The 62,195-nt window shown below is 35.6% G+C and overlaps 3 protein-coding genes across 4 annotated transcripts; all 3 read right to left on the reverse strand.

The window, feature by feature from the left end:
* Positions 1-18,950: 18,950 nt before the first annotated feature.
* On the reverse strand, positions 18,951-21,420 carry LOC137939133 (heavy metal-associated isoprenylated plant protein 3-like). Of its 2 annotated transcripts, none has more exons than XM_068784334.1 (5): positions 21,315-21,420; positions 21,106-21,223; positions 20,521-20,738; positions 20,252-20,330; positions 18,951-19,535 (listed from the first exon to the last, which is right to left on the reverse strand). In XM_068784334.1, the coding sequence occupies exons 1-5, from the start codon at positions 21,321-21,323 to the stop codon at positions 19,156-19,158; spliced, it is 804 nt and encodes a 267-aa protein (XP_068640435.1). In that variant the 5' UTR covers positions 21,324-21,420; the 3' UTR covers positions 18,951-19,155. The 2 variants fall into 2 exon arrangements, with proteins under 2 accessions (XP_068640435.1, XP_068640434.1); XM_068784333.1 differs by having other exon boundaries at positions 21,097-21,223.
* Positions 21,421-43,078: 21,658 nt separating this feature from the next.
* LOC137939511 (acidic endochitinase-like) lies at positions 43,079-43,963 on the reverse strand. The gene has a single exon (XM_068784797.1). It carries the CDS (start codon positions 43,961-43,963, stop codon positions 43,079-43,081), a length of 885 nt encoding a protein of 294 aa, XP_068640898.1.
* A 9,004-nt stretch (positions 43,964-52,967) lies between these two features.
* Positions 52,968-55,113, reverse strand: LOC137938205 (uncharacterized). Its single transcript, XM_068783197.1, has 8 exons — positions 54,984-55,113; positions 54,860-54,897; positions 54,271-54,714; positions 53,902-53,991; positions 53,783-53,833; positions 53,625-53,691; positions 53,390-53,490; positions 52,968-53,264 (listed from the first exon to the last, which is right to left on the reverse strand). The coding sequence occupies exons 1-8, from the start codon at positions 55,111-55,113 to the stop codon at positions 52,968-52,970; spliced, it is 1,218 nt and encodes a 405-aa protein (XP_068639298.1).
* Positions 55,114-62,195: the final 7,082 nt, after the last annotated feature.

Raw genomic sequence — 62,195 nt, forward strand, 5'->3', positions numbered from 1 at the left:
CACTCTTAATCTTGACAATGCTATAACCTTGCTCCTTTTGAAAAAGTTCACATAATTTAGCATAGGCCAGAAATGCATCATCCTTGTGTGCTAGGAATTCTACCCATGTAAACCTAGAATAGTCATCTACCACCACTAAGGTGAGACTCTTTCTATTTAGGCTTAAAGGTTCGAGTAGGTCCAACTAAATCCATGAGTCTTAGTTGAAGAGGTCGATCTCTTACAATTTTTTATCCAGTAGTCATCTCACTAGATTTTTCTTTGCTAATTTGTTCAAGGAATCTATTCCTATGTTTCCTAGCCTCTTATGCCATAACCAAGATTCATCAATTTTTGGCACTCAAACATATGACACTAGTTGAGGGTAAATCTACTATGTTCACAACAAAGAGGTTTCTATTTCTTTGTCCCTCTATAACTAGTTCATCATTTTCGTTATTTACTATACACTTGTCCTTTTCAAATGAGACTTTGTTATATTTATCACAAAATTGAGTAATTCTAAGTAAATCATGCATCAACCCTTCTACATAATAGACATCAGATATGAAAGAGGTTGTGGTACCGATTGTACTAATTCCTTTGATGGTACGTTTGCTATTGTCATCAAATGTTACATGACCATTGTCTTTTCGGTTTGAGTTCTACGAACTTCTTCTTATCACCGGCCATGTGCCTAGAGTACCCGCTATCCAAAATCCAAACTTTTTTTGTGCCTTGGCTTGGAAATAAACCTACATCACAAGAGATTTAACCCTTAGAGATCCATTTTAAGTTGGGTCCCTTTGGGATAACGTTTGACACACTAGGTGATTTGGGTATCCAATGTTGTTTGATGCCATTCGAGTTTTTGATTTGGAAAAATGTGGGCAGGATGACCTACTTTATCACAATAGTAGCATCTAATATGAGGAATGAGAGTGAACTTCTTGAGTTGTCTTTTCTTGTTCTTCCAAAATTTACTCCTTGGTGAGTTTTTTTTGTGATAGAACTTTGACTTGTTCTAATTCAATACTTTTCTTTTCAAAAGCAAGTCTATCACATGATAGCTCATCTATCAACCGACTTTGCCTTGAAGCATTGACCTTATGGCGTTCATTTGCTTCCTTCATGGCCATAAGCTCTTCTTTGAGCTTTGCAATCTCATATCTTTGAGCATTGCATTTTTCCATATACTTATTTAGACTATGAATTGATTTCTCTACAAGAAATTCTAGTTCATTTTCATAGTTTGAGCCACTTACCTCTTCTGAAGTGGTGGACTCTTCATCATCTTCAATAGCCATGAGTCCTACATCACTCTCTTCTTCAATGGAATGACTAGACTCTTTTTCCATAGCATCCCAAATCGAGATCAAGAATGTATTCTTCTTATTCTTTGGATCTGTGCTTGAGGATGGAGTTCTTCCTTCTATGTTTGGGAATTTGTTCCTTCAATGCTCTGGTTTACCACACTCAAGATAAACATCAGTTTTCGTAAAATAATTTTCATTTTGAGTTCTAAATTTGCCTTTTCTGAAAATTTTCTTCTTTCTATACATTCTTCATAGATGTCTAGTGATGAAACTCACCTCACCAGAACTCTCTTCACTAGAGTCATTCTCTGCACTAGCTTTGGCTTTAAAAGCAAGGGTCCTTATCTTAGGTTGCTCTTCCTCTACTTCTTAAGGTTCCATCTCATAAGTAAGGAGAATTCCTAGATGCACTTTCAAGCTCACTTTTTTAAAGTTAACATTCTCATGAATGGCAGTCTACCTCTGTTGATTTCAGGATTCCATAATATTAAGGTCTTCAAATTAGAGTGTAGGAGAGAAAGGGGAAGAAAGAGAGGAGAAGGAGTGAAGTGAGGTGAATGAAGAGAGACGTAAGAACGGATATGAGAGAAATAGAGAGAGAGAGATGGACACATAGAGGGGAGTAGAAAGGGGACAATAAGGGTTGTGGAAGACATCCAAACCCTCCCCCTTAGCCTTTATTCATAGATGTCAAAAATATATAAATTACAAGTATACTCTTCACCCTAGAGAGAATGAAGAAGAGATAAAAAACTTAAGATATTTGCAATAATGACACCCAAGATTATCTATGTCTTTCAATACTCCCCCTCAAGTTGGTCGTGAAAAAACATTATATATCCTCAGTTAGGTACATGCAGTGGAGAGAATTTTGGAGTTGACTGACTTCGTGAGCATATCAGTAAGTTGTTTATGATTTGAGACATGTTTAAGACTTATGATTCCTGCTTGCAACTTTTTTCTCGCAAAGTGAATCCACCTTGATATGCTTAGTTCTCTTATGGAAAACTGGGTTGGAGGCAATGTGGATTGCTGCTTGATTATCACAATAGAGTTCCATAGGGTCTTCTTTGTAGAATCCTAATTCAGCTAGAAGAGATTTAATCCATAGAATCCCACTTACTGCATGTGTCATGGCTCTGTATTATGCTTCTACACTGGACCTTCCAACCACATATTGATTTTTACTCCTTCATGTAACAAGGTTGCCTTGCACTAGAGCACATTATCCTGAAGTAGGTAATCTATCATCTGGTGAACTAGCTTGTTGAATTTAGGATCCCTTGATTAGGACCTCGAGCAAAGAGGAGTGTGAGAGGAGCAGAGAAGAAGAAGAGAAGAGAAGAAGGGAAAGAGAGAACTTTGCCAGAGAAGAAAAGAGTGAAAAAGAAAGAAGAGAAAAGCCTTTAGGCTTGCAAAGGGAACTTGGACAAATTGAGAGAAGAGGAGAGAACTTGATACTCTACCCCAAGTCAAGGGCCTCTTTTTATAATTTTTGAGACGATGTTACAATGTCTATAATGCCCTTAGGGCTACAAGTTTTACAAAAAAATGAGATAAGAAAACATGTTTATTTTTTACTAATTACATCCTTGTGCCCATCTTTATGAGACATCTTCTTGTTTCCCATGATGCCACATCTCTTGGACGTGTGGGCCTTCTCTTTGGATGTGTGGGTTTGAGCCCATCTTCTAATACTCCCCCCATCAAACTGGGGGTGAGAAAACATCATAAATGCTCAACTTGCTACAAACGGTGGATAATATCTTGTGAGTGACTGTCTTTATGAGGATGTCTGTAACTTGTCCTTGTGATGAGATATGTGTGTGAGATAATATGCCGGCTTGGAACTTTCCCCATATAAAATGCAGTCCACGTCAATATGTTTTGTTCCTTCATGGAAGACCGGATTCGAAGTGATATGGATAGCCACTTAATTATCACAATGTAGATCCATAGAAGCTCCTTTATAGAATCCCAATTTAGTAACAAGGGATCTGATCCATAGAAGTTCACTGTCTGTGTGGACTATAGCTCTATATTCATCTTCTACATTGGACCTTGTAACCACATTTTGCTTCTTGCTTGTTTCCTCCAATCAATTTACAATACCCAGAAGTGGACTTTCTATCCTTTGGGGATCCAGCCCAGCTTACATTTGAGAACCTTCTATGTTGAAATGATCATTGTTTTATAGAGAAACCCTCTTCCTGAAGCTCCTTTCAAATTTCATAATATTCTTTTTCAGAGCTTGCTAATGAATAATTGTGGTATTGACTTACCACACTTATTGCATATGATATATCCGGTCTTGTTACATTGAGGTAAATAAGTTTTTCCACAAGTCTTCTATATTTTTTTATATCCACGTCTTTCATAGAGCCTGCAGATAGCTTGGTATTTGAATCCATAGGAGTATCTCTGTTGTTAGATAGTTGAGAATCATTGAGAAAAAAAATAAGAAAGAAAATCACGTTCACTATTAGTTAATAATTTTCTTTCTAAAAAAATGATGAAAGTTTGGGAGAAAAGAAAAGAAATAGAAACTTGAGAGAAAATTTTAATCATAAAAAAATTAAAATATTACTAGTTTTCTTTTCTTTTTCATTTTCTTCCTATATTCAAACAAGAGAAACTCTTTTTCTCTTCCATTTTCTCCCGCAGTTTCCATGGGCATCCAAACAAGAGGAAAAAAACCTCTTTATTTTTATTTTTCTTTTCTCTCTCTTTGTTTTCTCTTCATTTTCTTTACTCTCCACTTTTTTGTGTTCCAAACAGCCACAAAATATTCCTTTGGTGGGTCGATTAACATATACGACACGAAACAACACACTCCAAAAAATCAAAATCAAAATTTATTTCTATGAAAACCCTTGTTTTTTTTCCATTTCCATTATAGGTGTCAATAAATTTTAAAAGAATGTCGTGTCTTCTCCTATACTGAGCACCTATGAGCCATGTAGAGTTTTCAACATGTTCATGTCTTATTCTTGAATATTTCAACATAGAGATGACGACAAGTGTAAATTTCTTGATCATTCACTTCTTTACTCTTGAATATTTCACCAAGCTGGTTTCATGATTTCACATATGATGTAACACCCTTTCCTTCCTTTACAATATCTATAATGAAATGACACTCTACCAAATATATTTAGTCCTATCATGAAGAACTAGACTACTTGCTTTGAAAATTGTTGTTTGATTATCAAACTTCATAACTATAGGTCTTGTGATGTGAAAACCTAATTCACCCAAAAAATAAAATTTAGACACATGAGGTCACTCGTTGTATGAGTCATTGCTCAATATTCTCTTTCGGTGTTGGATCTGACCACAATATTTTGTTTCTTACTCTTCCAACTGACACAATTACTTCTAACAAAGCAACAAAAACCTGTTGTAGACCTCTTCTGCATCTTGCATCTTACATAATCGACACCAGAGTACTGAAACATATCAATTTTTCCATGAGAGATATATAACAAACTTTTATTGAACCACCTTTGAGATATCTCAAAACTCTATCTGCAGCCTCTAGGTGTATTTTGTGAGTATACTGTATAAATTGGCTTATAACCCCCATTACAAAAAGGTATATGTAGTCACGTAATAGTGACATCAATTAATTTACCCACTAAAATTCAATTCTGAAGTTTTTGGTTAAGCTCAAGACCTTGATCATTGTGGGGATTAACATTGGCTTCTAGAGGAGTATCCATTAGGCATACAACTATAAGCTCATACTCATGTAACATGTCTAAACCATACTTCCTCTGAGATAGAATAATGTTATTCTTGCTTCTTGCTACCTTAATACCAAGAAAATATTTTACCTATCCTAGGTCCTTAGTCTGAAGCTAGTTTGCCATATACTCTTTAGAATAATTAATTCCTTTAGAATCACTTCTAGTCAACACAATATCATCTACATGTACAACAAGAACTATGATTCATGACTCTCTTCTAGTATGTTGAATTTCTAGAGAAAGAAAAACTTCATTGACTTGTTGTAATTTAAGTACAATAAGCCTCTATTTATAATAGAGGAAACAAGTAGAATCCAATTAAAATTAAACTACTCTTATCCAAGTTACACTCAAATCTAAACACTAAAAGATAAGTCCTAGGGAAATTGAATAATTGAATATAAATAGAAGACTACATTAACTAAAACACCTTTAACTGAGACTCTTCTCTGAGACTTCCTTCCATCAGACTCTTCTATACTTGCTCTTCAACACACCTCTCAAGCTGGAGTTTATAACTTCAACTTGCAATGAAATTGATTCTTGGTCTTCAAATTTATTTTTTGAAAAAAAATCTTCATATATACAAAAACTTCATCTATATTCAAAAAACTTCATCTTTTGTACTCCCCCTTTCTTGAATATTTTGGTCACATAAAAATTATCACAAAATACACCTTTCTTACACTTCTTCTTCCACTTCTCTTCTTCAAGCTAGAGATAAAAAGAACATAGAAACTCAACTTGGACAAAACACAATATGGGAGAAGAACTCTCCTAACCGTGCGACAAAGCTCCAAATACCAATCAAAATGGTCATAGTCTGAAACACACTCTGATCAATTTTAAAGGTGAAAATAGTCCAACTTTAGGGGTTAACAAAGAGACTACTTAGTTTTTAAGAGTAGGCCAAACTCAAATCACCTCTTGGGTGAAGAATAAAAGACTTGACTCAATATGGAGGGCAGAGGTAGTGGGTATAAGCATTGCTTTGAAGTAAGGAAAACACAAGAAGATAAACTAAAGAAATGCTAAAGGAAAACAACTTTAACTGAAAGGATGCGACTATGCAACACTCATACTTCCAAAAGAATCTAGAATATGACTTTTTATATATATAAAACTACTGGAAACTATAATGGTAGGTCTTAATAAATTTTAAAATTTATAAGATTTTTGAAGGTGGCCACAATTTTTTAACATCAAGGAAAGATATTGTATACCATGAATGAGCACATCATGGAGTGATTAAGTCTGACCAAAACTCTCCAATTGAAGAGAAACTTGGCTAAAAACTCATATTTTAGGAAAAGGAAACTCAATTCACATCAATGTATGAAAAGCTAATAGGAGAGAAGATAGGAACAAAATAGAGATTTTCTGCAGAATTGACATTTGGTACTTCTTATATGGATATATCCAAAAATATAGCTTGAAATCACAAAAGGTTTGTTGATCATGAAACTAGACTCAAAGAGATTTAAACTTGAACCTAATTTAACATAAAAAAAATTCATTGTTGAATCTTTTATGACCTCGTGATTTGCTTCATTATGTAGTTCCCCCCTTCTAACTCCAATGAGAATATCTCCTTAAATATATATCAGATTGACATGAAATTTTCTCCTTATGAAACTAGAATTCAATACCTTTCATCCAAGTATAAATTTTATTCATAAAATATACCTCTTTTGAGAGAAAACAATATGATAGATTTCAGACTCTTTAATTTGGCTGAACTGAGTTCTCTTTCTTCTTTGGCCAACATGACCATTGAATCTTTAGAGACCGATATCTCCCTCTAGAAAACTCAAATTGAGAGTTGGTGGGATAGTTAAGAAAATATACTTACAAATTTTTAGTTTGATGTATATCTCTCCATATAAAGTCTCATACTTGATGGTATAAAATGCCCAAAAATGTAAAGCTTTCTGCTACTGCTTGAAGTTTTGTTAGAGTTTGACCTTTGTTGCTTCAAATATCTATTTCTCTTTGTGGAAAGCTCCAATTACCAAAATTATTTTTTAGTTGGAAAGTTGTCTAAAATATATATTTTTTAAATATATTTTTTTAATATAAAAAGTTCAGTATATAGGTGCAAGCATCAAGAAAAAAATGGGTACTGGGACAGGAAAAAAAAGAAAAGTTAGAATATGAACTTAAATTACTAGAGATGATAAATTAGAAAAGGATCACATTATCTTTGTGGGCTGAATGAGTTAACTCACAAAATCCGCTCTGATACCATGTTGAATTATAGAAAAGAGAAAAACTCACTGAGTTGTTGTAATTTGAGTACAATGTGCCTCTAGTAAAATCCAATTACAATTCAATTACCCTTATCCCATTTACACCCAAAGGTAAACACTAAAAGATGAGTCCGAGAAGAATTGAACAATATAACATAAATAGAAGACTAATATAACTAAAATACCTTTAAATGATACTCTTATGTGAGATCTCCTTCCATGAGACTCTTCTTAGACTCCACCATATTAATTCAGTCTTTGTGAGACTTCTTACTTGTAGAGTCATGTAAAAAGGGATATATATGCATCAACCAACTGGTTTTGTGATTGAGGGAGAGTCGGTATATAGATTGAGGAAGTCTTTAGATGGGCTTAAACAGCATCTTCAGGCTTGGTTTGATAAATTTAACCAAGAAATGTTGCGGTTTGGATTCAATCGGTACTCAGTAGATCATTCCATCTACTGGCAGTTTATGTGGATGATATCGTCTTAACTAGCAGCAATGCGAACAACATAAAAGAAGTAAAAAAGAAGATATGTAAAGAATTAAAACAGAGGATCTTGGACTTCTAAAATATTTTTTGGGTATTAAGGTCTTCCAATCCATGCATGGGATTGTATTATCGCAGAGGAAATATGTTTTGGATCTACTTGAGGATAGATGTATGATGGGGTGTTGACCAATGGAGACTCCTAAAGATGCTAATGCAAAGCTATGTTCAAGTTTGTGCAGGTATAGGCCTGGCCCAAATACAAGTAAAGGCAAGAATAAAACCTCAAGGGGCACAAACACACATTGAAACTACTCAAAAGGCAACACAAGCCATCAACCAAGTGGTTATGGTAGAAAGAAGAGGAAAAACTGGATCTTCAGTCACTTTAATATGCAAAATTAATTAAATCTACAAGCTAGGGGTTGTGGCCATATAGAGAGGAAGAACATGGGTGAATTGGACTCCTGAAGCTCATATTTCGCTACTATGATACCTTGAAATAAGGTAAAGAAGAGAAATAGAAGAAAGAAGAAGGAAAAAGAAAGAGGCAAGACAAAGATGTGGAGACTGCTTAGAAGAGCACACTTGTGAAGGCTGAAAAAAGCTAGCCATCATTGCAATATTATCTTATTTAAATGAAAAATTAAAATAAATTACAATAATACCCCTCATCATATAAACTTCAATAACTTTCTAAATATTTAACAGAACAACTTGAAACTTGAAAAATAGATTCCTATCATGTTGACTAACTTAAACAGTTAGAGGGACAACATAGAAATAAATAATAACTAAAATGCACTTACACATGTATTTCAACAGTTTGCAACAATCAACATAAAAATAGTTAAACTGGGTTTCACGAAAAAAATTAATAATTGCAACTATATGACTACCATTTGAGGGACAAGGGGTCAAAGCACCAAAAAGCTCAAGACGCTACTTGCAGATGCACTTTTGCACCAATTGAACTAAGTGACTTGGTTGGGGTGAAAATTATATAAAGTGGACAAGACAAGAGTTTTGAATTGGGTTGAACTCAGCATAGACTTACATCTATGCCCAATTTCATGATGCACCACTTAATTATGTGGAGCAAAGATTATGTGGATTTTTTTGAGGTTCATAGTGATAGTGGCTGAAGGAGAAAGATTCCCTTTTTTAAGTATTATCGAAAAGCTTTGGTATCTTCAAAATTTGATAGTGTATCTCATGTCTCTCCTTGCATGTGGAAGTAGGCTACATTGAACAAACCAAAGTAAATTTTGTGCCACTTTGTTGATTTACAGGACTCCATGGATTACCTCCTGGAGAAATAAGAATAACACACATTGGGGAGAAAATAGGAGAAAGAATGATGCACTTGTTTCCAAACCCTCCCCTTAAAGCTCTATTTATAAATGAATAAAAGTTAAACATTATAATTATGCCCTTCACCCTTGAAGAGTGAAGAAGAGACAAGAAACATAAACTAATTACATTAGTGTGGTCCTAATTATATCATATCTTCCAACACTTCCCCTCAACTTGGGAGGTAATACCAATGATCCCAACTTGAACCAAATAACATAGATGCATTAATAAGCTCCTCCATCACACTGTCCCAACACCAGTCACCGAGTCTCAAAGGGTAGAAATTGGTGATAATATATAAGTCAAAACTAACCTTAAAGAATTTTGACCAAATATAGTGAGAATAATCACTAAAGTGGTTAATGTCTGTCAATCACAGGACATCGATATAAAACCCAAGGGTACCAATAAAAAGTCTCAAAGGACTTAAAACAACCATATAAATAAAAGGACCAACCAAAGTAACGTTCCAAATGGTTTGGCCAAAGGGGTAAGTGAGAGTCAAATAAAGCATGGTAGGAGAAAAGACTGCCAAATAACCAATTGGTAATGGGTAATGAGAAAGATAAGTTGTTGGGGTTACCGTATGATTTATTTTTCTAAGAAATTCAAATCTCCATCATATGAGTCAATGTCGACAATAGTTGGCAACCGAGGCGTCCTTCAATAATAATGTCTGAGACAAAGAGACAGCATGGCAACAACGGATATGGGGCAATGCCCAAATAACACGTACAAAATAATGAAAGTTCTTAATAAAGACACATGAAAGAATTCTTTGCGAGTCCATCCCTGAATATGGAAGTTGTGCACCAAATAATAAGTTAGAACCGAGTAATAAGCTGCCAATTATCCAAGATAATAATCAAGCCGGAGCCAAGTCACCGAGTTAGACTGAGGCAAGCATTGAGTTGAGCCGAGTCACAGGAGGAATTGGTATAGAACCCGAGACCCAGAGCCGTACATCAGAGGCAGAGAGCAAGTGGGCCAACTCAGCTTGACCCTGACCGAGTTGACTTAGTCCAAACTGACTCGGATGGAGTTGACTTAGGCCAAACTAACTCAGACCGAGTTGAGCTGAGTCAAGACTGAGTTGACCTAACTCACTGGGTTAACCCGAGCAGAACATAATTAATCCGGTCTCCCTCTCACTGGGTTAACCTGACAGATTAAATACAACATGGTTATATGACTGATCAACAACAAAGTCGTCATCTCTGGCAACAACAAAGGAGTTGGTGCTCTAGAAATAACTAGCGAACAAATAATGTGCCAACCCAATAGTGATAAACTCTGGACCAGTTAACCAGAGTAATCAGCTTGCACCCGGTAGAGTGTACGACTCAAAAATAAGGAAAACCAAAGTTTCTGGATGAACAACAACAATGAAGATATGATCTAGAGTCAACTTGGACAACAAAAATACTGGAAAGATACGATTAGAAATACCCAAAAAACACCAATCAACTAGCAACTTGGTATCTTCTACCAAAGCTCAAACCAACAATCTAATCTGGCAGATTAAATTCACACTCGGCTGATAAAGTGAAAAGAGGAGAGGCATAAATCAACAACAGGTAACTCAGTGAATAATCAAGAATAGATAGCAGTCGACAATTGCTGGAAATTAGTAGCGATTGGACAACAACTTTGGATTGCCATTAGACAACAATGTAGTAACAAAACTCCAGGAAGATCACTCCGATCCAATGCCAGGGAAGAGACAAGCCAGTGAAGGAAACAAGCCGCCGAAGAGACGACCAGATGAGATTTTGAAAAAAACAACAGTAACTAGGGATTATTCTCAGCCAAATTCTTTGCAATACAATTGAAAATAGTAATTTCAAAATGGGCTGGATAGGCAACATCAACCAACAAAAACTCGTATACGAGATCTTTCCAAATAGAGCAATAACCAAATTCTGACTGAGCATAATGAAAATCCGAGAGCAAGATTGCTCATGCACCAACTCATATCTCTGTTTCGAATCAACGTGTATAATCAGCACGACATGCTCTGTTTTGAACTTGGTCTGAGTTGCCTTAAAGTAGGAAAAATCAAATCAAGATCTTCTCGAAATATATTATTGGTAAGCTGACTGGTTCACTACAAATTACGTAAGCTATTCAGGAAGATCATGAACCTTGGTTGTCTGGTTCACTATTTTCTCGACGGATGTCTGGAACTAGTAAGATCACACCAAGATTGATATCAATGATGAAATAGGATAGTAAATACTACCGGACAGCCCGATAGAACTTTCCAAACTAGTTTTAGAATTTAAATGGAAATAGAGGTTGGAGTCTGCCCCCAGTTGGATGATTTCTGACTTCTAAACCAGCTGGATGATAACGTCTCAATCTCGGTTGAGTTTCGTCCGTCAGTTGACAGCCTAGCGGCAACATAGAGATTACAATCGATATTGAAATCGCGAGATCGCCAAATGATAATAGCCGACAATGGGCAGTGAAGGAGGAGATGAGCTTACTGAGGGAAGCAATGTCAGGGAAGAAGAGCAATGTGATGATGCTGGGAGAGTAGTTTCTTCTCCAAGGATAATGATCAAGAGAATGAAAAAAAAAAAAAAAAACAATTGGCGATGTTGTTGGGTGAGCAACTTCTTCTCCAAAGATAATGATCAAGAGAATGAAAAAAAAAAAAAACAATTGGCGATGCTGTTGGGTGAGCAGCTTCTTCTCCAAAGATAATTCCTTCTGTTTTACTATCACGTTTGCTACTATGAAAGCAACTTCATCACCTGAGTCTTTTTTTAACAATGATTGCAATTAACCACTTCCAACATATAGTAGTTCTGCCACCATGCCCAACCAGAAATGGCAATGCTTATTCTCCCAAGCCAGCAAAAGTTACTCGAGATTAATCAACACCCAAAGATAAAATGCTAGAGAAAGGCAAGTGAGGGAGCAACCATCAAAGACAACAAAAACAGCATTGTAAATCGATGAAATACCGCCAACAAGTCGATCTTCCATCGAGCAAAAACAAGTTTGGAATTCTTATAAAACCATAACTAGGAGTGCTAAAAATCAATGCTCTGATACCATGTTAATTTTCAAGACTATGTGGATTACCTCATGGAGAAATAAGAATAACACACATTGGGGAGAAAACAAGAGGAAGAATGAGGTTATGGACTTGTGTTTAAACCCTCCACCTAAAACTCTATTTATAAATGAATAAAATATAATATTACAATTATGCCATTCATCCTAGAAGAGTGAGGAAGAGACAAGAAACCTAAAATAATTACATCAGTGCCACCCTAATTACATCATATCTTCCAACTCTCTTGTCATTTTGTGTGTGTATTTATTGTTCCATTATTTGCATGAATCTTTGCTTCCCTTTTAAAATATTGCATTTAGACCATTTCCAATTAGTCAAGAAGTTCAGATCAAGCTTTTAATTCAAATAGATAACCAACATTTTGGAATAGTAAAACATATCATTGTCTAAAATTTGTGGAAGAATAAAATTTAAGGAATAAAATTTATATTTTATATGTTTCTAATGGCAAAGTTGGGAATGGAAAACTTTGTGTTAGTGTAAAAGTTGGGTTTACTACAATTGATTAAATCAAGTAACTTTATACTCTCTCATTGTCTCTCTCATGCCCACATAAATTTGTTGGCAAGTACTCTAGGAACAAGGGCCAACATTTAGGCCCATTAGTGCCCCTAGTTGGAAATTTATATCGTAGGAAAAACTATAAATTCATTTCCTAGGATACACATTTCCAATAAACCTTCAATTAAAATCCTATTAGTGTCGTACTAGGAAATTCATGGAAAATTTTAAAAATTTCCAAGGAAAATAAAATGGACTTGTTAGTGCTTTTTACCAGGGAAATAAATTTAAATTAATAATCAATCTCATATATTACCATATTTATTCAATATTGTTTTAGTAAAATAAAATGTCAAATACAAAATTTCCATGAAAAATTGCCTTGTGTTGAAAGTATGACATCATGAATTGTCAAATACTTATTCAAAATTATTTCATATGTTTTTTTGGCTCATCTTGGCTTAAAAATCTTACCTGGAAAATTATATCTTTTTCTTGGTAAGGATTTATAGCTAGAAAAATATTTCCAGGAAATATTAGGCACGAATAGTCCTTGGAAACGTATTTCTAATAGATATGTCTTTCCAATATTTATTGAAAAAACCACTTATAGGGCCTTAGTTCTTACAATCTCGATTTCTTTCAAAACTGTCTAGAAATGGTTTTGTTTCAAGGCAATGTGATTAAAGAACCTTGATTATTCAACTGTAGCTTCTAAGGATTTGGCGATGAGAACTTATTTATATCAAACTTCAATGAATTATGCCCCTTTACATTATAAGCCACTTCTTTTCAAAAATACTTCTCCAATTGCAGTTGAGATCACTTTGGTAGCATTAATGTCAAGGGCATTTTTCTTGTACAAAAACTTGCTTATATCCAAAATCAGCAAGGACAAGAGCCTATCTATAATGCTCAAAATTTCGAAGAGGACTCAAGTCTTAATATACGGGGAAAAAACCACTTATAGGGCCTTAGTTCTTACAATCTCGATTTCTTTCAAAACTGTCTAGAAATGGTTTTGTTTCAAGGCAATGTGATTAAAGAACCTTGATTATTCAACTGTAGCTTCTAAGGATTTGGCGATGAGAACTCATTTATATCAAACTTCAATGAATTATGCCCCTTTACATTATAAGCCACTTCTTTTCAAAAATACTTCTCCAATTGCAGTCGAGATCACTTTGGTAGCATTAATGTCAAGGGCATTTTTCTTGTACAATAACTTGCTTATATCCAAAATCAGCAAGGACAAGAGCCTATCTATAATGCTCAAAATTGCGAAGAGGACTCAAGTCTTAATATATGCGGGGGGTGGGGGGGGAGGGGAGGGAATGCTCTTGACCTAAATTGGTATTCAAAAGTCCCAGGAATAGTTTAATTAAACATGGAACCAAGCACACTTGGTTTTTCCATATGAAGACAATTATAGTTATACTTAATGGAGAGAGAGTAGCTGGATGAAGGTAAATACATTCACTCTTATGCTTGGATATAAGTTTTAATGTTTTTGCCAAAACATTGTCCGAATAGTCTATGGACGAATCCTATTTGCCTACTGCTATGTCAACATTGGTATTTGAACATGACAATGAACCTAGGCCAACTAGTTTTGATCACCTACAAACTTGATATGATATCATTATCATGTTAAAATTGAAAAAATAATATAATATAATATACTATAACAAATGCCGAATGATTTTTCTTCTTGTTTTTTTAGGTCAACTTGGGATCTTAATAAGGATAATTTGGTATTCAAAAGTCCCAGGAATAGTTTACTTAAACATGGAACCAAGCACACTTGGTTTTTCCATATGAAGACAATTATAGTTATACTTAATGGAGAGAGAGTAGCTGGATGAAGGTAAATACATTCACTCTTATGCTTGGATAAAAGTTTTAATGCTTTTGCCAAAACATTGTTCGAATAGTCTATGGACGAATCCTATTTGCCTACTGCTATGTCAACATTGGTATTTGAACATGACAATGAACCTAGGCCAACTAGTTTTGATCACCTACAAACTTGATATGATATCATTATCACGTTAAAATTAAAAAATATAATATAATATAATATAATATAATATAACAAATGCCGAATGATTTTTCTTCCTGTTTTTTTTTTTTGGTCAACTTGGGATCTTAAAAAGGATAATTTGTTTCATGACTCATTGTAGTCATTTCTAGGCACAAAAATGTTAGAGGCAAAATTAATGTCAATATCAAAATCTCAATCTTAGAATGCCCTTGTCTTCAAACGAACAATATTGGATAATGTGTTACAGTGTAATGAATTATCAATTAATATCTTGAAACATACTCACCATTGTGGTCTTAGTATGAAACTAGTTGGTAGAAATTGCTAAACTTCTCCTTTGTCCACAATGTTTCAAATTGTCTCATTTTTTAAATATTCTTCCTTTTGCTAGAGCTTTTTGCCGGTATCCGGTGTTTGAACATCACCTTCTTGTTCAAACAACGTCTTCTGTTAGGAATCCTTCAAAAATCTCAAAATCTCCAAAAGCTTAGTTTTGATGGCAACAAATACTTGATTTCAAATTATGTGTTGTTCAAAACTTTGGATAAATTATGAAATTAGACACAAATTTCTAATGCCCGCACCATTCTAACTAACATAAGAACGCTTGAACAAAGAATGAAGAAACAAAGAAGCACAATGAATCACCATTTGAATTATCCAAGGGACTTCGAACAAAATGAAACAAGACGTTTAGTTCAATGGGAGTCTCATTGATTGAATGATACATTCAAATGGTTGGTTCAAAATGACAAAAACTTACAATCCAGATTCATTCAGCCAAACATTCAAACTTTCTAACGACTCAGGAACATTCAAACAATGTCCAACATTCACTCAGACGATTATTGAGCAAGAAGTGGAAGCTACAAGTCTTCTTATGCAAGACAGTTCGAAGGCCCAATCAAGGGTTCGAAGGAAGGCAAGGTCAAAGAAGGAAAGAACTGCATTGCTATAAATTGTTCACACATATTTTCAAATAATGGAAGACAAAGAAGAGGATGAAGAATAGAACAACACGACACATAAGTGCCACAAAAGGAGCTTTAGATCTTCAATTGGCCATGATAAGTATCCAAAATCTATTAGTGACTTAAATTATGTGTTTAGTACATCTCAACGAGAAGATTATTGAAGAACAAGTATGGAAGTGTCTTACATGACTTTCACAACAAGAAGTGTCACAAAGCTAAAATTAATATGGTGGAGTCTTATAATAATCTCATAGAAGGAAGTCTCACAAAAGAGTCTTAGTTAAAAGGTATTTTAGTTATGTTAGCCTTCTATTCTTATTTGTAAAATTTGACTTTGGGTGTAACTAAGATATGCATACTTTAATTGTATTCTGATTCTACTTATTTTCTCTATTATAAATAAAGGCTCATTGTACTCAGTTATAAAAAAGTCAATGAATTATTTTTCTTGTCTAAAAATTCAACATGGTAATAGAGAAACAATGGAGCTCTATTCTTGTGTGATCTTAACTTTAATATCCATTGCTTAGTCTTATTTTGTTCTATTAGTGTCTCTTCTAGTTTATTTTTCTTTATACTTTCGTCCCTATTTGTTTTAAATCTCCTTGGTATTCAAACACGAAAGGAAGTCTGCATTCATAAAAAGTGATTGGGGACAATGATTTTGGACATATTCTAGTTGACATTTTGAAGAAGAATGCTATGAATGTGGATGATGTGTGCTTTGGTAAAGATGCAAGAATAGCTTTGGCATTCTGTCCCTGGAGAAGGACAAAGAACTTGGATTCATATTTTATGACAACCCAAGAATCAGAGCTGAACTTGAAGTTGATTCAAGAGGAGAACATCTCTCACTACGGCTCCATCAAGATCTCCAAGCCCAATCAATCCTCTCACATGGCCGCCATGAAAGCAGCCATGGAGGTAGGTCTCCTCTTCTCCTACGATCCCAGGAGGCTGTTAAAGATTAGAGTTCTATTACATTTGGAGGTTTTGCTGCTATATTTTTGGAAGGGTAGTGCCAACTACTACAAAACATGAAAGGACATCCAGATACCAAAGTTTCAATCTTCATGAGGTTACTTGATGAACTTGGTCTTCAAGTCCTTTCATGTTACGAGAAGTTGCTGCAAATTAGATCCCCTACAACTTCATCATTGTCTTCCATACCTAATATGAGCAGCATGTGAAGGCCCTAAGCATGCCTCAACATCAAATATCATCACAACCTTTGCCCATATGTTCACCTTCTGTCCTGTTATGTTGTGCCAAGTATCAAGTATCACCTCAGGTGTCTGTTGTGTGAGCTTATCAAGCCCCTCTTCCACTTACAAACGGATCCATCTCTGAAAAACCTAATGAGAGTTATGCAATTTGTGCCTTTTTATTAGCATTAGGCTCCTCCACATAGTCACATTGAGTTGGTGGTGGGCCAATTTTGGTCTCACTTTCTAAGAATCCTTGGGGCATTGATCACTTCGTCAACCAATCACAATAATACTAAGTTGTCGAGGATAAAGATGTTGGTTATTATGGCTCACAAGGTGGGCCCTGGTATGTATGGCCTTGGTATAGGCTCTTTGTCTGTAATGTTATACTAATAAATTTATTATTTTTGTTCTAAGGGGATCTCTCACATGGAAATTTAGCTTGGGTTCTCCTCTCTAGAGTTAGCTTGCTTGTCCATATCAATTGTGTATCTTCCGCTTCATCAACTCCAAAAAGTTCTGGTCACTTGAGAAATGTCTTGAGGTTATACTTGGTCTAATTGGTTTGTTATGTTATTTTTTGAGATTTTTTACCTGGTTGAGTAATTATCCTTGGGATACCTTGATAGATGAAATAATTACTAAAATTATTTTTTAAGTTGAGAGCACATCCATATTACATCCCAATTTGAGGGGGGAGAATAGAAGGAGAAGTATGAAGGATAAGGTAAGTAACAAAATCTACCATGAAGGATTCTACAAGCTAAATGAAGGTTGTTCACTTTCATTACTCTCTTAATTTGATGAATGTCTTCTTCTTATTTTTTGTAAGTGTAAGAATTCTGTTTGGAAGTTGAGTCTTGTAGTGGTTGTGTCTTCTTTAGGAATTGAAGTATGGATGTTTCTATCATTTGAGAAGAAGAAGTACAATCTACTATGAAGAATTTTGTATTGTGGTAATCAAATTTTATGTGACGAAAATATCTTAGTTAGGAAGACTACAATATGAAGAATTTTTTCTTGAAGACCAAGAATATTTTTCACTACAAGCTAATCTTATAAAGGGGAGTGTTGGAGAATAGAAATGAAACAGTCTTACATGACTTTCACAGCAAGAGGTCTCATGGAGAGCTAGAAATAATATGGAGTCTTATAAGAGTCTTACTGAAGGAAGTCTCATATAAAAGTCTTAATTAGAAGGTATTTTAGTTCTATTTGCCTTCTAATATTGTTTAGTTATTTAACTTATCGTACTTAGTTTTAAAATAGTCAATGAATTATTTTTCTCCAAAAATTCAACATTGATAATTCAGCTACTAAGTTGATTTCCCCCGAAACTCAAAACTCTCGATTTATACGGCTGTTGTAAACTACTCCTAAGCACTCCTACACCTTGAAATAAGAATTGGAGTATGAAGGGTCTCTAAAAAGTAATTGTCTAAAGGAGCTAAGAATATTTGGTCCATTATTTTCAAATCTATTTCACTTAGCTTTATCCTTCCTAGAATAATCGCTCACTTACTTTAAAATTATTTTGTTCATTCTAGCAAAGTTATTTGTTAGATTCTAAGGTTTCATGATCTTAAGGTGTTGAGTAAATAAGAAGAGGACAAAAGAGAAGAGAAGAGATGAGAGAAGGGAGAAAAGTGGTTATTAGGGTGTGAGATTGAGAGAGAATACAAGTGGAGAAGAAGCTACAAGAGAGAACATTGAAGAGCTCCCCCTTAGGTCTAGAATGGGCTGAGACCTCCTCTCTAACATATTGATAGAAACCCTAAATTACCCACATAAAAATGAGAGAAGTAGAAGAGAAGAAGAGAAGAAGAGAAATACCGTCAATTTAAGCCAAAAATTGGATTTGAAGAAGCTACAAGAGAGAACATTGAAGAGCTCCCCCTTAGGTCTAGAATGGGCTGAGACCTCCTCTCTAACATATTGATAGAAACCCTAAATTACCCACATAAAAATGAGAGAAGTAGAAGAGAAGAAGAGAAGAAGAGAAATACCGTCAATTTAAGCCAAAAATTGGATTTGAATCCAACCCAACACATGCTTCTAACTCTATAGATTATAGAAGCTACATCGTATTCGTCTTTAAATTTTTCTCCTAACATTTATTTACATTTATTTTATTTAATAGAATCGCAAAAAAGAAAGTAAAAATATTGCTTTTTTTCATTTGCTTTTCCCGTTTTAACTTCACATAACGGAGCAGGCGTTCGGATTCTCGTCGCTGAACATCTGCGGCGCATGCACGTACTCGACTGCGTAACCAGGTCCTGGATAGTATTCCATCTTGTGGGCTTCCGCCTTCCCCACTCCTTCCTTCTTCTCCCCCTTCTCGCCACCACCTTCACCGCTTTCTTTTTCTCCCCCGCCCTTGGCTTTCTCTGTTTTTTTATCTCCGCCTCCCCCACCACCCTCCTTTTTCCCTTCTTTCTTCTCCTCTTTCTTCGGTGGAACTATCTCTACGCTCCGTTTGAGTTTCTCTTTGAGGTACGAGGGCATTTCCTTCGCGTCCATCGTGCCTTTCACTGTAACCAGATCCTTCTGCGCGTCAATCGTCACTTGCTCCACGCCTGCAAACATTTAGGGAGACATGCCCAATTAGCTTAATCGTTTTTCTTTGTTTTTTATAATCCCGATTAGCTCTTTAATTATTAAGCTAATTAGCAGAATAGTTATGCCACAAAAAGAACCGCAGAGTCGAGAAATTCAGTTCGACAGATTGACAAGGATAAAGGAAGAAACAGGAAACATGATGACCGTTGTAAAAGAAATCAATGACAGTAAATGGAAGTTAAAGAAGTTTATAGGCAATCAATACCCAAAGTGATGACAATAAATGAGACAGACAACAAGCTAATATCAGCGGATCGGAAGAATCAGTCTGACATTGTTGGTTAGGAAGAGAGACCCACCCAGGATTTCAGGATTCCGTTTGCAGGAAATGAAACAGAGGGTTTTGCGTATTGAATGGTGTTCTTATTTCATGTTAAGTCTCGCTGAGGAGGAAATTTCTTCCGCCGGTCGCAGTACAGTAACGTCTCAGTAAGAATGGTAAACGAATTTTTATAGAAGAGAGCTTTGATGGCATCTGGGGAGTTTTCAATTGAACAAACAGAAAATGAATAGGTAAAGATTTAGACGATCGAGATTCCGGTAAAAAAGTCACATCAATTTCCTTTCATAAACAGCAAATATAGAGAAGTCATCTCAGAATTAAAAATATGCTTCCATTAATTCAGAAAAAAACTCAGTGCTCTCACGGCTCATCGATCACTAAATAACTCACCATCAATTCTGCGAATAATTTTGCTGACCTTCCGGATGCAGCCCACACAGTGCAAGCGGATCTTCAGAATGACCGTAGTCTTAAAAATTATTTTTCACAAAAAAGAAAAAAGAAAAAATAGTATGAATTAATACTGATGCTGAGAAATCTTGAATCTCATTCAATAAAATGTAAAGGAAAATTAATTAAACAAGAGTACCACATTAGAAATTTAAAAAAGTCTCACAGTGACATTGGCTGCTATAATGCGTAGTGAGTGGTTTATGTACCTCTTTGGGCTTCTTCTCTTCGCCCTTCTTTTTGTCGCCGCCATCGCCGCCATCGCCGGCGCCGGACCCGGCGACTTTGTCCTTTTTGGGCTGAGGAGAAACAAGCTCAACCTTCTTCTTCGTTTTGCTCTCCACTCTCGCCTTCAGCTTCTCCGGGTCAACTTTCCCCACCGCTGTTAGCTTGTTGTTGCTGCTGTCGCTCTTCACACTCTCCACGCCTGTCACAACACCCTAGCGCACGTTAGCTAGCTCATTGACTACAGAACACGCCTCCATGAAGTCGCAGAAATTAATCCTACGCACCCCGCCCCTGTCAAGGAGGCTCATGGAGACTCTACAAGTACCAAATCGCCGTGAGACTCCCCTCAAAACTAGAATCGAAGATCAGGAAGAAAAAATCGGGAAAATTACTTTAGAACTTTTCAATGTTCTTCCTAATCTCTGCTTATTCTTTCTTCAAAATAAGAAGCGAAAGCGAGGGGAGAAATGAAGAAAACCGAAGAGAAATCCCAAGGAAAAAAAATTTAATCTATCGGCCTAAATAGTCGACTTCAAAACCAGAAATGATGATCACACCATCAAAACCTTCAACAGATTTTCGAACTTTCTTTGCGCAGCCTTCGCAATGCATGTCGACCTTGAGGACGACAGTAATGGGTCCCCCTTCCTTCTCATCGCCTTTCTTCTGGCCTCCATCTTTCTTCTGAGACAACCAAACACACCCATTCCATCACAGGTGAAGAAAATGAAGGATAACGCTTAGACAAAAAGAGAGAGAGAGAGAGAGAGATGACCTCGCCCATTTTCGTTTTCGATTACAGAGACATGAAGTTTGGCAATCGGAGAATGGGAAGTGAGTGGAGGACAGGGGAATAAATAGACGTAGCGAAGGAACAGGGAATCGGTTACCGCCCCCGCCTGCACTGCTTGTTTCATGTTTGTGGCATTATTAGTCATGGCTGATGATGATGATGATGGATGTATTATGAGTTTTGGCAATGCCCATGGCATATGAATGGATGGACGACTTACCGACGAAGAAAATAAGATATGCGGGTGGATCCAGAACAGAGAAAATGACCATTTAACACCTGGGTGGTTGTTCATCCATCAGCAACATTTTTGTCAGGTCGCACTTGCGATGGGGCCCATGATGGCCCACTCTGAAAGGAAAAAGGAAGATAGATCCATTCTCGAGCGGTGGCCCCTTAGCCACATCCTTCGCCTCATTTCCAATCCCAAGTAACCGTAAAACAAACTGAGCAAAAACCGGTTTCAATTCGAACCTGAAAGAATGGAAAATTATTTGCTCACATGTGGCATACTCTCGCTATCATTGCAGACAACGATAGGATTTATTAGACTACCACCCTCTAATCTGGGTACTAAGCCTTTACATGCACGAAGGTACGTTCATTAAAGTAGAGACAAAAACTCTTAAAGCATTATGGCTTTTTAAAGAAGAAAAGAGCCAACAAGTTTTGCATCTTATATTTCCTTTTGTAGAAAACTCAGATTACCAAAATTATTTTACAACGATGAAAGATGAAGGATCCATTAGAAGAGACACATTAAGAAAGAAATTTTGTATTTTTTTCTTTTTGGTATCATTTGAAAGTCATTATCTTCTGTACAATCCACTGGAAGCATCCTCCGATCGAATAACCAGAGCAGTAAAACCATTAAAGGATTGTGTAGAATATTTACTTGGGAAGATCTGCCAAAGTACGAGTGCCATTCTCACATTTTGACATGTTGTTGCTGCTAGAGAGTAAAACAATTGGCTTTGAACCCCCATATGAGAATTTGGAAAAGCGATCAACTCAAGCTTGTAAATCAGGGAAGTGTATTTTTCATGTTATTTTTTATTGAATGAAGAGGTAATTTGTACAAGAGTTTTACGATCTATAATCATGAATCTGGTGATTTTATACAATCCATTTACGATGGTTGATAACTTCAACCTTAGCTTATCGTTGATTTTGATTTCAACCGTGATTTTCTCAACACTCTCCCCCTCAAATTGGATAATGAATGTCAAGAACTCCCAACTTGCCTATCATAGTTGAGAAGGTTTTTCCCCAATGGTTTTGTGAACACATCTGCAAGCTGATTTGTTGAAACAATGTATTTAGTTACAACCGAACCATCTTATATTTTGTCACGAATAAAAGGACAATACATCTCTATATATCTGGTGCTTTCATAAAAAAAGGGGACTGGCTGCTATATGTAAGGCAACTATGTTATCACCATATAAAAATGCTAGCTTAGGATGTAATATTCTTAACTCTATCAATAATGATCGTAGCCAAAATAATTCAAAACATGCACCTGTCATAGCTCTATATTTGGCTTATGTTGAGGAGAGAGATACAATTTTCTGCCTCTTTGTCCACTAAGGAAATAAGAGAATCCCAAAAGAACACAATAACCGTAGTGAATCTATGAGATATTGGACAACAAACCCAATCCGAACAAAAAAAAACTCACAAGGGTAAATCATTATGAGAAGGGAAAAATAAACCTTATCTTGGACTACTTTTTAAATAATGCAACATCGGCAATGTAGCTTCCATGTGTGGTTTACATGATACATGCATGAATTTTCTTAACACATGGACCGAATAAGTAATATTCAGATGGGTGATAGTCAAATAATTTAGGCGTCCAACAAGTCGCCTATACTGAGATGGATCGTTAAGAAATTCTCATGAATCTGAAAACTTTACGTTTTGATCCATTAGAAAGTTCAAGGGTTTAACACCCAAAATTCCATCATCTTTTAAAATTTCCAAAGTATGTTTCCGTTGGGAGATAAAAATACCCTTCTTTGACCGAGAAACTTCAATGCCTAGAAAATACTTCAAATCACCCAAATCTTTAATCCGAAAATGACTATGCAGAAATTTCTTGAGAGTTAATATGACATTGACATCATTACCCATAATAAGAATGTCATCAACATATATCAATAGAGCTATAAAAGATTGTCCTTTCCGATACGTGAATAACGAGTAGTCTGCTTTGGATTGTACAAATCCATCGGCTTGGATAGCTGTAGAGAACTTAGGCAAACCATTGTCAAGAAGTTTATTTTAAGTTATATAACGACTTGTGAAGGCGGCACATAAGATTCTCCCCCTGTAGCCGAAGACCAAGAGGTAGAGATATATAAATTTGTTCAAGGAGATCACCATGAAGAAAAACATTGTTGACATTCAAGTTAGTGAAGAGAACAATTCTAGGTGGCTGCTAAAGCAAATAAACAACGAACAATAACCATTTTAGTAGTCAGAAAAAAAGTGTCTTTGTAATCTATACCTTCCAGTTGTGTTTAACTTTTTTCAACCAAATGAGCTTTGAAACACTCAATAGTACCATCCGAGTGTTGTTTGATTTTATAAACCCAACGACAACCGATAGGTTTCTTACTAAGAGGAAGAGAAGTGAGGGACTATGTGTGGTTGGCTTCTAAAGCGGCCAATGGCCGATGGGAATGAGATACTACTTCCGTATAAGATGTAGGCTCAATATCTTGACTGACAACAGTAGTATAAGAGTAATATTGTGGTGAGTAATGATGATAAGAGACAAAATTGCTAAGGGGATAAAGGCGACAAATAGTCTTTTTGTGGACCTGATGACAAATGTGACAAATAGTCGAGAGACGTCACTGGGTTGCAAACATAGTCATGTAAAGTCAGGGGAGAGTTATGAGGACGTTGGGAACGACATAAAATTGGTTCGGGAGCTGGACTAGCAGATGATAGTGGAGGAGAAACTGGAGTTGGCGGTAACGGTTGTTGGTAAGGATCGGTTACAAAAAGAGGAATCACTGGGGCTGAATTTGAGGGAGTGGATGGTATGGACTCATAAAGAAAAATAGTGTCATGAAAAACAACATCATAACTAGTGAACATTTGATGAGTGGTAAGATCATATAGCTTGTAAGTTTTCTAACCAACTTGATAACCAAGAAAAATACAGTGTTAGGCTCGAGGAGAGAATTTATGGGGGACGTGCACATCGATAGCATATGAAAGACTCCCAAAAAACTCGAAGAGGAGAATAAGAAGCGAGCTTGCCATAATGTCGTTCAAAATATTTTTGGCAAGAAATGAGTGGTGTGGGCAAATGATTAATTATATGAACAACAATAGAAACACATTCAAACCATTAATTATATGAACAACAATAGAAATAGATTCTAACAAAAAAATGTAAAGGAAGATGGGCTTGAAAACGAAAAGCTCGAGATGACTCAAGAATATGGCGTTGCTTGCACTCTACAACCCTATTTTGTTGGGGACTATAGACACAAGAATGCTAATAAGTGGTTCCTTTTTTGTTAAAAAAATTCTCACATGGAGAAGAATTCTCCTCCTTTATCAACTCGAATGTTGGCTATAGAAACATGAAATTGTGTTTGGACAAATGAGAAAAAAAATGACAAGTAAATGTTGTATTTCACTTTTGTGATACATAAAAAATACCTATGTGAATCTAGAATAATCAACCACAATAGTCAAAAAATATTTTGCATTAGAAAGAGGTTGTTTTATAGGGGCATGTCACAATGAATTAATTAAAAAGGTCTAAAAGAGAAATTGAATTAACAGAAAATGAAAGTCTACTATATTTTGAAAAAGCACAAACATCACAAGCATTATTAAACTGGAAAGAGAAATTTAACAAATATTAAAATCTAATCTAAAGAAAGATAAATGCCCCAATAGGTGATGCCACAAGGCGGTGGAGGAAGTGACATGATAACTAGGTGAACGACGGGGAGTGGTTGCTGAAGATGGAGGTGGAGGTTTTGGCTTCTTTTATGCTAATGCAACCAAGTGATAAAGTTTGTCTCATTGTTCACCCAAACTAATCATCCTCCTCGTCATCAAATCCTGCAAAATACACCAACGAGGGAAAAAGGTTACTACACAATTGAGATCTCTGGTAACTCAACTCACCGATATTAAATCCACCTTAAAGGATGGCACACCAAGCACATTTTTTAAAGTAATAGTGGAAGTCAAAGGTAAATTCCCAATAGAAGTAATCGGAGTTTGTTCTCCACTTGGCATAACAACAGGTGGCAAAAAAGTGTTCTTACTGCTTTTGACGAGCAAAGTTGGAGATGAAGAAATGTGGTATGTTGCACCACTGTCGATAATTAATTGATGGAGTTGCAATAATATTTTTAGCAAACCTGAGGAAGCGACAACAACATTAGCTTCAGGATTGGAAGATTGTATTGTTCCTTTTCCTTGAATGATAGATAAAATTTGCTGGATTTGCAAATCAGAGAGGCCATTTGTCACTTATGGCACTTCTTGTAGTATTGGACCCTCTTTGACATTGTTGACGGAAGACTGATGACTATTTTTGCGTTTGAAATGAGTACTTCCTTGAATAGGCCTTTTTGAAGCATGTTTAGGGTGGTCTTGTGGGTACCCATTTAGCTTCCAACATGTTTCTTGGACATGATGGTCACGATCACAATAAGAGTAGTGCAAAGGTTTTCTATTTGGAGTGTGAGAAGAAGAAACTTGTCCACATCAAACAACCAAAGCTACCGGTTTGGTCCTTCGAACAATCATGGCTGAGGTCTCCGTCGTCTCACGTGAAGTCCTTGGCAACATCAAGAAGTGGACTCATCAATATAATTTGCCCTCAGATTGCACTGTAGGACTCATTGAGACCTATGAAAAATTGCATCAGTCTGCGTCTCTTATGGTCTATCCCACAAGAGCAAATGGTGTCATTATAGGATCCTAGTTCATCCCATAATATTTTAAGCTTTGTGTAATAATCCGTAACTATCATCTAATCTTGAGCTAGACAAACAATGTCCCTCTCAAACTGAAAAATACGAGGAACATTGCTTTGAGAAAAACGACCCCGAAGGTCTTCCCATACCTCTTGGGCAGTGGTTGAAAAAATGACACTGTCTGCAAGATCTGGTGTGAGTGAATTGAAAATCCAAGAGAGGATCATATCATTGCATTTTCTCCATGAAGCATAGTTGTCTGGTTGGCTGTGGCAGACGACATTATGGTGGCTTCGTCTATGAACCCTAACTTGGATTTTGCATCCAAAGAAATCATCATGGCTTTACACCATGGCGAATAATTATCTCCATTGAGAGGCTTGGAAACAAGCACCATTCTTGGATGATCAAAATGGTGAATAAAATATGGTTTGGTAGCATCAAACTTGTCTCCTTTCGAAGCTTGATCATTTACCATGACGATGGTAAACAGTGATAAAGGTAGGGCAAGGAATAATTTGCCTCGAGCATCGCTAGAAAGTAGAAAACTAGGGTCCGAGTTGACTAGATAGAAAAATTGGTGTGGCACGGCTCAGTTAGTCTTGGCTCAGCACATTTCACCTCAGCTTGACTGAGTCTGGAAAATGCTTTGATTTAATTCACTGCAACACCTAGCTTGGTGTTGTAAATTGTGTTTCCTCCCTTCTAGCCTCTTGTTTCCAAGCAGAGCGAGAGAAGAAAAAAACATTGGGTGATTGCGGCTCGACGGACAACAGCGAATGGTGGTGAACGATGGCGAATTGTGTTAAAAAATGATGAGCAAGAAACAAGAGCGACAACGAGGAAAGGCTCAGTGAACAAAGATGAATAAATGGTAGAGAGAAGAAAAAAATAAAATCCCTCAGCCTCCTGGTTGGATGATGGAGCGAGATTGGCAGAGACAGGGCAGAGGATAGGGGCATGGCTGCTTCATCTATGGAGCTATTGATCGAGTCTCAAGAAATCAATTTTGGCTCGGTCCCTTCAACAATGATTCTCTCAACTTCTTGACCTTACCAAAGAAGTAAAACTCAATTGTGCCATTGGAGGAGACCATAAGCACCATGAATACTTGGATCATCTAGGAGTAGTGGGAGATGTCGTGTTTCATGAGCCATCGAGTGTTGGACTAAGCATTCTTTTATTTCGAAGATAGCAGGACAGTTCCACTCCATCAATTTGAGCCCATGAGTACAATACTTTCTCCATCGCCTTGGATCTGTGCATGGCATATAGTCTTTATAATCCTTGTCACATTCAGGGAAGACAACTAGTTTAATTTGAGTAGGAACAATTGAGCTACTCATGGGAGTGGAAACTGAATGTGAACTCACTTTTATGATGACTCTGTTCCTCTTGGAGAAGAAAACATTGCTAAGATAGAATGAAAATCCACATAGTAAGATAATCATCAAACACATGGGAGCCACCCTAAAGCTATTCTCAGCTAAGTTATACTAGACTTCAAATTGGATTCTCCAAATTTCAAAAAGGTGAGTATTATAACAAAGAAGTGCCAGTGTAGGAGGACGGTCCATATTGGTTTGGGTCCAAAACCAGGTCTTACTCTAGGTCTAGGTCAAAATCATATGGTTCAAACCTACATAATTGGTTCGGTCCAATTGATGTCATGCAAAGTCCACCTTAATAAACTTACTTTTATGGTTTTGAGGTGAGATCACATGACGTGATTTAGTCCAAGGTCTCCTCTTAAATGTTAGTTTGCTTGTCTGCATTAGTTAGATATCTTCCCTATCACCATCTCTAAAAATTATGCTCATCCCCCAAAAATTTCTTTGAGGTCATACTTGGTCTAATTTGTTTGATAAGTTTTATAGTGCTACCATTACAATCTCCACTACAATTTATTTTAAAAAAAATCAAACTCATTATTTTATTTTCTTTAAATTTAGCAACTTGGTTTGAAGTAGAGTGTTGCATTTGGCTTCCTTGTGTCTAAAATTTCTACAGCTAGTTTTGGAAATAAAACGTTGCATTATCACCTCCTTCAATCTAAATTATAATGTACTACTATCCTTGTGTTCCTCAAGTATTTCTTCAGTTTATATATTTTTTCATCACTTCCAAGCTATGCTTAGATCTACTTACTACAAAGTATATGAGTGCGCCGAGATCCAGCATGAGTTAAGTCATTTTAATCACCCAAGAGGTATTTTTTTCTAAGCTATCCTAAAAAATTTAGTAGTTTGTTTATCATGCTTAAAAGTAGACCTTTTTCTACCTTTGAAATTGAGCAAAGTTTTTTAGACTATGAATATTTTGACTGGTATATGGAGTTTTATCGTATGACTAGGAGTGATTTTCTTTTTCCATACTTGTTTTGTCCAAGTTGGGTCTCTATGTCCTTTATCTTTGGTTTGAGGGGGAAAAGTAGAAGAAGAGGTACAAAGAAAACAATATTTTATTTTATGTGACCAGAAGAATCATCTATGGTAGGAAACAAAAGATGAAATGTTTTTATCCGTGAAGATTTTTTTTAGCCAAAGAAGATTGAAGAACTAGATTAAATACTAAGAATATTTTTCCTTCCTAGCGAAGTTATTAACTCCAGCTTGTTCGGGAATGTTAAATTATAGAAGAGTCTTATATGAGTCTCATAGGAAGAAGTCTCAAAGAAGGAGAATTAATATAGTGGAGTTTAATAGGAGTCTCATGGGAAGAAGTCTCACAAAAGTGTTTCTATTTAAAGGAGTTTTAATAGTTTTATTCTTATGCTTATGATATAATTGTTTAATTATTCTAGGACTTACCTTTCAGAGTTAGACTTTGGGTGTAATTGTGACATGGGTAGCTTAATTGCAATCTAATTTTTCTGATTTCCTCTATTATAAGTAGTTGCATGGTTGTCATAATGAAGTTTCATGAGCTTGTATATTGGGAAACCAAGTTCTGTCATCAAGGATTTGAATTACAACAATTCATTTACTACATGTGATATAACTCTATATATACTTTAGCACTTGATCTAACCTCAACATTTTGTTTTCTGCTTCTCTAGGTGACCAAATTTACTCTTATTGTTGTGCAATAGTAAGAAGTAGACTTCCTATCATTAGGAGAACCAATATAATCTGTATATGCAAATCCTTCAATATTAGTATGCCAATGAATTTACATAACAATCCTTGAATTTTCTTTAAACATCGAAGGACTCTTTCAAATACTAACTAGTGAGATTGTCAAGGTTGATGTATATGTTGAATGATATCACAAAAAACAATACGAGATACCCGATATTGTAACTATTAGATAAATAAATTTCCAACCAATCATGTATCAACATCCTCACTATCTCCAAATTCAACACATAGTTTAACATTTGGTTCCATAGGCATATCATCCAACTTACAATCAAACGTTCCTATTTTTTTCTGTTAGATCAAGAATATACTTTCTTTTAGACCAAATTATGCCATAACTAGATTGGAGAACTTTTATACCAAGAAAATACTTTTGTAAACTATACCCTAAATAGGGTGGAATAAAGACAAGAAATAAAGATCTTTTAAATTAATGCCACTAGAGACAAATTATATCTTCCAACACTCCCACTCAAGCTAGTGGTGAGAAGTTGTCATAGATAACTAGCTTGGTGCATATAGTGGTTTGAATCTTTGATGTAATCAGCTTTGTGAGAATATCAACAAATTTCTCCTAAGATGAAACATATTTGAGACATATAATGCTAGCTTGTAATTTTTCTCGCATAGAGTAACAAGCCACTTCAATGTACTTTGTTCTCTTGTGGAAGACTGGATTAGAAACAGTGTGAATGGCTGCTTGGTTGCCACAATGAAGTCCCATAGGTGCCTTTTTGTTGAACCCCAATTTTATTAGGAGAGATTTAATCAATAGAAGCTCACTTACTACATGGGTCATAGCTTTATCTTCTACCTTAACACTAGATTTTGCAACAACATTCCGTTATTTATTCTTCCAAGTGACTAAATTGCTTACAACTAAAGTACAGTAGCCAGAGGTGGATATTTATCATCAGATCTGACCCACTCTCCATTTGCAATGCTTTCAATATTAAAATGGCTATGATATTTATTTACAAGTCCCTTTCTTGGAGCTTTCTTCAAATATCTGAGAATCCTTTGTAGTGTCTGCCAATGAGTAAGTTGTGGTTTATGCATGTATTGACTAACAACATTTAAAGCATGAGAAATGTTTGGTTTGGTGACAGTAAGATAAATAAGCTTCCCTACCGGTCACTACCTTCTCCAAAGCCAACACAATATTTAGTATTTGCATCCAAAGGAGTATCAGTCGGTTGACATCCCATCATTCATGTATCTTTAAGTAGGTCAAGTACATATTTCTTCTTTGATAGGAGAATACCATGCTTGGACTGGAAAACTTCAATGCCAAGGAAGTATTTGAGAAATCCTAGGTCATTTTTTTTAAAATTTCCACGTATCTTTTGTTTGATTTGACTTATATTGTTTTTGTCACTACCTGTCAAAACAATATCATCCACATATACCGCAAGTTGTACAACTCCCTTTGTAGTGTTCTTTTAAAATACTGAATGATCTGTTGAACATTGAGTAAACCCAAATCGAAGCACGCCTGGCTAAACTTGTCAAACCAAGCACAAGGAGATTGTTTCAAATCATATAAATATTTAGTATTTTAAATACCGGTTCCCCCTCAACGACAAAACCAAGTGGTTGATGTATATAAATCTCCTCTTTAATATAACAATTGAGAAAAACATTCTTTACATCAACTTCATAGACATGCCAACAAGAATCAATGCAAGTAATAATAAAATATGTATCGAATTTAACTTGGTCACAGGAGAGAATGTTTCCTTATTGTCAACACTATAACATTGAGTATATACTCTTTAGCCACCAGACGAGCTTTGAGATGGGCCAAGGAACCATCCAAATTATGTTTAACAGGAAAAACCCATTTACAGCCCACTATTTTCTTACTCGAAGAAAGTGGAACCAATTTTCAAGTTTGATTCTCATATAAAGCGATCATTTCCTCTCCTATTGTCGCTTTCCATCTTGGATGCTTGAGAGCATCATAATATGTCTAAGGAATAAACATAGAGGAAATAAAAACAAGAAATATTCAACAAGAAAGAGATAAATGGTGATGAGAAACAAAGTTATATATAGAATGAGAAGTAGACGAAGATTGAGGTTCCTTGCGAATAGCAATGGGCCTAGTATCAAATGGAGGACCGAAATAGGAGGAGAGGAAGGACTTACCTCAGATGAAACCGTAGATGTCACAAGTGTAGTATCGGTCAATGCTTCATGGGGCCGTAGAAAAACATCTACATCGATAGGCACAATAGGCTTAGGAGCAAGAGTAACTGAAGAAAGACTAGGAAGGACATATTTAGAGTAAAATTATTGTTCTTAAAAAAATGTCACATCTCTGGATACAAACATCTTGTGAAGAAAGGGGTTATACAAAACATATCCTTTTTGGGTATGAGAGTAGCCCAAAAATTTAGATTGGTAGCCCATAGATCTAACTTAGTGTTATGTGGAGATATAGCATGCACAAAATAGGTACAACCAAATACCTTCAAGGGAAGTGGAAACATGTCTTGAGCAGGGAATAATGAGTATGAAGATTATGATTGAGTACCAAGGAAGGAAACTTATTAATGAGGAAGCAAGCAGTGAGGATGACATGTGGCTAGAAGAAGTAGGGCACATTCATAGAATAGAGTAGGGCAGAAGCCACCTCAAGGAGATGCTAGTTCTTCCTCTCAGCTACACCATTCTATTGTGAGGTATAAGCACACGATGTTTGTTGAATAATGTCATTATCCCCACAGAAGGATTAAAAGTCTTCTAACATATATTTCTTGACATTATCTAAGCAAATTACTTTTAATTTATGACTAAATTGATTTGAAAGCATGACATAAAATGATTTAAAGGTTGGAAGGACTTTAGATCTATCCTTGAGTAAAAATAACCATGTGACTCTAGTGAAATCATCGACAAATATAATGAGGTACTAAGCTTGAAAAACATTGGAGATATTTAAGGCCATACATCATAATGGACTAAGAAAAAAGGAGCAACTCCTTTAGATTTAGCTCGAGAAGAGTAAGTGGTTCTTTGGTGTTTGATCAATTGGCATATTTCACAATTTAAATTTGAAAGAAACTATAATGAAGGAAACATATGCTTAAGAGATGATAGAGATAGATGTCCTAAAATGTTGTGCCATTTTTTTGCCTCAACATGAGAAATTGAAGCAGTACTGATTGTAGGAAAATTTTTAAGTAGTAGACTTATGAGGTAAGTGGCCTCCACCAATCACCTATTTCATCGCTAGACCCTAAAAAAAACACAAGAAGAAGAAAAGAAAGAGATGGAACAATTAAAATTCTTAGTTAATTGGCTTACGGACAAAAGATTCAATGAAAATTGAAGAACAAAAAGAATATCATTAAGGTGAAGTTTAGGTGTAGCATAGGTGAATCCCATTCCTTGGACCTTGGTTTTATATCCATCTACTATAGAAATAAACTTATCAAGTAGACATGAAGATAAAGAGTTCAAATGACTCACTTTACCTATCAAATGCTCGGAGGCCCCTGAATCAATTGTCTAGGATGAAGAAGGGGAATTGGCAGAAACCATATCTGAGATTGTAGTAGTAACAACAATAGTGGAGGAAGCCTTGGGTGTGGGTACCATCATTGTTTTCAACCTTTGAACCAACTCTAAGCCATCATCATATACGATTTTCTTCCCTTTTGTGATTTGGTCTTCTCTTCCCTTTTTTCACCAATATTGATTGAGGCTTGATTAGCCATTACCCAATCCGGTTTGCCATGGAGTTTCTAACATGAGTCAACCAAATGATTTATACCCCCACAGTAAGTGCACACCCTATTTTCAGTTCTTCAAGAGCTTGAACCAACTCTTTAACCTATTCCTCAACCACCTCTAGAATTTCTCCCTTGGCCCATATTTGTTGAGTTTGTATCTCTATTACTAGATTACTTGGCTGATGATATCAACATGAGGTGGGGAACATGGGCCTAGAATCCGTAGTAATGTAGCACTTATATCAACAAAGGAGGGGAGAGCAATTGAACAAAGAAACTGAGATTTAGCAACCTCTAGATATGGTTTGATATTGGCCATGCAAATAGAGGCCACTAATGTTTCCCGTTGTTTCTCCTGAACTAAGATATTAGTACAGTAAGGCTAAGCAATTTTTCATTCTTGAATAAGTCCTCTAAACCGAGCTAGATACTCAAGTAGGTTCTCCGCCAATTTATTATACATTGTTTCAAAAATATTGCATAATTTATGTAAATTGTCAGTGCTAGAGAATAGCACAAGTATTCCATATTTTCTTAGCCATTTAAAGATGGACCACAATGTTCACAACATTCTCCTCCATACTGTTAATCAATCAATTGATAATAAGTGTATCTTCTTTAAGCCATTTATTATAGGAATTGTCTTCCTCATCCACTTGTGGAGATGGTTTGGTCCAGTGTCCTATAAGATCCCAGGTGATAAGGAAATTCTTTACCGATTGAGAACAACTCAAATAGTTGGATAATCATCTTAAGGGAATTGTGGTAATCTTGAGTAAATAACTCTTACCAGCGATATTGAAAAAATATTCAGCCATGAATTACACAACCAAACAAATAGCAAGATATAACAACATTATGAATTATAATCTAAAGCTTTATGAAATTTGACAGAATATTGGATTCACATATAGGACATAACTTGGGTTAAAAAAAAAATATGTCGTGTGCTGACCATCCAGTCCATTGTGACAACATGAGTGCCATAAATCTAAGTAAGAACCGATTCACCACTCTCGATCAAAACACATTGAAGTTGGCGATCACTTTATTCGAGAGCTGGTTCAAATCAAGGTAATTAGGGTTTAAGCTTGTTCCAAACAAAAACAAATTAGTTGACATTTTCACAAAGCCATTAGGACTTGATTGATTTCATGTCATGAGAGTAAGTAGAATCCCAAGAATCACTTTTGTTTACTCTACACTAGGCATGATTGATCATTACTTGTCAACATTCAATCAACTTAAAGTGATTAATTGATCAATTGAATTTAACTGATCGATCAACCATAGCTGGAACCAAGAATATGCAAGGGTTTAAGCAATGTTTCAAGCCATTTTTACCCATTCCAAACCCTATTTTATGGTCGCGTTGAGGTTTCTACCCCCTTTCTCCACCATCTATGCTCCTTTTCCTTCGATTTCACCGAATCCCATTTTTTCAAGACCCCTAAAATCGAAATACCTCCTTGGACCTTGGGATTTTCCCCTCTTGAGCCTCTCCTATTTTGGCTTTAGCATCCCAATGATCAATCAAACAGAACTATGCTAATGAGGGACATAAAGCATGATCGATCATACACGATATATTGATCGACCATACTTAGTTTTGTTGTAAAAGTGAACCCTTCAAAGAATATTTTCCAATGATGTATTCTTCTCCGTTTGGAGGCTTTTTATAATACATTACATGTTGACTTTAGGTCTAATTTAGATCCTAAAATCAAGGAATAGAATCACGGATTGGAAAAAAATCACTGAAACAATTTGTTTCCTACAATCACGCTAATCATACAACTCATTAAAGGTTTGCAAACACTCCCCCTCAAGTTGGTGCATAAATATCGGTCATGTCCAACTTGTAAATTATACCATGAAATGCCCTCCCTGATATTGCCTTCGTGAGCATATCAGCCAGCTAACTCTCAGATTGAATAAAAGGGAATTGTATAATCTTTGCATCGAGGTTCTCCTTGATGAAATGACGATCAACTTCAATATGTTTAGTGCGATCATGTTGAATAGGATTTTGTGCAATTGCGATGGCTACCTTGTTATCATTCATAGGTTTGGCATATTCAATCCCGAAGTCCCTCAGTATATTCCTTATCCATAACAACTCGCATACAGCATGAACCATGCCTCAAAATTCAGCTTCAACACTTGATCTTGATACTACCTTTAGTTCTTTTCTTTTCCAAGTGACAAGATTCCCTTCCTCAAAAGTAAAGTAACCCGTCGTGGATCTTCTAGTTGTCTGATCGCCTGCCCAATCAGAATATGTATATCCTTCAATATTAGAGATACCATTTTTTGAGAATAGAAAACCTTTTTCTGGAGCACTCTTTAAGTATCTCAAGATCCGATAGACTAATTCCATATGTTCTTCACTTGGTGTATGCATGAACTAACTTACAACGCTCACTTCATATGCTACATCGGGCCTTGTGTGTGATAGGTAGATTAATCTTCCAACTAATCGCTGATATCACCCTTTGTCTGCTGGGGTTTGATCTTGGAGAATTCCGAGCTTATGATTCCATGGGCATCTCTACAGGTTTACAATCAAGCATTCTGGTTTCGGCTAAAAGATCCAATACATATTTTTGTTGTGAAATGAAGACTCCATGTTTCAATCTTGCAACCTCAATTTCCAAAAATTATTTAAGTTGTCTGAGATCCTTCATTTCAAATTTAGTGGCTAAATACTCCTGTAAGTTTGCATTTCACATGGATTATCTCCTATTACCAACATATCATCAACATATACAATTAAAGCTGTTACTTTCCTTCTTTGTGTTTTATAAACAAAGTATGATATGAGTTACTTTGCTTATAGCTAAACTCCTTCATTGTAGCCGAGAATCTCCCATACCATGCTCTAGGTGATTGTTTCAGCCCTTACAATGACTTATTCAATTTATAAACCTCTTCTTGACACAAAGAACCACATTAAACTCTAGGTGGTAGCTCCATGTAGACTTCTTCTTCTAAGTCTCCATTGAGGAAGACATTTTTAACATCAAATTGTTGCAGAGGCCAGTCTCGATTTGCTGCTATAGATATAAGAATGTGAATTGTATTGATCTAAGCTACTGGTGTGAAAGTATCCAGATAGTCTATCCCATACCTTTGCGTATATCCCTTTGCAACTAGTCGAGTTTTATATCTGTCAATACTTCCATCCGGTTTGAGTTACATTGTGAACACCCATCGACATCCATTTGCCTTTACTCATTTAGGTTGGGGAACAAGTTCCCAGGTGGCATTCTTTTGTAGAGCCTCCATCTCTTCGTTCATCGCCTTTTTCCATTTTGGATCAGCTAATGCATCCTGCACATTACTAGGAATAGAAACCTTGGATAATTGATCTACAGTAAATCCATATAATTTAGTCAACGTATGGAAGGACACATAGTTTTTGATTGAGTATTTGGTCTTGGCTTCAGGATCAGGTTCATACTGTTTTTTTGGAACACCCCTATTCAATCTTTGTGGATATCTAGGGGTTATATTTTATGTTGGAACACATGTTTCATTAGACTCATCAAACATAGGATTCATATTTAACTGAGGAGGAACATTCTGGATTGATTGTTCAATTTTTAGTGCAGACAGGGGCAACTCTGAGGGTTCTTCATGAGAAATTAATGAATCGCAATCTTGTTGCACATCATGACACTTGAAAAATTCATTCACCGCTTCTAACTCAATAAACTCAGTACCTCCGCTATTTTCTCGTTGAACATTCTCTTCACTTGAACTCTCCCCCTGAATAATAAGGCACTGATTCATGGAAGTAGACATCTAGAGTCACATGGAGCTTTTGGGTGTGTGGATCATAGCACCGATATCCTTTTTGAAATTCAAAGTAGCCAAAAAATACACATCGTTTGGCACATGGATCAAGTTTATTTCCCAAGATTTTTTGGATATGAACATATGCGGTACACCCAAAAATTTGGGGTTCAAGGTTTGGAAGATGGGGAATTGAAAATCAGAGATTGCAGCTTGCGTTGAGGAGTTTGAAAATCTATTACTCGAGAAGGTGTTCGATTGATGAGGTAGGCAAAAGATTTGATAGCTTCGCCCCAATAAAATCAAGGCATGTTCATGCCAAAGGGAGAGGCATACACTACTTCCAAAAGTTGTCGATTCTTCCTTTCTGCCAATCCATTTTGTTTGGGAGTATAGGTGCAAGAGGTCTGATGATGAATTCCATGATTGGTCAGAAAATTCTCGAGAGAAGCATTGACAAACTCAGTACCATTGTCAGATCGCAAAACACGAATCTGCTTTTTGTACTGAGTATGTATCATTTTGTGGAATTTTTGACATGCTAGACATACATCACTTTTTTTATAAGCAGAGATACCCAAGTCATTCTAGTGATATCATCAATAAATGTCACAAAGTAACGAGCTCAAGAAATTGAGGGAACCTTGGCAAGACCCCAAACATCGGAAGGAATAACTTCAAAAGGTTCAAACTCGATAAATATGAGATACGATGGCTCTTAGCCAGTTCATAGGTGTTACAATAAAAATCCAAATAATTCAAACCTGAAAAAAAGTTGTGGTTGCAATTTCTTAAGATAACCAAAGAAAAGATGGCCTAATCTTCGGTGCCATAACCGTATAGTTGTTTGAGCATTATCTTCACTACTACCTTGATTTGCCCGACTGATTTTTGATCACCCATTCTCTGTCGACTCCAAAGAGGAGAGTTTGCCCCGTCTAACACCATAACCAAGAATCTTCCAAGTTAGAATGTCCTCAAAGATACAAAATGAGGGCTAGAAGGTTACAATACAAGCAAGAGTGAAAGTAATTTGGCTAACAGACAAAAGATTGTATTCAAAAGATGGAACTACAATGACAATATCTAATGTAAGATTATTAGACAATACAATAGATCCTTCTCCAGTAATAGGAGAGGTACTACCATTGGTTGTGGAAATAAAAGATTGCGAAGAAGGTAAGATAGATTGTAATTGACTGGGATCCCTTATCATGTGATCGGATGCACCTGTTTCAATGATCCAAGCACTATTCTTAGAATTTACAGAGAATATTGATGCTTTACCGAGAATGCCTGGATGGGCAACATTTGTCGTAGGTAGTTGCTGATTGTCTCCCGTGGATGTCACTATAGCTTTCCCAACAATTTTTTTTGGGGTTTTTTTTAGAAATCCTTCAACTCCTGATAGCCAATAATCTCATAACAACGTTGTTGTGAATGTCCTTTTTCTTTGTAGTGAGTGCATACCTAGTTGTTACTGTTTTCCAGAGGATTGAGTGTTCCGACTGCTTGATGATCCTTGTCGGTTTTATTTGACCAACATAGCCGAGTTCTCAGAGATTGGACGATAGCTCCCCATTGTCTTTCTCTGTTGATATTCTCATTTGACATATGCATATGTGCTCTCCAAATCAAGTTTGGGGTATCTTCGCAAGATTTCTCCACGAACCTTATCAAATTCAGAATCAAGCCCACTGAGAAAAATATGAACTCAGCCATTGCAAAATGCAACTGGATTAGCCCTTCGACTATTCCTTCCTGAGATATAGTTCTATAATCAATTTCCTTGAAGATAACAACCAGTTCATTATAGTATGTTGATAATGGTCTACCATTTTGTTTGGTAGAAAAAGATCTTTGGTTCAACTCAAATAGGCAGGTTTCGTCTGATCCATCATAAAATGTTTTTTGATACGGCTTCCCATATCTCCTTGGCAGTGAAGAGGCGAATAAATCGATGCATGACTGACGAACTCATTGAGTCAATAAGCCAGTTTTTTATTCTTTGATTTTCAGTAATCCATACGCCAAGATTAGGATTTCCAGATTTTGGGTTTTTCATTTCTCCGGTGAGATATCCAGATTTGTTACGAGCACCAATACGCATCTCCATGAGCTGAGACCATAATGGGTAATTGGTCTCACCGAGGATGATTCCAATTGGAAAGGCATAATTATCTTGGTGTATGATAATCTGCGATGGTGGTGTTGGGAAAAATTTTGTTGATGCGCCTGTAGTGGTAGCCATATCTATCACTGAGGAACCCCAGATTTTTTTTTCTAGATCTGTCTGCTTCCGGGTTTGGTCCAGTCCGAGTCCTGGTCCCGGTCCGAGTTCAGGTTGCCATACGAGAGAAATAAAACGGGCGAGACCCAAGTTAACACTATCAAATTTGTTTTCATACTCTTGTCTCCATCTTTGGTGACGGCCTGAATTTTTCCCCGACATCAAAGGAAACAACCGTGCTCCTCCTTCCTCGTCGGGCTGCTGGTGCGATTGTCAACGACGGAAGTTCCTCCGAAGTGGGTGGTCGACGAACGAAGAAAGGAATTCCTTCACGGTGACGACAGAGCTTCTTCGGCGATGAGTATTCGGTGTTCTGATGCGGTCATCGACGACGATGTTAGGGCTGATGGTGCGGTCATCGGCGTCGGCGGCTACTAAAGAGCTGCTCTGGTTTTTTTCTGGCGACATAGTAGCTGATCTGCTCTTCGGCTATGGCACAGAGCTATTCTTTTTTTTTCGGCGATGGGAGAATGATTCTCCTGCTTTGATACTATGTAAAAGAGAACTCTTCAAAGAATATTTTCCATGATGTATTCTTCTCCGTTAGGAGGCTATTTATAATACAATTCATGCTGATTTTAGGTCTAATATAGATCCTAAAATCAAGGAATAGAATCACGGAAACAATCTGTTTCCTACAATCACGCTAATCAAACAACTCATTATAGGTTTGTAAACAATCAAAACTTAAGTTTTTCCAAGTGATTGACAATGTGTTGATTGATCAATAGGACTAAGGACTCATAAAAATATAGTTGTTACACACGATTGATCGATCATACCATTTTTATTGATCAATCATTGAGTTGTCAATTTTTGGCAAACAGGTATATAATGACTAGTTTGGCTTGGGGAAACTATAAGTACCCCACCAAACATGCCATAAAGAGATTATTGAACATTTATTCATAGACCTATTGCATTCAAAGTAATATTTACTTGAAATTCCCTTCAAACCCACTTTTGAGAGAAAAGAAATAGAAACTTACAAATTCCAACATGTCTTAAAGATTTTTTCTTTGCATCATCTTTGTCCAAGCTCCAAAATCATTCTCAATCGTGTGTCAAAGGTCGAAGGCTTGGATGTCTAAAAGGAGAAGGTTGTTTCTCCATCAATTCAAGGGTGTAAGCTTTTCCTTCTTGGTATTTTTACTTCATTACTGCATAGGTTGATCTAGAAACTTTAATTCTAGATAGAAGAGCTTGCTTGAGTTAGCCAATTAATCGCAGGGGAGATTTTTGTAATTTGTGTAATTGAGCATACACGTGACTTAAAAAAATAGTTAAAACCTCTTTTACGTAAATTCAACTAATAGAACTAATTAGTCAAAATTTTCAAGTAAATGTTCTTGAGCGGTGAATACTACTAGGAAAATATTGATAACAAAACACCATTGTTCAATTTGTGGTGTGCATACTTTTACATTGATTTTTAAAAAAAATTAGGTTGTCAAACTTAATTTTAATTTGAAATATTTCAATTCACCTCCCTCTTGAGAAGCCACCTTGACCATCAGTTCTTTCCTTCAAAGGTTGACTCCTTAAATAATTCAAAACTCATTATATCTCAGGTTTTGACTCCTTGTTTCTTGCTACTAGGTGTATCTTTATATATGTATATATATATATATATATATAGATAGATATATAGATATACCTTTCCCATGGGGTCAACTCCCTTTTCGTGTTGTAGTATGAGTTTTGTTTGATAGATCGAGGTGGGTTTCCCCATGGATCAACTCTCATGGTATATACCATGTTGGGTGTATGTACTTCTAAATAATAAAAGATCTAGGCGGTTTTTCTTAGGGAATTGTACTATATTACCCTTTAAAAAATAACACAAATAACCAACTTTTGAATTTAACTGCACAAATACCCAACTTTGACTGGTCAACTGTATGTGTACAATTAAAGGTCGTACGTAAGCTTTGATGGCTTATGTGGTGCCGCATCATCATGCCACATAAGCTCCGGAAGAGTCTTATGCCATATTACATGCCACATCATTGTTAAGGCACATCATCATCCATGTAGGATGACATATCATCTACCACATCATTAAATGCAAGTAAGCCTTCCAGGTCAATTTGCCTTTTTTTCTCCTATTTTCTTTTCTTGATTGATTTAGGTTTATTTTGTAATTAAATTTTTTAAAACAATAACTCAAATAACCAACTTTTGAATTTAATTGCACAAATTCCAAACTTTGACTAGTCAACTGCATATGTGCAGTCAAAGGTCACACGTAAGCTTTGACGGCTTACGTGATGCCACATCATCATGCCACATAAGCACCAGAAGAGTCTTTCACACATGTCACATGCCACATCATTGGTAAGGCTTGTCATCATCCATGTAGGATGACACATCATCTACCACATAATTAAATGCCATGTAAGCCTTCCACATCAGTTTGCCATTTTTCTCCCATTTTCTTTTCATGATTGATTAAGGTTAATTCGTAATTAAATATTTTAAAAAATATTAATTTCAGGTTATAAAATCTTTCACATTTCATTTCAATACCTTCACTTTAATAAAATAAAAAATAATTTTAATTAGTAATTATTTCTAAAGTATTATTTTATTATAATTAATACTTTATTTTACTCAACACCTTAATGTAATTAATTTACTTTAAGATATTATTTAATTTAATATAATATTTTTTAAATTTTAATTTAGTTTTAAAATTCTTTTTTGTTGGTAAAAATATTATACGTTCTTTCTATAATAACAAAACATAAAATTCGTATAATAATTAAATAAAAAACTTATTCATACCTATTTAACATCTTTTATTATTTATTTAAAATATTTTTTATTGAAAAAATTATTGCAGAGTTTAAAAATCTAATTTATCTATACAAGTTTTATTACCTTATATTTTAAAAAAATTAAATAATTATTTATATTTTAAAATTTTATTTATATCATAATTTTTTAATTTTTTTAGAAAATAAATAATTACTTTTATTTAAATATTTTAAAAAGATTTAAAATATTGTCAAAGCTTTAAAAATATTTAAAATATGGTCAAAGCTTTAAAAATATTTAAAATAAATTTTAAATTAAATAAATTATTTTTTAAAAATTAAAGATTTTTTAAATTTTATAAATATTTATTTTTAAAATTTAAATTATTATGTATTTATTCGATGATGTGGTAGGATGTTGTGGCTTCCTATATGATGATATGGCATGTGACATGGCGTACAACTCTTTGGATGCTGATGTGGAGTGATGACATTGTACCACGTAAGCGATAAAAGTTTACTAGTTACCTTTGAGTGTACTCATGTATAGTTGACCAGTCAAAGTTGTGTATTTTTGTAATTAAGTTCAAAATTGGTTATTTGTGTTATTATTTTTTCTAAAATTGGTTAATATACTAAAATTAACTTTTTCTTAAGAAAGATGATAGCAGAATAGTAATGGTTGTATATTCGTTTGTGGCTTATCAAGAGGATGGCTAGGCAGAGAGGAAGAAGAGAAAGAGGGAAGAGAAAAACGAGAGAGAAACCATACCTTGTGGCTATGCGACAGTAACAGCGATGTCTGAAGGGACAGAGATTTACGATATTAAAGATGACCACTGATCTCCGATTGCGGTGATCAAACAGTAAAATTTTAATTTTCACATCTTTCACACGATAATGGGTTTCGCATTAGATCGCGCCTTTATCTACATACACGAAGAAGACGAGCAAGCACACATAAACTGGGAACTGGGCGTAACTTCATTTACTTCCAAACTACGACTAAGTTCAGAGGCGACTATGGCTTATTCTACAGGACAGAAGGAGACAGTGCTTTAGACATGGCTTTTGATAGATGAGCTATATCTAGTCTGATCATCGTAGTACTTGGACCAGAGCATGACACCTCCATATTTGTTAGATCCCCGGATTGCAGGAAGTATTTGAGATACCAGCGTATCGGCAGGTATGAAGCCACTACCGGCGGCGGCGGGAGCTGCAGGGAGCCCCAAGAAAATCTTGGTGGCCGGAGTTGCCGAAGTCCACTGCTTCCAAGCATCCAGGAGATTGGTAATATCAGCGGAGTACTGGCAAGGAGGGTTGTTGTAGAATTGCACCCAGACGTAGTCAAAGAGCCCCGTCTTCAGAGCCCCACCGATCCATGCATCAGGAAATGGGCATTGGGGAGCGGCTGTAAGGATTACCTTCTGTTTACTATACCCAGACAGGTAGCTGGCCAGGTCGTTCCAGTGTTGGTTTGTGCCTCCTTCAATGTCGAAGTCGATACCATCCAAGACTGCAGCGCCGAAGGGACGCGATGAAGAATGCCCACCCAAAAAGTTGTTCCACAGATAAGTTGCAACCTGTCTGGCGTCCTCCTTTGAGGTAAGATAGTAGCTGCCGGCTCCACCTCCGATGGATAGCAGCACCTTAATTCCCTGTTTCTGACAAGCTTTTATGTCTTTGCTCAGGCCGGTGCAACCATTACTGTAAGGATCACAGTGTCCAGCCAAGTTGATCATCGCAGTCTGACCATTTCCAAATGTAGGGAGGAAGGCGATGTTCACAAAGTCGTAGTTACCAGTTGCACAAGTCTCGGCTAATGTCCCTTCGTTCCCATTTTGTCCCCAGTAGATTGCAATGCCACCTCCATTGATGCCCCCTGCAAGCGTAAGCACTAGCAAAGCCAGAAGAAGAAGAAGTACTCTCTCACTTGCCATTCTGAACCGAAGCTAAAAATGTCTTCGAATAGTGTTGAGCACAACAAATGCTTGTGAAAGGAATCCTTTTAAAGGAAGATGCAGCCGTACTTGGATCGTGACCACCACGGTCCCATTGTTTATTCCTTTTGAATCCTAAACTGCTACTTGTTAGTTGCCGTTTTTATGTGTCTGTGTGTTTTTGTTTAGCATCGACGGCAAGTTACATATCATTCCGCCTTCCACTTCATCTTATCCATTTTTTATGTCATGGCCCTGTCTCTTGCTTTTGACCCAGATCCTCATTCTCAAAATGTTTTGTTTGTTCTGGTGCTCTTCCTTCCAGTCTTTTGTTGTTGAATTTCTCGTTTTCTCGTCGTGTATATAATTCGCTTCTTGGATTCTCGTCGTGTTTAAATGTCACTTCCATCTTGCTTCTAAGAAATTGGTTTAAGTTCCCGTGATCGTCCCCTAGAAGCTTTTGCTTCCATGGATTTGGAATTGAAAAATGTCAGTAGTCAAAAAGAGGATAAAACGATTAAGCATGCTTTAACCAGCAAGCAGATGGAGAAATAAAAGTTCCCAAATCAAAGATTATCGAAATGGGTTATCTGAGGCTAGAACATCCATATTAACGAAAGGGATTGTCACTTGCTTCTTTTGGATCAAGGGTGATAATTTTCTATGGAGGTTAACAAAAAAAACATTCAGTGAATAGTGGGCAGCAAAAAAAAGAAAATTATTGGAAGTTACTCTTGATCAATTTTCTGTCGAACTCTCTTAATAAAATGAAGGCTGTCTTTTTTTTTTTTTTGAGTTTTTTACCAAAATAACAGTTTGAAAAAATTTATTTCTGAAAACAACAACGACATCAACTTATTTTCAAAAATACTGAACTTTGACCAGTCCACTATACATGTGGACAGTCAAAGGCGACACGTAAACTTTGACTGCTTACATGTCGACACCTCATCAGTGTGGTATGGTAGTTGAATACATCGGCTGCCACGTCATTATTTTTACACGTCATTATCAATTTCCCTCTCTTACCCCATCATCTCTTGCCACATCAGCTCGCGCCACGTAAGCCCTCCCTTATATTTTTTTTGTTCTAATCTTTCTTCCTCGATCTTTCTCCTCTCCTCTCCTCTCCTCTCGCTCTCTCTCCCCTACTACCGCCGCTCGGCCACGACCGTTCCCATCCTGCCGCCGCTCAGCCTCAGCCATTCCCTTGCTGCCGTCGCTCGGCCTCGCCCTAGACGCCCCCCTCTCAACCGTTCTCTCTTCATTTCAGCCTCATCTCTCGTTCTTCTTCTCCGTTCCCCTCTGTTCATCCTCTCGTCGCCCCCTCTCTTAATACCCTATCATTTCACTCTCTTGCCGCCCTTCTCTCAAAACCAAAGCCCTACTCACCCTCCATACCCGAGTTTGAATTTCAGAAGCCGATTTAGTAGGGTGATTTTTTAGGGTTTTTGTTCATTGAATCTAATTACTGTGTTTAATTATAATGTTAATTTGAATTTAGGTGTTTAATTATTGTATTGATTTTTTTGTGATTTACTATTTAATTTCTGATTATATGTTAATGAAATTTTTGTCAATTGCTGATAAATTAAAATTATTGTAAAGTTTTGAAATATTTTTTATTAACTAATATATTTTTTAATAATTTATTATTTTGTAAATAAGGTGATAAAAAGTATGAAAATAAATTATATTTTTAAACTCTAAAACAACATTTTTGTATATTTTTTTTAATTTATAAACATTTTAAATGGATAATATATGGGTAAGTCTTAAGAGTAAGATTTTTTCTATTTATAAATATTTTAAATCCATAGTAAATGGGTTAGAGTTAGATTTTTTTTATTTATAAATATTTTAAATTTCTAAGTATTATTATTTTTTAAATAAGGTGATAAAAAAATATACAAATAAATTGTATTTTTAAACTCTAAAATAATTTTTTGTATGTTTTTAAAAAAATTTAAATGTTTTAAATCGATAATATATGGGTAAGACTTAAAAGTAAGATTTTTTAAATTTATAAATATTTTAAATCCATAATAAATGGGTAAGAGTTAGTTTTTTTTATTTATAAATATTTTAAATTTGTAAATATTATTATTTTGTAAATAAGGTGATAAAAAGTATACAAATAAATTGTATTTTTAAACTCAAAAATAACTTTTTGTATTTTTTTTAATTTATAAATATTTTAAATCGATAATATATGGGTAAGACTTAAGAGTAAGATTTTTTCTATTTATAAATATTTTAAATCTAATTAGTTTACTTATTTTATTTTATTTTTTAAAATATGAAGTAATGAAAAGTGTAACGATAATTTTTTTAATTAATAAATATTTTAATTGATATTAAATGGTGTTAAATAAGTAAGAGTGAATTTTTTAATTTTTTATTAATTTTTTAATAATTTATTATTTTAGATATAAGGTAATAAAAAGTGTATTTGATTTTTTTATTTTTTTAAAATTTATTCAAAAATTTATCATGTAATGATGTGGCAGCTGACATGGCAGATGACGTGTCAACTATAATGATGTGGTAGTCGATGTTTTAATCTACTATATTTCTTTTATGACATGGCGACGTGTAAGCCATCAAAGCTTAGGTGTCGCCTTTAACTGTCCATATGTACAGTGGACTGGTCAAAGTTTGGTATTTTTGAAAATAAGTTGATGCCGTCATTGTTTTCAGAAATAAGTTTTTTCAAACTATTATTTTGGTAAAAAACCCTTTTTTGTTTTGTAAAAGAGTTCTTGCACATATCTCATCAAAGATAGAAACCTGTGAAAGATTGTTAAAGATGACTTTAGCTCCATTCCAAAAACGATTAGCTGTCCATGTACTTTTTGTCCCCATTGTTCCCAATTACACCTCAGGCATTTCACATTTCACATATCACATCTCATTACACCTAGCCCCTCCAATTCCAAACACCCAAAATAGGCAAAATTTCTTGACTATAGTACCAGAAAGGAAGATTTTTAGCATTTTTTTTGTCACCAAATCTCTATTTTTCTATTACAATTTATATTTTTATGAATCCCAGAGACTAGTTTTCACCACAAGAAACAGTTAGGTGGGATTAGTCCACAATGAACTTGAATTGAAGTGAAGAATTGAATTGAACTTAAATAAATTGATTTAACTTCAACTCATCCTTGGGTGTTATTGTAGATGAGTTCAAGTGCACTGGAAAACAGATTCCAGTGTTAATACCCCAAATGAAAAATATGATATAAATAAGAGAATGAGTAACATTTTAAAATATACTTAAATAGAACATATATCTAAACAGATAATAAACCAAAATAAAAATGGTTACCACATTTATAAATGATTTAACGTGTAGTACTAGAATATATTAATATCCTAATTAATGAAAAATGTATTATATTAATTAATGATTATATTTTATTATAAATTTATACCATAATTACGTGTGACTAGATTAATTATTAAAAATAAATAAATAAATAAAAAATAACATAAGAGAATATAATAAATAAATATATATATATCAATAACATAATATATATTTTTATGTATTATTAATTAATAATATATTGTCACAAAATTTAAAACCATTGGTTTAATTAATTATAGCAATGGGATAATTAAACTAAAATAATTTATCAAATATTTATTTTAATTATGACTATTAAATCACTAATTGAATATATTAATTATAAAATAAATATATTAATTAAATAAAAATAATTATTTTATAAATAAAAAATTTTAATTATTATTTTAATGATTGTGGTTTACTTTTTACTAAATTAGGAAAAACTAAACCATCCTCACAACGTGTGCCGTCTTCCTCAGTGGCAGGGCAACGGCGACGGTGGCGGGCCAGTGGGCCATGGCAACAGCGGCAGGCCAGCGGGCCACGACGACGAAGGCAGCTCTCCGACGATACGCAGAGCGTGAGAAGAGAGGGAGGCCGAGAGGCTCTGTGGCCAAGGCTTGACCTCCCGTGCTCTACGACGGAGGTTGAGAGGAGAGGAGGAGGGGAAGGAGCCACACGCGCTTCAATTGGTTGATTCGCAAAATAGGTGTGAATCCAAATTCCCCGATTTTTGCCTGAGATAATGAAGTGACGTAATTCACTTGAAGAGTAATTCAATGTTTTATCCATATTTTAAGGTAACATCACTTGGCATCTAATGAACAATTTTAGATTAATATTTAGAGTTAATTTGTATTAATTGAAATGATATAATTAGGATTGTATTGGAGCCCTTGATGGAACTCATATCAAAGCAAACATCCCACTTGAAGAACATCAAAGGTTCTGGAACAGAAAGGGCTATCTCTCACAAAATGTGATGGCAGCATGTACATTTGACATGCAATTCACTTATGTACTTGTTGGATGGGAGGGATCAGCAGCTGATTCCCGTGTACTGAAGGACGCATTGACTCGCCGAAATAGAATCTTTGTACCTGAAGGTAAATAATATATTTTTATGTAGTAATTTTGTTCTATTTTATCTTCAATTATCTTAGGTGGAAAATATTTTGTACTGTAGGTAAATATTATCTAGTCGATGTTGGTTATGCAAATATGCCAGGATTTTTGGCTCCATATTAAGAAACTCGTTATCATCTACAAGAATTTGGAGACAACCTTCTTAGAAACGATAAAGAGTTATTTAACAGAAGGCACTCATCTTTGAAGAATACTATTGAACGAACTTTTGGTGCTTTAAAAGCTTGATTCCAAATGTTGAAAGGTGATCCTCCGTTTTCTTATAAGATCCAAATGAAAATTGTAATAGCATGTTGCATATTACTCAATTATATACGTAAAGAGGATTACAATGATACGTTTGAATTGGAAGATGATGATTCAGATGATGAGCTTGGTGGAGGAGGTGATGAGGTCCGATTAGCAGGTGTAAATGAGGATGAAGATAGCGATGATAGCGATGATCTTGGGGATGAAGGCAACCTATCAACAACCATGTGGAGGCGCCGTGGATTAGAATCCACTAAAGCTGAACAATTTCGAGATGCCATAGCTACTAGCATGTAGAGTGATTATTAATGGTTGTACTTTATTGCTTTTGAACATATATGTAGTCATTCGTATATACTAAACTAGTAGATGATTTTAAACGCACGAACTCGTTTTTATATTCCAAACCATAAACGTTTGCTTTTATGCTGTAAATTGAGGACTATTAGGAGTAGCTCAGCTCATTTTGAAGCATTTTTTTCAAGTTTTAATTATATATATATATATATATATATATATATATACGTTATTAAAAATTATTTAAACTATTCATTTTTGTTTCATAAAAAAATATTATTAATTACGTAAAAATCCATAGTATGTTATTAATAAAATAACTATTTTTATTCGTTCAGTTCAATTAAATAATTTATTTTTTAATTATATTCGCTTTTGTTATTTTATACTTTTTTCACGTGTTTAAAATTTATTCTAGTCACACGTAATTAGTATATTAATTTATAATCAACTGTAATCATTAATTACATCCAATTGCTATAATTAATTAAACAAATGGTTTTATGTTTTTTGTTGATATCTTATTAATTAATAATATGTAAAAATATATATTATGTTATTAATAAATTAATATATTTATTTATTTATTATGTATTTTTTTATTACTGTATTAAAATAGTGGGTTTTAATGTCAAAATATAACTTATGTTATTAAAAAAATATGTATTTATTTATTATATTCGCTTATGTTATTTTTATTTTTTTATTTTTTTAAAATAATTTATACTAGTCACACGTAAATAGTATATTAATTAATAATAAACTATAATCATTAATTGGTCTAATTATCCAATTAATTAAACCATTAGTTTTTCATTTTTTGTTAATATATTATTCATTAATAATATGTAAAATATATATTATGTAATTGATAAATTAATATATTTATTTATTTATTATTTTTTGTATTAAAATAGTGAGTTTTAATGTTAAACTATATCTTATGTTATTAAAAAATAATTTATTTATTTATTATATTCACTTATGTTATTTATAACTTTTTTATTTATTTAAATAATTTATTCTAGTCACACGTAATTAGTATATAAATTTTAATAAACTGTAATCATTAATTGGTTTAATTATCCAATTTCTATAATTAATTAACCATTAGGTTTATTTATTATATTCTCTTATGTTAATTTTTAATAAATTATTCTAGTCACACGTAATTATTGTTTTAATGTATAATAAACTATAATCATTAAGTAATATAATATAGTTTTTCATTAATTAAGATAATAATATATTCTAATACTACGCGTTAAATCACTTATAAGTGTAGTAACCATGTTTATTTTGGTTAATTATATGTTTAGGTATATGTTCTATTTAAGTATATTATAAAAGATTACTCATTCTCTTCTTTATAGCATATTTTTCATTTGAACACTGGAATCTATTTTCTAGTGCACTTGAACTCGTCTACACTAACACCCAAATATGAGTTGAAGTTGAATCAATTCATTTAAGTTCAATTCAATTATTCAATTTAATTCAAGTTCATTGTGAACTAACCCCCTCCCCCCCCATTTATCTAATGAACAAAGTAATACGGGGGGAATTCATTCCACTTCATTGTGGACTAACCCCCCCTTAGTCTCACTTTTGAACATGGAGAATCTAAATCAGAAGGTTGTGTAGGAAGTAGATTGCACATCTCAGAAATAGTGATTTCATTCAATTAGAAATCGCATCTTGATGACATAAAAAATATGTTTTAAAATATTTTTTACAAAGAAAGATGGTTCTCTTGAAAAATCAACAAGAAAACACCAATAGAACTTAGGAAACATCTCTAATTAATTGCTACAAATTTGAAAATACAGCTTTAAGATAAGCCTTATTTATAGACTAATGCAAGACCCATGATTCCCTATAATTACTCATTTATATCAAGCAATTGCCTCAACAAACAAATACTTTCACCGGATAAAGCTTTAGTGAGAACATCTACAAACTTGTTGGACAGTGGAACACTGCTTCATTGCAATTAGTCCTTCAACAATAGCTTCTTTAATAAAGTGGTATCTGAATTCAATATCCTTTGTTCACCTATGGAAAAAATGGCTTCAATGTCATTGAAATAGTACAAATGTTGCCAAAAAAAAAAAAAAAAAAAAAAAAAATAGTGGCTTAGGACTTTTTTTTGGTTGCAAATCAACAAGAAGCCTTCAAAGCGAAACTGCTTCACATGCAACTATGTGAAATCAATATATTTTTATTCCGGATAAAGATAGAGAAGTAGCTTGATGTGGTCTTCTTGTTATGTACAAATGTTGCCTAGTCATTGTTAGTATTATAACCAATCAAATTGAAATTAGAAATTAAAAAGTACTAAATCCCAAAAGTGAAATGCATCTCAAAACCGATCACTTGATTGTTCCCTTTGATGCCTTTCAGTTTATGCATGAATTTTGATATCAAGCTTACAACAAACATTATAGTTGGCGCGGGTTAAATATATTAACCTTCCAACCATACTTTTGAAATACTTTTGATCGACCTCCTCAATCCCATCATCAAGTTTAAGATTTTTTTTATTCTTTCATCCATGTGTTGGTCACCTTACAATTTTCTTAGTTAAACTTCTTAAGAAGACCAAAAGAAAACTTCTCTCAAGAAATAAAAATTTCTCATTTTATTTTTTATTTAAAACCCCAAAAATTAATGAACAGCCACAAAATCAATCATCTCAAACTCATGCCTCATCTCATCTTTAAACACTTTATGGACATGATAGATGTTCCGTTAAAAAAATATCATCTACATATAAGAAAAAAAAAGAAAGATCTGAGTTTCTTGCTTTTGTATAAAGATTCGGTTCACTAACACTTCCCAAAATGCCCTTTCTTGAGAAAGTATATATCTATTATGTTATTATATTGATTTTAAGGACTCCATAAATTACATCTTGAGTAAAAAAGAGAACACATGTTGGAGAAAAAAATAGGAGGAAGAATAGGGTTATGGACTTTATTCAAACTCTCTCCCTTAAGCTATATTTATAGATGCTAAAAGTAACAATATTAAAATTATACCCTTCACCCTAATAAGAGTGAAGAAGAGAAAAAATATAAACTAATTACATTAATGACACTCTAATTGCATCATATCTTCCAACACTCCCCCTCAAGTTGGGAGGTAATGACAGTGATCCCACATTGAAACAAATAATATAGATGTTGTAATAATCTCCTCCATCACGGTCTCACAAGGATAAGTACAAAACCGGGCACTGACTCTCAAAGGGTAGAAATGGGTGATAAAACATAAGTCGAAACCAACCTCAAAGGATTTTAAACATAGATAGTGATAATAATGCCTAAATTGGGTAATGTTTGTTATTCAGGTTGAATTTGGGATCCCATGCTTAAAACCTCGTGCAAAATAAGAGAGGGAGAAGAGAAGGAAGAGAGAAGAGAAGAAAAGAAGAGAGCAGAGAGGGAACTCGGGTAGAGAAGAGAGACAAGAAAAGAGAGAGAAATCCTTTAGGCTAAGAGAGAGTGTTTCGACAAATTGAGAGAACAAGAGAGAGCTTAATGCTCTACCCCAAGACAAGGGCCTCTATTTATAGTTTTGAGAGAAATTTATAATGTCTATAATGCCCTTCGGGCTACAAGCTTTACATGAGAAAAGACATAAGTAGACATGTTCACCTTGACTAATTGCACTCATGTGCCATCTTTATGAGATGACACCTTATTTACAATCATGCCTCCCCTCTTGGACGTGTGGGCCTTATCCATACTCGTGTGAGCTTGGACCCATCTTCTAACACTCCCCCTCTAGTTGGAGGTGAAAAAACCTCGTAAATCCCAACTTCTGCAAATGGTGGATAGGATTTTGTGAGTGACTGGCTTTGTGAGGATGTCTACAATTTGTCCTTGTGAGGAGATATGTCTGAGAGATAATATACCAGCTTGGAATTTTTCTCGTATAAAGTGGCAATCCACCTCAATGTGTTTTTTTTTCATGGAAGACTAGATTTGAAGTGATATGAGTTGCCACTTGATTATCGCAATATAGATACATAGAGGTTTCTTTATAGAATCTCAATTCAGTGAGAAGGGACTTGATACATAGAAGTTCACTGACTATGTGTGCCTTGGCCTTGTATTCTACTTCTGCATTAGACCTTGCAACCACATTTTGCTTAGTGCTTCTCCATATAACCAGGTTTTCTCCAACCCTTGTACAGTAACCCGAAGTGGATTTTCTGTCATTCGGCCCAGTATGCATCTGAGAACCCTTCTATGTTGAAGTGACCATGGTTCTTATAGACAAACCATCCTCCTAGAGCTCCTTTCAAATATCACAATATTCTTTCCAATGCTTGCCAATGAGTATTGTTGTGGTTTGCACATGTATTGACTTACCACACCTACTTCATATGAGATACCTGGTGTTATTACACAGAAATAAATAAGTTTCCCCACTAGTCTTTGATATTTTCTGATATCCACATCTTCTCCAGAGCCTGCGGATTAGTATTTGAATCCATGGAGGTATTTGTTGGTCTACACCCTATTATACCTGTCTCCTCCAGTAGATCAAGGATATATTTCCTCTAAGATAGTATAATCTCAGGCTTGGACTATAACAGCTCAATACCTAGAAAGTATTTAAGTAGTCCAAAATCTTTTGTCTTGAACTCTTCACATATTTTCTTTATAGTTTCCTAAATGCCATCAGAATCACTGTAGTTTAAGACAATATCATCAACATAGACTACTAGAAGTACTTTCCCTTTGAGAGTGTCTTTAATAAACACGAAGTGATCTACTTAACATCGATGAAATCCAGCCTGTATCAGTGCTTGACTAAATTTAGCAAACCATGCACAAGAAGATTGTTTCAGACCATATTGAGATTTTCTCAATTGACATACCGATTCCCCCTCAACCTTAAATCCAGGTGGTTGATGTATATAATTTTTTTCTTTAATATCGCCATTGAGGAAAGTATTTTTCACATCAAGCTAATAGACGAGCCAAGAGGAAAAACAAATAAGGGCGAATAATATATGGACCGAGATCAATTTTGCCTCTAGAGAGAATGTTTCTTTTTAATCAATCCCATAGCATTGAGTGTAGCCTTTGGCAACGAGGTGTGCCTTAAGGCAAGCAACTAATCTATCCAGATTATGTTTAGCCATGTATACTCACTTACGGCCTATGGGTTTCTTGCCTAAAAGAAGAGGAACTAGAGCCTATGTCTGATTCTCATATAGTGTTTGCATTTATTTTTCCATTGTCACCTTCCATCTTGGATGCCTCAGAGTCTCCTTATAGGAATGTGGTATAAAGATGGAGGAGATAGATGCAATAAATTGACAACATGAAGAAGATAAATGATAGTGAGACACAAAATTGGATATGGGATGAGAAGTAGAGGGCCTAGTGTAAGTTATGGGTTCTTTCCTTAAGTTGATAGGTTGAGTATCATATCGAGGTCCAAATGTAATAAGACGAGAAGGACTTACCTCGATGGGATCCGTAAACTCTGTCGGTGCAATGTCAGCCAATGCTTCAGGGGGTTGAAGAGTTTCCACAGCACATGGCACAACCAGTCGAGGAGAGGCTTGTACAAATGAGAGGCCCAGAGGAGCATTTTTAGAGTAGTATGAAGTGTCTTCAGAAAAGGTCACATCCCTAGATACAAGTAACATCCTAAGAATAGGATTATAGCACACATAACCCTTCTGTGTGCGAGAGTATCCTAAAAAGATACACTTGATAGATTTCGGATCAAGTTTACTTCGATGTGGGGATGTATCATGAACAAAACATGTACATTAGAAGACTCTTAAGGCAAGCGACAAAGGATTATCATTGGGAAATAATAACAAGTATGGGGATTATGACCAAGAACGGATGAGGGTATCCTATTAATAAGACAGCATGTAGTAAATATGACATGTGGCCAGTAGAAGTATGGTACTTTCATGGAGTATAATAAGTTGTGGCCTACCTCTCGGAGATGACAATTCTTCCGTTCTGCTACACCGTTTTGTTGAGGAGTGTAGATACAAGACGTCTGATGGATAGTACCATTTCTTGACAAAATGAGTCAAGTTCACTAGAGAGAATTTCTTTGGCATTATCAGAACGAAGTAATTTTATTTTTTGACCAAATTGATTGACCATAGCATGAAATGACTTAAAGATGAATAAAATTTCAGATCTCTCTTTAAAGCGATCTATGTGATAAGAGTAGAATCATCAATAAAGGTAATAAAGTATTTTACTCGGGAAATGTTTGAGATGCTCAAAGGTCCCCATACATCTGTGTAGATCAAAGTAAAGGGAGTAACACTTTTAAGTTCAGTCGAAGGAGAATATGTGGTCCTCTGGTGTTTGCTCAGTTGATATACTTCATAGTTTAAATTGGAAAAAAATTTGAATGAAGGAAGGAGATAGTGGAGAGGTGGTGCTGATGGATGTCCCAACTGATTGTGCCATAGACTAGCCTCAGTGTGCTTGGTTGAGAAGGCATTTATTTAAGGCACGTCCAGGTAGTAGAGTCCCCCATATTCATGGCCTACGTCAATCACTTGCTTCGTTGTAAGATCCTTGAACACATAGGAAATGGATGAGAAGGTGATGAAGTAATTGAAATATTTAGTAAGTTGAATAACAGACAAGAGGTTCAAGGGAAAGATAGGAACACAGAGGATATATGTAAGAAGAAGTGATGGAATATCAGAGGTAGATCCTTTTCCTGAGAACTTTAGTGTAGGATCCATCAGCTATGGTAACAAATTTATCTGAAAGACAAGGAGAGATAGTGTAGTAGACCTTTATTACCTATGAGATGCTCGGAGGCCCCTGAGTCAATAATCTAGAAGGAAGAGGAGGTAGTGGCAGAGAGCATACCTGAAGCGGTGGTGACAGCATTAGTGGTGGAGGAGAGACCATTAGAATTTTCATTTCTAGAAGAGGTCATACTCATCCTCTGTGAAGGTCTTTTTGTTTGACGTGGGTGCAAACTTGTCCTTCTTTGTGCCACTAGCAGAGGCTTGATTTGTCGTGGCCCATTTTGGCTTGCCATGGAGTTTCCAACATTGGTCGATGGTGTAGCCATATCTCCCACAATGAGTGCATTCCTTGTTGTTTGTTTTGGAGGGACCAGTCCTTGCACCTCTTCCTCGGCCTCGGTCGGTTGGTGTGCCCCTATTACCGGAGTACATAGCTGATGATACTTCAGTAGGAGAGGGGGAAGAAGAATCTAGAACACGGAGTAAGGTAGCTTGTACATCATCAAAGGTGGGAATGTCGGAGGTGCTAAAGAGTTGAGTTTTAGCAACCTCAAGATACGACTTATTATTCGCTAGACATATAGCGGTTGCATTCTTGAAGAAAACCTCTGAATTTTTCCAAGTAGTCGTGTATATTTTCTCCTTGTTTAGTGTTACAACGTAGGACCCACCATGGTTACACGAGTTGTGGGACCCACCATGATAACCAAATTGATTGACCACCATAGCATGAAATGACTTAAAGATGAATAAAATTTCAGATCTCTCTTTAAAGAGATCCATGTGATAAAAGTAGAATCATCAATAAAGGTAATAAAGTATTTTACTCGGGAAATGTTTGAGATGCTCAAAGGTCCCCATACATCTGTGTAGATCAAAGTAAAGGGAGTAACACTTTTAAGTTCAGTCGAAGGAGAATATGTGGTCCTCTGGTGTTTGCTTAGTTGATATACTTCATAGTTTAAATTGGAAAAAAAATTGTATGAACGAAGGAGATAGTGGAGAGCTGGTGCTGATGGATGTCCCAACTGATTGTGCCATAGACTAGCCTCGGTGTGCTTGGTTGAGAAGGCATTTATTTAAGGCACGTCCAGGTAGTAGAGTCCCCCTTATTCATGGCCTACGTCAATCACTTGCTTTGTTGTAAGATCCTTAAACACATAGAAAATGAATGAGAAGGTGATGAAGTAATTGAAATATTTAGTAAGTTGACTAACAGACAAGAGGTTCAAGGGAAAGATAGGAACACAGAGGATATATGTAAGAAGAAGTGATGGAATATCAGAGGTAGATCCTTTTCCTGAGAACTTTAGTTTAGGATCCATCAGCTATGGTAACAAATTTATCTGAAAGACAAGGAGAGATAGTGTAGTAGACCTTTATTACCTGTGAGATGCTCAGAGGCCCCTGAGTCAATAATCTAGAAGGAAGAGGAGGTAGTGGCAGAGAGCATACCTGAAGCGGTGGTGACAGCATTAGTGGTGGAGGAGAGACCATTAGAATTTTCATTTCTAGAAGAGGTCATACTCATCCTCTGTGAAGGTCTTTTTGTTTGACGGTGGTGCAAACTTGTCCTTCTTTGTGCCACTAGCAGAGGCTTGATTATTAGTGGCCCATTTTGGCTTGCCATGGAGTTTCCAACATTGGTCGATGGTGTAGCCATATCTCCTACAATGAGTGCAATCCTTGTTGTTTGTTTTGGAGGGACCAGTCCTTTCACCTCTTCCTCGGCCTTGGTCGGTTGGTGTGCCCCTATTACCGGAGTACATAGCTGATGATACTTCAGTAGGAGAGGGGGAAGAAGAATCTAAAACACGGAGTGAGGTAGCTTGTACATCATCAAAGGTGGGAATGTCGGAGGTGCTAAAGAGTTGAGTTTTAGCAACCTCAAGATACGACTTATTATTCGTTAGACATATAGCGGTTGCATTCTTGAAGAAAACCTCTGAATTTTTCCAAGTACTCGTGTATATTTTCTCCTTGTTTAGTGTTACAACGTAGGACCCACCATGGTTACACGAGTTGTGGGACCCACCATGGTTACACGAGTTGTGGGACCCACCATAGCATGAAATGACTTAAAGATGAATAAAATTTCAGATCTCTCTTTAAAGAGATCCATGTGATAAGAGTAGAATCATCAATAAAGGTAATAAAGTATTTTACTCGGGAAATGTTTGAGATGCTCAAAGGTCCCCATACATCTGTGTAGATCAAAGTAAAGGGAGTAACACTTTTAAGTTCAGTCGAAGGAGAATATGTGGTCCTCTGGTGTTTGCTCAGTTGATATACTTCATAGTTTAAATTGGAAAAAAATTTGAATGAAGGAAGGAGATAGTGGAGAGGTGGTGCTGATGGATGTCCCAACTGATTGTGCCATAGACTAGCCTCGGTGTGCTTGGTTGAGAAGACATTTATTTAAGGCACGTCCAGGTAGTAGAGTCCCCCTTATTCATGGCCTACGTCAATCACTTGCTTCGTTGTAAGATCCTTGAACACATAGGAAATGGATGAGAAGGTGATGAAGTAATTGAAATATTTAGTAAGTTGACTAACAGACAAGAGGTTCAAGGGAAAGATAAGGGAAAGATAGGAACACAGAGGATATATGTAAGAAGAAGTGATGGAATATCAGACGTAGATCCTTTTCCTGAGAACTTTAGTTTAGGATCCATCAGCTATGGTAACAAATTTATCTGAAAGACAAGGAGAGATAGTGTAGTAGACCTTTATTACCTGTGAGATGCTCAGAGGCCCCTGAGTAATTAATCTAGAAGGAAGAGGAGGTAGTGGCAGAGAGTATACCTGAAGCGGTGGTGACAGCATTAGTGGTGGAGGAGAGACCATTAGAATTTTCATTTCTAGAAGAGGTCATACTCATCCTCTGTGAAGGTCTTTTTATTTGACGGGGGTGCAAACATGTCCTTCTTTGTGCCACTAGCAGAGGTTTGATTAGTCGTGGCCCATTTTGGCTTGCCATGGAGTTTCCATCATTGGTCGATGGTGTAGCCATATCTCCCACAATGAGTGCATTCCTTGTTGTTTGTTTTGGAGGGACCAGTCCTTTCACCTCTTCCTTGGCCTCGGTCGGTTGGTGTGCCCCTATTACCGGAGTACATAGCTGATGATACTTCAGTAGGAGAGGGGGAAGAAGAATCTAGAACACGGAGCAAGGTAGCTTGTACATCATCAAAGGTGGGAATGTCGGAGGTGCTAAAGAGTTGAGGTTTAGCAACCTCAAGATACGACTTATTATTCGCTAGACATATAGCGGTTGCATTCTTGAAGAAAACCTATGAATTTTTCCAAGTAGTCGTGTATATTTTCTCCTTGTTTAGTGTTACAACGTAGGACCCACCATGGTTACACGAGTTGTGGGACCCACCATGAGAACCACAAGCTGACATCCTTATCACATGATCACGTGCTTCATAGAAGAGTTTTAGTTCTAGTTATGTTGAGTTATTTAATTATGATCGAACTTATCTTTAAGTGTTAAGTTTGGGTATAATTGGGATAAGGGTAATTTAATTGTATTTGAACTCTACCACTTTCCTCTACTATAAATAGAGGTTCATGTACTCAAATTATAATCAAGTCAAGTAATTTTTTCACTTCTCAACTCATGAAGTATCTCTCTCTATCCTAAACTTTTTTTCCCTTTTTTTTCTCTTCTCTCCTCTCTACCCGAGAGCTCTCTCTCTCTCCTTCTCTTTTTCTCCCACTTTCACCTTGCTCGATGTTGGAAGATGGACTCAAGCCCACAAGTTCAAGACAAGAAGCCCACACGTCAAAGGAGTGGCATATGTGTAAAATATGATACTTTCCATAAAGATGGCATAGAGGTGTCAATATGTGTTCCTTTTATGTCATTTGTTTTATCAAGTGGTAGCCTAAGGGCATTGTAAAACTATAAATAAAGGCATTGGCTAAGAGGTAGAGCATTGAATCCCTCTCCTCTCCTTCCACAAATTCATCCAACCCTTCTTTCCTTAATCCAAACTCTCTCCTTCTACGTTCTTCTTCATCTCCTCTCCTTTCTCTCTTCTTCTTCTTCTTCCTCGTTGATCTAAAGTTCTTCACATGGGATTCTAAATTCTACATGGTATCAGAGGAGGGAGTTTAGGATCCCACTTGATGAAGTAGTTATGAAATCTATCCAATAAGTTGGTAAAAGGAGTTCAGCCATGAAGAGATAAGTTAATTCTCTTCTTCTTTATATTCTTTTCTTCTTATATACATACTCCTTTACGTTTTTTTCTTATTCTTGAACTTTGAATCACATCAAGTCAATATAATCTTCATATATCGTGAAGAATTATTTTTATGACTAAAATGATGTTACAATCTTCATCTTCTTGTAGATCAATTACAAGCTTGATCAAGATCAATTGCTACTTGTGTTTTATCAAGATTGACGTTTGAGATTCAGTTATCTTTATGTAACTTGGATTAATTTCATTTGAAGTGGACTTCCAACACATGTTGCAATAAATTCTCCCACTTGATGTTGCTCATGGGATTATGTTATGTTGTTAGATGCCCGTTATATGTTTGATGAAATTCCAAAACTCACTTACCCCTATTATTTTTGTTTCTCTTGAACTTCAACAATTGCATTTTTTTTACGTTGAAGTATTCCCATGAGCTAAAGATAAATTTCCTTGCGAGTGTCTTGATTTGCCACTAACTTTTCTTTAAATATTTTTTTTGCTCTCGGTTTGTATTGGGGTTTGGATTAAGGCCTAAGCGGTTGCATCTACCTTCTCCTCTTTGTTTTTCCCTTAAGAATATTAGAGGAATTGAGTGATGGCTGGATCTTATTCTCACTTGCCAAAGGCACAAATTTGTTGATAATTTGATGCTTATTCTCGTGAAGAAATTTTGTTCTCCATTTCCCTCTATTGTTGGTGATTGATTTGGTCCACGGGTTCTTCAAATTACATTGAGTAATTGTTATTTTAAGAAAGCCCTAGCCCTTGACCTCCACATTTGCCTTGCCTCATCATGGAGAGTGGATACACCAGTAATAAGAGTGACATACTCTGCATTACTATAATTCCACTAAGAGGTCTCTCCAATTACCTTAGCTGGTCACAATCGGTTCGAAGAGTTCTCATTGCTCGTGACCTTCTAAGTCATGTTATCAAAATCCCCCATCTGATTGATGAAGAAGATGAAGCCTACCACAAGTGGTTAAAAATGATCACATGGTTATCAGTTGGCTCATCAATAGCAAAGGAGTATGTAGCTAACATTGTGGTCCACTTGGAAACAACCAAGGACATTTTGGGACACTTGTGCTAAACTTTACTCGAGTACTGCCTCATTACAAAGAGTATATGATGTCTTACAAAGTATGCAACATACTAAACACGGAGATAACATTCATGAATTTTTGGCCCAGTTTTGGGGCCTTCTCCAAGAATAGAAAATAGCTCAGCCATACTCCACTGACATTGTTGTTCAAGAATGACAACGAGAGGCCTTGGCATCAGCTATTTGCTTGTCAAATAATAAGCCTTACCTTGAGATTGTGAAAACCCAACTTCTCAGTTCCTTCGCTCTTCCATCCTTTGATGAAATCAGTGCTACGTTACTATGGATACCTGATCCATACCCTCCTTCTCCTATTGATGCTCCATCGGTTATGTTCTCCGGCAATCGGGGTACATCATCCTCATACCGAGGACAGGGCAGAAATATGAGAGGGGGTAGAACTATGAAGGGGGCATAAAATAGAGGTAGTTGAATGGGTTCGAATAATTCCCATAATGAGCCTCGACTTTGCACTTACTGTGGTGGTAAGAACCACCTTGTGGAAACATGCTGAAAACTTCATGACAAGCCTGATTAGGCCACATCTAACCCAGTTTCTGTTAATGTTGAGAAACGTAAATAAAAGGTTGACTCCCATTCCGAAAATGTGACTCTCACTGCTGAAGACTATGTTGCATTTCAGAAGATGAAGTCCTTAATGGAATCCTCCATTTCTCCATTATCTACTGCTGCTACCACTATTGCCTTAGGTATGCTTTCTTCCTCTTTATCCTCTTCATCTTGGATCATCAACTCCGGCGCCTCCGAACATATGTCAGGTAACAAACACTTGTTTCAGTCATTATCTCCTTGTCTTCCTCATAAATTCGTTACTATTGCTAATGGTACCCAAACCAAGGTCTTTGGCAAAGGTTCCTCCTCTCTTACTAACAAACACTTGTTTCAGTCATTATCTTCTTGTCTTCCTCAGAAATTCGTTACTATTGCTAATGGTACCCAAACCAAGGTCCTTGGAAAAGGTTCCTCCTCTCTTACCTCATCTATTTCTCTTCAAGATGTTTTGTTTGTCCCTCAATTTCATTTAAATTTGCTTTATGTTAGTCAATTAACAAAAACAGTTAAATTGCTCTATCACCTTCTCACTG

This window comes from Aristolochia californica, unplaced genomic scaffold (assembly GCF_029961685.1).
Source record: "Aristolochia californica isolate CCGP_79_NKW_82.1479 unplaced genomic scaffold, dmAriCali1.0.hap1 SCAF_8, whole genome shotgun sequence".
Classification (NCBI taxonomy): domain Eukaryota; kingdom Viridiplantae; phylum Streptophyta; class Magnoliopsida; order Piperales; family Aristolochiaceae; genus Aristolochia; species Aristolochia californica.

What these genes read in the sequence shown, in the direction of transcription:
- LOC137939133 (XM_068784333.1), bottom strand. An exon ending in AAGAGAAGAAGCCCAAAGAG is followed by an intron (nt 20,331 to 20,520) that starts GTACATAAACCA and finishes ATAATTTTTAAG; the next exon opens with ACTACGGTCATTCTGAAGAT. An exon ending in AATTATTCGCAGAATTGATG is followed by an intron (nt 19,536 to 20,251) that starts GTGAGTTATTTA and finishes AAATGTTTGCAG; the next exon opens with GCGTGGAGCAAGTGACGATT.
- LOC137939511 (XM_068784797.1), bottom strand. Translation starts at nt 43,963, where the DNA reads ATGGCAAGTGAGAGAGTACTTCTTCTTCTTCTGGCTTTGCTAGTGCTT.
- LOC137938205 (XM_068783197.1), bottom strand. Translation starts at nt 55,113, where the DNA reads ATGCCAAAGAAATTCTCTCTAGTGAACTTGACTCATTTTGTCAAGAAA. An exon ending in AGAATTGTCATCTCCGAGAG is followed by an intron (nt 54,898 to 54,983) that starts GTAGGCCACAAC and finishes TCTTATTAATAG; the next exon opens with GATACCCTCATCCGTTCTTG. An exon ending in TTAAGGTTGAGGGGGAATCG is followed by an intron (nt 53,834 to 53,901) that starts GTATGTCAATTG and finishes TGCTAAATTTAG; the next exon opens with TCAAGCACTGATACAGGCTG.